This window comes from Malania oleifera, chromosome 10 (assembly GCF_029873635.1).
Source record: "Malania oleifera isolate guangnan ecotype guangnan chromosome 10, ASM2987363v1, whole genome shotgun sequence".
In the NCBI taxonomy this organism is placed as follows: domain Eukaryota; kingdom Viridiplantae; phylum Streptophyta; class Magnoliopsida; order Santalales; family Ximeniaceae; genus Malania; species Malania oleifera.
The window spans coordinates 44,054,985-44,115,932 of record NC_080426.1 but is presented as its reverse complement, the minus strand read 5'-3'; the positions used below and the strand labels follow the sequence as shown (position 1 = coordinate 44,115,932).

At 38.6% G+C, this 60,948-nt stretch overlaps 2 protein-coding genes across 6 annotated transcripts; both read left to right on the top strand.

Annotated features, from left to right (window-relative positions):
- The first annotated feature begins 1,790 nt into the window (after positions 1 to 1,790).
- LOC131166183 (acyl-CoA hydrolase 2-like) lies at positions 1,791 to 28,821 on the top strand. 4 transcript variants are annotated; one of them, XM_058124512.1, is made up of 18 exons: positions 1,806 to 1,982; positions 2,093 to 2,185; positions 2,715 to 2,782; positions 2,924 to 3,005; positions 3,475 to 3,521; positions 3,649 to 3,774; positions 5,115 to 5,192; positions 6,828 to 6,915; positions 7,852 to 7,964; positions 8,063 to 8,109; positions 22,300 to 22,362; positions 22,444 to 22,499; positions 24,531 to 24,546; positions 24,849 to 24,905; positions 25,422 to 25,523; positions 28,038 to 28,086; positions 28,169 to 28,237; positions 28,348 to 28,821. In XM_058124512.1, exons 1-18 carry the CDS (start codon positions 1,955 to 1,957, stop codon positions 28,423 to 28,425), a joined length of 1,260 nt encoding a protein of 419 aa, XP_057980495.1. In that variant the 5' UTR covers positions 1,806 to 1,954; the 3' UTR covers positions 28,426 to 28,821. The 4 variants fall into 4 exon arrangements, 3 of the variants coding, with proteins under 3 accessions (XP_057980493.1, XP_057980494.1, XP_057980495.1); XM_058124510.1 differs by lacking the exon at positions 8,063 to 8,109 and having other exon boundaries at positions 1,791 to 1,982; positions 24,733 to 24,905; XM_058124511.1 differs by lacking the exon at positions 8,063 to 8,109 and having other exon boundaries at positions 1,791 to 1,982; positions 24,531 to 24,635.
- Positions 28,822 to 43,940: 15,119 nt separating this feature from the next.
- Positions 43,941 to 47,685, top strand: LOC131166387 (F-box/kelch-repeat protein SKIP4). Of its 2 annotated transcripts, XM_058124901.1 has the most exons (4): positions 43,941 to 44,071; positions 45,380 to 45,490; positions 45,650 to 46,157; positions 46,890 to 47,685. In XM_058124901.1, exons 3-4 carry the CDS (start codon positions 45,676 to 45,678, stop codon positions 47,485 to 47,487), a joined length of 1,080 nt encoding a protein of 359 aa, XP_057980884.1. In that variant the 5' UTR covers positions 43,941 to 44,071; positions 45,380 to 45,490; positions 45,650 to 45,675; the 3' UTR covers positions 47,488 to 47,685. The 2 variants fall into 2 exon arrangements, with proteins under 2 accessions (XP_057980884.1, XP_057980885.1); XM_058124902.1 differs by lacking the exon at positions 45,380 to 45,490.
- The last annotated feature ends 13,263 nt before the right edge of the window (positions 47,686 to 60,948 follow it).

Below are 60,948 nucleotides of genomic sequence, written 5' to 3'. Positions count from 1 at the left end.
TATGTATTTTCAATACATCAGTTTTAGCAGTGTTCCTAGCAATTGGTTTAACATCAGGATTAAGATATTTATGCACATCTCGATTTCCTTCATGCTCAACCCATGAAAAAGGATAACAATGTTTTATTACGGCAATTGCCATCTTCTCACGATAAACATCTTGCTCAATTTTTTTCGCATGAAGTCTGGTTCCATAATCCATATGCATCTGCTTCACATCATAGTTATCACGTAATGGACAATTATTAATGTGGCGTCTCAAATTTTCCGTCCCATGGGTTGAAGTATAACATATTCAACCCCACATTTTTTACATTTTGCCTTCTGTTTTCCATCAACATCTATAAATAACAAATAGAATTCATCCCAAGCAGCTGATGTCTTTTTACGTTGTCTCTTTTTGCTAGTGCCATCATTGATAGAAGAACTGTTCTTTTCAGATTTATCTGAAGATGGAGTAATATTACACTCATAATCAAAATCCAAGTTTATGGTGTCTATTATTTGCAATTTGTATTATCCCTAACAAAGAATAATTTTTTAGATACGCTGGGTGTCTTGGGCTTTCGCACTAGACTAATTCCCTAATAAAGAAAAATTGTTAAAGACTCCGAAAAATAGTAAAATAAACAAAATAATGAAATATTTAAACAATAAACACAAATCTGTTATTGGGTGTGTGTGTGTGTGACAACAAATTATTTTTTTATTTTCTGTAGGGGAAACACAAAAAACATTATTATAAAGATTTCTTTTGTTATTACTTGATTTTCATTCTACTTAGCTTCTGAACATGGTAGGGATCCTTCTTGTTTTCTTAATTTATTTTATTTATCTTCTATTTATTTATGTACTATTTATTCATCACAAATCTATTTATTCATCACAAATCCTTCATGGCATCATTCATGAAACCCAACAAGCCAATAAATCAGTAAGGCAGTAACAGATACAGAGACCCTAAAAAATAAAAAAATCTCGACTCACCTCTGCAACTCACCTCTGGAGTCAAGTGGTCTGTCCATTTGTTGAGTTGGGGATGACTGACAGTCGCTGTGGTCCGTGGAGCCTGGAGAAGACCTGGAGGCGATGACTTGAGCTACTCACAGCACCGGCAGGTCTGACAAGTAGCAGCGCACCAGAGGAGAGGAGAGGAGACTCAGGTGAGGACAGGTCGGGGCCGTCCAGCACGTTGCAGCGCACCAGATCCAGAGGAGAGGAGAGGAGAGTTAGGAGTCAGGATTCGGGAAAGGAGAGGATTGAGAATGAGATTTGAGAGAGTGAGAGTTGAGAGGTCAGAGATGAGGAGACTCAGGAGAGGCTGAGAGCTTGAGAGTTGAGACTCGAGAGCCGTGGCGACGGTGGCGCGGCCGCGTGGGTTAGAGACTTAGAGCCCTTAGGGTTTTTTTGTGTTGATTGAGACTCTTGCCAGACCTACTGTCTACTGAGAATTGCTGAAGCCTGAAGCGTGAAGCTTGAAGGGCGGCCGAAGGCATGTGCCGTGTGCGTGAAGTTGTGACTGCAGTGCAGCGTGAGTCTCTGAAGACTGAAGCTGGCGCCTGGAAATCTGGAATTAAGGATTCAAAATAACGGGTCACCCGCCGGGTGATCGACCCAAACCTGGAGAACCCATTTATAAACGGGTTAGCCTGTGACCCATCCAAATATTAAACGGGTTAACTTCTTCAAACCCGAACCCGTTTTAAACGTGCGGATCCGGGTGACCCGACGGGTCATGACCCGTTTTGCCCGGCCTACTTGTGTCCACTTCGCCGCACAGTGGTTCAATTGCAGTTTGGGCCATCACGTACAGTGCGTTTTTGATGCCATCAGACAGGTAGCTCTTTGGCAATGGTGTAGGCTGCGCCTCTCACGTCACCCTCGCCCAAAATGACAATCTCCGACGACCAAGATTTTATACGATATTAGAGAGAGAGAGAAAGAGAGCATCTCCATGAACTCCGACATGGACGTTGAATCAGGTGCAGATGACCAAAAACCCTCGCTTGTGTGCATTCAATCTTCAATTCACGTTTTTCAATCTCAATAATGGTTAATGTTCGTTTTCCATATCTCTCCCTGTTGCTCACAGTAATAGAGTTTCTGGGCTGTGTTCCTTTGCTTCAGAGGCTTCCGAGCTCATCTCTCAAGAAAATTGCTCAAGTCGTCACATTTAAATGCTATGGTAATTTTGATGTTTGCTATATTTTTAATGAATTATAAGTTTTGAGTTTTAGTTATTGATAATTCTTCGTTTCATTACCGAGAAATTGTTTGAAATTGAATACTTGAAATGAAAAGACGTTAATTTTTTTTTTTTTTTTTGGAGAAGGAAAAGTCGTTGAAATACAGAGTGTTGGATTGTTAAATCATCTGGGACCTGAGAACGATCGATATGGTTATTCTTCAATGATTTTGAATAATCGAAGTATAGAGTTATATATATATATATATATATATATATATATATATATTATTATTTAAAAAAAAAAAATTTTCTCCTTAGTTTTCTGAGCTACAATTCTACGAAGTTTCGCCAGTGGATTCTGTATGACGATTTGGTTTGTTGTTAAGTTTGAGCAACCAAAGCATAAAACTCTAATCTTCTGGAGTTCTTCGAGCTGCAGAACGGATGGATTGTCAATCCAAACCTGCAAGAACGATAGGTTATTTTTTAGTAGCTTCATTGTTTGAATATTTTTTATCAAGTGTAGATCGTGGAGACTATGTTGTCCGTGAGGGGGAATCTGGGGATGGAGTTTACTTCGTATGGGAAGGAGAGGTAAGCTTGTTCTTGAGATTAAATTGTATACTTCATACTGTAATAAAATTGTTGTTATTGCTTGGCCCCCTAGAATGTAGGAATTGGTATATATTATTAGAGTTTGTTGTAGTTTATTGATTTAGCTTCCATGGTTTACAGGCTGAAGTTTCAGGATCGGTGAATGCTGAGGAAGCAGGTCATCCTGAATTTCAATTAAAACAGTATGATTATTTTGGCCACGGTGAGAATCTAATTTATGTAATTTAAGTAGCTCATTTTTAAAAATATTTTTATTCCTGTTCAGTTAATAACATTTCCATATAATTATTCATGAGAAGTTGTATCACAAACTTGAATTGGAATTTGGAAGTTCATGATAGGGTGCTGGTTTATTGGTATGTGATAATTCTTTTGAACAAATTTTTAGTCTTGTGTTCCATCTAAGGGACATTTGAAATTGTTGTTTTGGTACTTTGGGTATGGTCAGCACTATTTATTTTAGTAAAACCGATGGATTTAGCCCAAAGCATGTGGTAATGAAGCCACTAGTTTGATAAGATGGGAAAAGACTTTAATGTAGAATGATACTAATCATTTGATACTGGGGTTAGGTCTAGATTATGCAGTGATTGATTAAACACTAAAAGGTAAAGACTTAAAACATACTTGAACTAACATTGTAGATGAATCATGTGAATTTGGTTCTGCAGGTTTTGCAACATCTGGGCATGTGGCTGATGTGACTGCTTTGACTAAGGTGGCTGCAGTTTTCTGATATGGCTTTACTATAATGGATGCACTGTACCTAGCATTCAAACTCATGAACTCCAATGAATTATGTTTGTGCTAATAGAAGGCTTCTGATGTGATGTCTGTGATGGCAGCTGACCTGCTTAGTGCTGCCACATGAACACTGTACTTTGCTTCAGCCAAAGTCAATCTGGAGTGCAGACAAATCGCGCGATACATGTCCACTTGTGGAGAATATATTGCACTTGGATCCAATTGAAGTATATTTCCATTATGTTAAGAGAGATTTTTCTGTTCTATAGCAGTGTTTATGCTCTTTTCATACAATGTCAGATCATTGAAAATTTTCTGTTATATGTTAGTGCTTATCCTCCTTTTATATAGCTTGTAGATGTTAGATTACCATTTTATCCAAAAGCTTAAGCTATTAGGCTATAGGCCAACAATGGCTAACAATGTATATCAAGCTTTTGACACTCCATTGTACGTGCAGCCCAACAGTGCCTGGAGAGATAAAAAATTGCCATATAACAACCGTTATAGGGAATATAATAATTTTTAAACAACACACAATAAATATGAGCTACAAGACTAGAACCTAGGACCTGCTGGTAACCAGCTCTGATACCATGTTAGATGACCACTTTACGTAGAAGCTTAAGCCATTAGGCTGTGGGCCAACAAGGGCCAATAAGGTACATCAAGCTTTAACAGTAGAGATATTTGAATGTTATGCTTCTTGAAGAATGTGAATTGAATGTTCTTATTATGCTGCTAGCTGTCTGTAAGAATGCTTCAGTTAGGGTTGTAAACTTGTAATCCTTGAATATATCATACAGTCTTGCAATGCATTCCCTTCATATTATTAGCACAGTTCTTAAGGATTCTATTGCCTAAAAGTGCCCATTATTTGTTAGATGCCCTTGATTTTCATCAGTTATCTGTAGTGGGAAATTGCATTTTAACCCTTATTAATACTTACTAGAAATTCAATGCATTAGAATGCTGCAACCTTCCTCATGCTTATTAAACTATTTGCAATGATATTTTTGTCTTATTTATTTGCCCTATCTTTAGACTTCTACGTTTATCTTATTGTTTTCTATTTATACTCTGTCTGAAAATGGATTTTTTTTTTTTACTGAAAAAATCATTAGTTATGCTTAAATTATGGTGGAGACATTCGTCATCTTTGCGTGAATTACCTTTCTAAACTGTTGGCTGGAAATGGTGTGGAAGGGGAATGAAAAATCATGTGGCAAGAATTGAACTAAGCTAATAATTTCATTACCCAATGTAGATGAAACTCCAAGCTTTTCAAATTTATGAACTATTTTATCATCCAAATCTGATTTCTTGGGTCCTGTAGCGGTATCAATGAATCAATATATATAGCTCTTCATTTCAGGAGAATCGGTAAGGCTAATTTCTCGTTTTAATATGAGTCCTTGCTTGATTGAAGAAGCCTGAATGCTTGCTGTGTTGCCCAACATATGTTGGAAATGAATTTTATTTCGCTATTCTGCTTTCCTTATCATTATGTGGCAGAGTAGTGTTCTGGATCATTTACGCTTATATTAATTCTTTGTTTGTCTTGAAGGTGAACATATTCCAGGGGATTACCTTACCTGATGCTCCAAAATTTGGGAAGGTTTTTGGAGGACAGTTAGTTGGACAGGCATGATTAACTTGTTTCCATTTTTTCATCTTTTTTATTTTGTACTGCATGTGTGCCTTGAGAGACTTATGCTAAACACGGTAAACAGTTAGTTAGATAATATGGTAGTTATATAAATGGATTGCACAATCCCCTAATATGCACTTGCATCCATTGAGACATGCATAGCATGTTTTATCCTTTAATTTGTTTCTTTTTATTTTTGTTAGATTACCGCTTCACTTAAAAGATAAGCTATTAGGTTGTGGGCCAAAAGGTATATCAAGCTTTAACAATCCCCTGCACATGCAGTTCAAAAGTACATGGAAAGATAAACAAATGGCAATAACACCCGTTACAAGGAATACAATAAAATTTTTAAATGCCACACAATTAATGTGGGCAATAAGACTAAAACCCAGGACCTCCAGGTAACCAACTCTGGTACCACTTTACCTAAAAACTTAAGTTGTTAGTTTGTGGGCCAAGATTTTATATCAAGCTTCAACAATTTTCAATTCTAAAAGTAGGAGAGATAAATTTGGTAATTTAAGGAGAATTTCCAAGGCATGAAATTTATGACCTCAATCTTCTTCTCTTTGCTGACTTAGTGTCCCATAAAAGCCATCTTTCTTTCAGGAATTTCCATATTACTCTGTACATGATGTCTGCATTAATATGTATTGGATCATTTTGATACCCTAATGCACCAATTTATTTAATTTTCTTGATCTTCATCTGTGCGCTGGGATGTGGTGGGGGAGGGGGGGAGGGGGGTGTGCAGCACTAGGCTTCGTGCTACACAGCTGGCTTAGTCCATCATCCCTTCCTTGATATGCCTTTGTGTCATGAGCTAAGCTTGTTTAAGGCATTTTTCTGTTACTGCTTACCTTGTGTATATGGGATGGGTAATCATCATGTAAATAGTAGTATAAGTTTTATGCTTTGAGTATTTTTATGCCTTTGTGCAAAATGGGAGTATGATTCCTTGGTCATTTTTATATTTCCTAGTGTCAGAGCTAAAATAGCATATAAAGCTCTTTAGGGGAGGGTGATTGTTCATCAATCATTGTAAAATTCACTAGCATTTGTATACGTGTTTAGCCTACTTGCTTCCCTCACTAAACACATGTTGCCTATGATGGTGATGTTGATGAATTATGTTGCTTCAATGTTTACTGCATGCTTGTCATTTGTTTACATGAATTGCTTTATTTCTTCCGCTTACTTTGTATTCGACTATTGTGAATGTGCTTTTGTGGTAAACCACATTATACTTTGGCTGACTAGTTAAGTAATAGTGCTTTTTAGCTAGTGTTGGGCCCTTCACAAAGTGTGGAATGTTCAGCCTGTGACACCCTGCCAAAAAAAATCCTAATAGGATTTGAGCTTTAAACCTTCAAGCTGGAAATCTCAATTTCAAGCCCATATTTTTTTAGCTGATGGCTGTAAAAACCTGTGGCTTATTGTATGTAATTTTATTGTGAGAAATAGTTGTTTATTCAATTTTTATTTACTAATAATCAGGAACTGCCTGCTTTATTAGATGTCATAATATTTACTTGATCCAATATGTACTGAGTTTATTGATGTGCAATTCATATAATTAATGAAATCTAAGTCTTGCTTAGCCTTTAAAATGGTCAAAACATGCAGGCATTGGCTGCAGCAACAAAAACCGTTGATTGTCTTAAGGTCGTCAATAGTTTACACTCATATTTCCTTCTTGTTGGGGATTTTAACAGTAAGTAAATTTTTTTATGTTCTCAAGTGAGATCATTTATATCTTTTCCTTGACATAAATGATATTGTGTAATTTTTTATTTCCATATTTGTTATTATATATATATGTATGCAGTTGACTGACTCAACTATTCCTGAATCCATGGAACTGTTTCCTGGATCTGTGATACCTTTGCAGCTGCTCTATGTGAAAAATCATGCTATTTATATGATGGAATTTCAATATATAGCTGGTAGCTATTTTATGCATTGGATAAATCAAATTTAACGGCTAGTGCATTTTGATTTTGCTTAAAATATCTTATATTCCGCCAAAACGTTTAATATTCATTTGTGACTTTTTGAACGTATCTGAACAAAATGATTTTTGGAAGTCTGTTTCATCTAGCCTATTCCTAATCGAAGATTTATACTAGAACTTCACAAAATTTTCACTCTCCACTTCCTTAGGTGGTGAGAGACAAATGGGGATGCACACCTGTGCACACCCACACTCATAGGCTAGACCTACTATAAGAAATGTATGATGCATGCAAATGCTTGGAAAAAAAAAAAAAAAAATTAAAGGGAAAAGGGTGGAGTATCGCCTTAACCTCTATTAAAACCCCATCTGTCTCGTTTTAAAATACTATTATCAAGCTGCATGCAGTTTTGGGAAAAGCTTTTATGCCTTTCACATGGTTTTGTGCTTGAAATTTATATGGAAAATGGCAGAATCAAAATAGTATCTATTTATCACTGTTCAGGTGCACACACAGCAAGAATGGGTATTTGAAATGCTTCAATCTTTCACCATTGTTTGGATTGATACCTGTAATGGTTGCATGCATATTTTTCGATATCTATGTCTATTCAGTTAAGTATAGCACTCCTTTCATGGGGCAATACCTATAAAATGAGAAACTTATGGGCATTATGTGTGAATATGTTTTTGTAGTGCCAATTTTATATATAGTTCATCGACTACGTGATGGGAAGAGCTTTGCAACCCGAAGAGTAGATGCAATACAAAAAGGAAATATCATTTTCACATTGCTTGCTTCGTTTCAGGTAATTCAATTGTTAGAAGAGGATATGTTATTTTTGTAACTAGGTTATGTTAATGGGGGTATTTTTGTCTTAAGACTTCATTATTATTAATATATTAGGGGGCAGACCTGGACCTATACGTAGACTCCAGGAAACTGCTGCTCAGGTTTTCTTCTTTTTCTCTTCTTATCCTCCTCTTTTAATTTGCTCTCTCATCCATCTCTAGCAGTACAGCATGGTATCAGAGCATTGATCTCCTTCAAATCTGATTTATCTGAATTGATCTTGATTCTCTGTTTTCCATTTTTTTTTTCTTATCCTTCCCTAATCAGTCCTCAAATATGATTTCCTGGTTGATTTGAGAGTTGTCTAAGCACATTTTCCTCTTGCTAAGGTTGTGCATTTCATGCTCATTTGCTGATGAGAAGTCAGTCAGATTCTGGTTCTAGTATGCTGCTGTTGCTGTTTCTCTGTTCCATGGGCTGCTATCAGTTGCACTCTCTTTGTGGTTTGCTGGTGATGCTGTTTTTGATGCTGTGTGTTTGTAATTGATTGGTTGCAATCTTGTGGTTGTGGTTGGTTTTTCAATGGTTTTAAAGATTCATTTCCTGTTCTTACCTGCATGTGTTTCCAGGAGCTGCCAGCCATAATGCCTCTAGCTGCTGCCAGGTTATTTATTAAATGCCTGCAGTAATTTGCTGTGGTCTGCCCTGCTCTTCATGGTCAAGCAATTGCTTGCTCCAAGGATATTAAAAGACCAGTTCTATAGTCATAGCTAACTCTTGAGTTCTAGATGTTGGAAGGTCCGACATGTTGTAAGTTCTGGTTTTCTGAGATCCTGAAAGTGCTGTTTTGTTCTAGTATGTGCTGCCTGATTTCTTCTCAAGCTCCTTATGGCAATAATTCAGCCATGGATACTGCCTCTATCCATAGTAGGGGAAATTTTGGATGACAAGAACGAGGTTGGATTGCGATAGTGGCAGCAGTTGTGTGTTAGGACAAGGAGTTCATTATGGCACTTCTTGCACTTTGCAAATGTTGTGGCAAGGAAAAAATATTCCATTGATTGCTGTTAATATATCCTTGGAAACCAACTAGGGCCAATAAGTCTCTTGCAAAGGGTGACTTACTATTGACACTTCAAATGAACTTAGCTACTCAACTATGGAGTTGAGTACATCATCTACCGTGTCCTATAGGAGTTTAACCGTCTTTTTTACTTGGTTTTAACAGCTCCAAACTCAATCATTTACATCAAGTGCTACTATGGCCCATTCAGCTACAACTAGGATTCTTGCTTCTTCATCCTCCTCAACCTTGGTTATAGATTCTGGTGCCTCCTCCCATATGGCAAGTAGTCCTAATTTGTTTGAATCCTTGAACCCCAATACTCTGCACTAGGTTTCTCTTGTTGATGGTTTGGTTACACTGATTTTTGGTTATGGCATTATCTTTCAATTCCTTCTATTCCTCTTTCTTCTGTGTTATATGTGCCCAAATGTCACTTAGGACCTGCTATTAATTAGTCAATTAACTAAGTCTCATAGCTGCTCTTTGAGACACCTATGTGTTATTGAGTATCTTCGGAAGAAGAAGATTGGTGGAGGGTTTGAGAAGGATGGCCTGTACTATTTTGACGGTGATCACGGTGGATTCAATCCTTGTCATTTTGCTTCATCAATTTTTTTCATGATGTTTATGTTGATTAGTGGCACACTCATTTTGGTCATCCATTCCTTCAAAAACTAAAAGTGTTTCCTATGTTCGAGTTTGTTTCTCATTTTGATTGTTCTGTGTCTTAGTTGGGACAGCATATTAAGACATCTTTTCCGCCTGGAGTCAAGTCTTGTAATAAATCATTGTTTTTTCTATTCATTTAGATATTTTGGATCCATGTAGAGTCAAGAATTTGACCAGTCATCAATATTTTGGGTCCTTTGTGAATGATTTGTCGCGTATAACCTAGATCTATTTGTTGAAAGACAGGTCTGAGTTTTTGAATGTTTTTACTCAATCATGCCTGGAAATAAAAACTCAAGTCTAGCATTGGTATTCAAATTTTTTGATCTGATAATGCACTTAAATATGTTCAAAATGTGTTTCAGTCGTATTGTTCGGAAAAGGGATTATTCATCAAATATTATTGTTAATGGTTATTTGGTCAGCATTATTAGTATATTTTCAGAGTTATGTTGGTAGTGTGAGTTAGTAGGGGTATTATGCTCATTGGTATTGTACTTGATATATATTATAAATAGAGGGAGAGACCTATCATTGATGTGAGGTCTTCCATTTTAACCAATTATTCAACAAGGTATGAGACCAAAATCCGACCTAAACCCTAATTGCATGACTACTGCTAAATGAAACCCTAAATATAATAATAACATGCAAACCTCCTGCTGTAGAAGGATCATCAGCTGCAGTCGCTGGAAAAATCCTGGATGCTGCTGTTGTCTTCAAAACCTCAAGAAATACCTCATAGCTTGCAAAACTAACCACATAGCAAGCCACAGAACCTGCCAATCTGCCAGCTTGCAAAATTTCACAGCCAGAGGAACCTCCACGCACCAGCTTAAAGCTGGCAGTGCCACCCCATGCGCCAGCGCGTGAGAGTCTTCTGGGCAGCCATTTTGCTCTGATTTCCTCCCAAATGTCTTGAATCCTTCCCTACACCATAATACCAAGTTGTTTGACATTTTTTTGTCCAAAGATATCACCTTTTTAGTTGCTCATATGCAGCATTCTAGGAATGATTGTTTGCTTATGTCCGAAGCTGTTGGTCAATGTTTATTGAGTTCATTGAGGCCTGAAACAGTGGTATGGCTGTGTTCTTGATTCATTTTAATTTTGTTCATCGTGTGCTTGTGGTTTTCCCCAGTTGTTGAACAGTGTGTGTTGGAATGGTGTCTATGAATTCCAGAAGGATGTTGTTTGCTGTGTATTTCTGATCTGGTACTGTATAGAGGCTGTTTGGAACTGCTAGAGCTGTGTGCTGGTTTCTTTGGGGCTGTGTGTAAGTTTTTCGGGTGCTGTGGAAGCCTTATGCTGGTTTAGTTGTGACTCGTAAGTGGTGGGTCACCTTATTCGTGGTTGTTCCAATCGTTCCGGTGCTGTGTTGGCTTCTTGGAGCTGTGTCTTAAGTCTCTTGGAGCAGTGGCAGCATTTATACATTGATCTTGTAGGGCTGTGGTAGTGCTTTGTTGGGACTTGTTTGTGGTTGAATCAGTGATTAACTTGTTTGTGTTTGTTTTAGTTGGTCCAGAAGTTCACTTTTGGAATCCCAAGAGCATTTTTCTTGCTGTGTATTTCTGATTTGCTGCTGTATCGAGGTTGTGTGTGTGTTGGGATGGCATCCTTAAATCCCAAAAGTGTGTTTCCCTCATCAAGCATTTGTTCTGGCGAACAACATACTGTAACTGTCTCAGATGAGAGTATTCAAGGTTCCTACAATATGAAGCATCCCAACAAGCATCTCATCACATTCATCCTTTGTTCAGAAGGGTAATCCTACAATTTTGTATGTCATCAGGTATCTCTCCAGCTAGTTCTTGGATTATCGACTCTGCCTCTATTGACCACATGGCAGGTGGAACCAACTTCTTTTCTGCCCTCCAGTATCCTAAAAATCTACCTCAAGTTACCATTGCTGATGAGTCCACAACTACAGTAAAGGGGATAAGAACAGCAAATCCTACTCCCTCCATCTCTCTATCTTCTGTTTTGTACATTCCTGAGTGCCCTTTCAACCTCATGAAATTAGTAAGCTTGCAAACGTACTAAATTGTTTGTAAGATTGTAACCTTCTTTCAAAAATTAAAAATCCATTGTGCTATTTCTGCATGATGGCTCTATTTGTCTCTTTCCCTCTCTCCCTCTCTCTCCCCCTTGCAACACTATTCTTCTCCCCCCCTTGTGCGTTCGCTGCAATGAAGATTGGTTTAGATTATGACGAGCCGAGAAATTCAGATCAAAGGAAAATCCTTCAAACTGCATGTAGACAAGGGTGAGGGGAGATAATCTTCGCTCGTGGTCGAGAAGAACAGATGTGTTAGATTATTGAAATAGGCTGTTTTGTGGTTTGTCGACGGATTGTTGGTTTTTGGTTGGATGGAGAGGCATTTTCAGAGTTTTTGTAAGGGTATTGCAAGCTATTGGCTGTTGATTAGGTGGAGGAAGGTGGGAAAGTTCTTGGAGTTAGGGTTAGGTTGGAATTGTAGGAGATTTTTTGTGTTTATTCTTGACGGCGCAAAAGGTGAGGGATGGAGAAGCTTTGTTAGTGTTTTCTGTGGCTTGGTGAAGGAGTTACAAAAAGATTTGGGTGTTATGGTTGCAGATGGTCATCCACGTTTGAGATCATGGAGGCAGGTCGTGCTGGAAGGTAATATAGATGGAGGCGAGGGTTGCAATCGTCAAGCCCTCTCTGGAGATTGAATTATGGCAGCCGTTAAGGAGGATAGGTGCTGTAGGTGTGGCGGTGTAGTTTAGATGAACAGGGCTGAGCTTCCAAAGCCAGCAGCAGTTGCCATTAATTTGCCGAAACCAACCATAGATAACCAGTCATCAAACAGTCAACAACGTCCAAAGGCTGCAATCTTCGTCAACCAATCGGATTTGCCTAGGAAGGTAGTTAGGGTTCCAACGGAGGAGTCGTTCGTTTTAGAGGCTTCTTGGTTTGTTTTCCAGGGGAGGAAGCAAAGAGATATGGGATGGCTGGTATGATTCTTGTTTTGGACCTGGCCCAACAAATTGATAAGAAGAGTATTTCTTTTTTATATAAGCTGGGCCATTTAATTGAGCAAGCCCAAGACTTAGTCTTAGGTTACCACTTTACCTAAAAGCTTAAGCTGTTAGGTTCTGGGCCAACGATGTATATCGAGCTTTGACACTCCCCTGCACATGCTGCTTGACAGCACGTGGAGAGATTCACACATGAGAGATAACACCCAATTTAGGGAATATAATAATTTTTAAACACCACGTAATAAACGTGGGCAATGAGACTAGAATCCAGGACCTCCTAGTAACCAACTCTGATACCATGTTAGGTTACCACTTTATCTAAAAGCTTAAGTTGTTAGGTTGTGAGCCAACAATGTATATCAAGCTTTAGCACTTGGGTCCTCATTCCTTGGCTTCTATTCAGAAGGTAAATGGTGAAGGTTAGGATGCTGGATAGGGAAATAAGGAATTAGTCAAGTCGGAGCTGGATTTCAAGAATGGGAAGGACCAGATTTCAGTCCTTAGAGCTCAGGAAATGAGCAGTGGGAAAGAGGCTAAACTTCACGTTCAGAGTTCAACACTCCAAGCTTCAAGTCGATCTGATCAAACTTCGGTACATACCCAGAATATTAATAGTTCGGAGCTAAAATTAGAGTGTGTTATTAAAAATGTAACATTGCTGGAAGAGTGTTCAAAAAATAGGGAGGTAGGATGTAAAAATTCAGGAGCAATTATGGGGGTGATTGATGATATCATCTTGATAGCTTGAGGGTAGGAAGGTGTATGCTTGCCGGAAGTTAGCTCGTATGAGCGTCAAGAGGAGGAAGGTGTTTGATGAGAAGAAAATTCTTGTGTGACAAGGACAAAGCTTTTAAGGAGAGACTCTAGAGGAGAACTTAGCTTAGTGGAAGACTCTCTTAAAAAGGAGGAGGTTGGGTGCAGCAGTGAGGAGAGGAAAGGAAAGAAAAGGATGTTAGGAAATGGGGGAATATTTTGGATTTAAAAAGTGATGGTTTGAGTGAATTTGACTGTGATGGGGGTTAGTGTTGAATGAGATTCAAAAACAATGTAGTTATGCTACTAATTCTTGCGATGAAGTAGGGGATTTTCTTATGTTCACCCTGTCCCGTTGGAAGGTTTGGAGGGAGTGCCTATTTTTGAAAATGATGGTTAATCAACAATTCACAGTGTAGGGTTGGAATATTTCCTACTCCTTTGAAGGAAATTCCCATGGAGGATTTAGAAACTCAAGATCTTTTGGATAATTTGGATTTAAAGTTGAGTGATATTGGAAGAAATGAGGTTCGCTTGGATGGTGACAAAAGTTGTGAGTTGAATGGTTATAGAGAATTCGGAAATTTGAAGAGTTTTATGATGGAAAGGGTTTGAAATTATGGTGGCAAAAGTCATGAGTTCAATGATTATTATTTATTACAAGAGCTTTTGAAATTACATGAAAAATTAAACTTTCAACAACATTTTATTTACCCATTCATGTCTAAATTATCTATATCTGTATAATTAATCATATTTTAATTGATTTATGAATTTTGTTTATATGAACTTAATATGTCTAATATACATATTATATTACAACTATTGTACCTCCCACACAACATAGATGTATTTAATTTGTGATATATTAGTCTTAAAACATACATTATTATGTATATTAACCATTGCTAAAGTTTCATAAAAGAATTCCATTCTTTACTACTAATTTTTATCATTAAATCGAATTTGACATCAAAATCAAAATTTCCCTACTTTTGGAGTTTCGAAATTTTAGTCGAAATTGAAATTTAACACCTTGCCTCTACCTCCTAATAAGTTTGTGGTTGTTGTTGGATGTATAATGTGAAGGTCAATCCAAATGGTGTTGTGGCTCAATTGTAGGCCTGCCTTGTTGCTAAGGGATATACACAAGTGGATGGTTTAGATTATTCAGATTCATTCTCTCCAGTTGCTAATTTTTCTTCATTAAGTTTGTTCATCTCCCCAGCCACTACTTGTCGTTGGCCTCTGGTCAGTTAGATGTGAAAAATGCTTTCTTATATGGGTGGTCTTCAAGAGAAGGTCTATATGGAGCAACCACTTGGGTTTGTTGCTCAGGGGTAGTCAGGCTTAGCATGTTGGTTCAAGAAATCATTGTACAGTGTAAAACAGACTCCGAGAGCATGGTTTGGTTGATTCACTGTTGTCATACTTGAGTTTAGCCTCCAACAGTGTGTAGTGGATCTGTCTGTATTTTATCATCATACTCCATCTGATAGGATTTTGGTTTTAGTGTATGTGGATAATATTATGATTACTTGAGACGATGATCAATGCATCCAAGATCTAAAGCTTTTCCTATAGACTAAATTTTAGATTAAGAATTTGAGACCATTGAAGTGCTTCTTTTGGGTGTAGAGTATTGAGATCTTGTATGGGAATGGTCTTGTCACGGAGAAAGTATGTTCTTGATCTTTTAGATGAGACTGGATTGTTGGGATCCAAACCTATTGATACACCCATGGATCCTAACAGTAAGCTAGTGCCAGATATGGGTGATTTGTTGCCTAAGCCTGGATGGTACTAGAGACTTGTTGGAAAGTTAAATTATCCATAGTTATACTCATGAATTGAGAATTGAATCAAATAACAAGATTCAGTACAAATTTTGGAAAATTGATTCCATATTACATGCACTTATGTACAACAAAATTAAATAGCAAAACACATTGGAATTTCAACAAATATGGATCAATTATATTGTTAACTGCAATGACAACTTGCCATTGAAGCAAGTTTTGTAGGTTGAATCCTTCCATGATCTATTTAACTCTACATATGTTTTATATAAAGGAAAAACTAACCATCTACAAAAAATATACCGTTATCTATCCATCCCAGCTTTATTAAGTATCAAGTTACGGTAGTACATACTGTTATCTATCCATCCCATCTTTATTAAGTATCAAGTTACGGTAGTTTGCGACAAAACTATAAGTCTAACACGTGTTATTAGATGTCATCTTCAAAAACCAAAAAGATATCTAGAAGCCCATATCTTATATTCATAAAACAAAACAAATTAAACTCTAAACCATTTATAAAATATAGACTACAAATGTGCAATGTCGTGCATCATCATTCATCATTCCATTCCTCTAATGCAAGTCATTGTCATCGTCGCCATCATCATCATCTTCATCATATACCACAATCATTGCTTCTATTCCTCTTTTTCTTCTTCATCTCCTTCCTTATCATCAATCAGCTCAACGTCATCTTCTTCAACATTTTTGCCTTTTCCTTTACGATCAAATCTCAGGTTCCTTGGCCCTATATTATCATATGATATTATTAAATTATTAAAATATGATATTTATTTTTAAAGCTCCACCCTCCATTCATAAACTAATTACTTAGACAGCAGCAAAAATAAAGTCATACAATTCATACCTCTCTTTCTTTTGTTTCTATGCCCAACTCCTCCATTTCCTTCAAAAGCACTCATCGACATTCATCCATGAAATGTCTTCTGGTAGACAAGAGTCTTCCGTTTTGGTAATCCATTCATCATCTGATTCCATGTCTAATAAACAAATTGGAACATATGTCTCACCACTTTGTTGCCTTCTTGCTTGCCTTAGCTCTTGTTGAATGTTGAACTTAAAAAAGAAGAGCATTGGTTCTTTATTGTTGAATTCAGTTCCTCTTTTTTTGGAGTGGACATGATCAAATGTGCTCCAATTTCTCTCACATCCTGTGGCACTACACGTGAGACTAAGGACTCGTATTGCAAGTCTTTGAAGCTCGTTGCACTCCTCTCCATAATGCTTCCACCATAAAGCGGAGGACTCTCATGGGCTTTGAGAGCAATTTGGATCAAGAAAAAAAGAAAAAGAGAAAAAATCAAATAGGGAAATTGCAAGAAGTCCAAGTCCGAAATTCGCTAGGAGACAGCCTGGACATATTTCCGTATTTTAATCATAACTCTCTCATTTGATATCAGATGGGCGTGATTCAAGTGGCGTTGGAAAGCTTACGGAAAGAGCTACAATTCATTGTGTGATAGTATTTCTCTAATCCGGACGTTTATTGGGTCAAAAGTGGGCCACAATCCAAGCCCGGAAACCACAGGATATTTTTCAGCGTTTTTTTAAATTATTCCGTTTTTAGGGTTTTGTTGAGGGACATATATAAGCTAAACTTTTTGTGAAGAAACGGGGATACTGGAGACTTTAAGGTTTTCTCTAGAGTTTATTTGTCTTTCATCTTAGGATGGAAAACTAAAATTCTCAAGTAGGGCTAGGGATGAACTTGCACACTAGATGGTATTTTCAATTTATTTTTAATTTATGTATTTGATTTTCAATTGCTAAACTCCTTTGTTTTATCATTCTCAATTCAGTGTTGATGTTTTCTTCTCCGAATAATCATAGAATTTATTCCGTTTATGGATTCGGTCATTCTTTTTCTATTGAATGGATTAGTTCTTTGATTATGTTTGGATCAATTATTTATCTATATTGATTTACTTCTTTGTTGCAATATCGCTCCCTGAGTATATTGTTGTCGTTGGTTTTTTTTCAATAGGGATAATAATTTACGTATTCTAAAAGTAGTGAATGATTTTTCAAAGGGTTACATTTGGTTTAATTTTGGTTTATAAATCTATACCTTCCGATTAGGAATTTTGGGAATAGAGTTCCCAATTGAGTTATTCAATGAATTAAGAATAATTAAAATACCGGATTTGTGCAAGGGATTCCCGACGCTTTACTGTTCGTCAAATTTGGGTACTTTTTCCGTTAGTCACTTTGCTTCACTTTAATTTGCATTTAAAATTAATCTTTGTTCACCATTAATCATTTAATATTTTTCTTTAGTTTTTTTGTTCCTTCTGCTATTCTTTTAATTTGTCTCTCTGTGGAATCGACACCCCAAAGCTGTGCTACTACTACCATGTTATTCTTTGCGCGTAATCACATAGCCACATACACCCCTCGGCAATGGTTAACAATTTTATGTTTTGCATGTTGCGACATAAAGAATTTACACTTCTGTAAACAGCAGCACACAAAAAGAAATGCAACAAGGCGTTACAATGGACAAAATAATTTAATAAATAATAAAAATGCATCAATTTCATGCAAGAAGTCTTAATTTGTCATATGTTGCATGTGCTATTGGCAACTACCATAATGGTGACGCATCCTGTCAAAAGGTTGTGATAAAGAAATTCCTTGGTCAGCTAAAGAAGTTATACAAAAACTAGTTCTTTGTGAGCTTGGGGTGGTAGGCTCATGCATGAGACCTACAGTGGTTAACCTATACTACAAGAAACTAGGTCGTAGTGTGAGCCCCAATCATCAACCCTTGTACTATGCCTAGGGTGGTTAATCCTTCCCAAAGTACATGGTTCATGAAAAATGCGGTTATGTCAATTTTTGTTAATCAATGATAGTGCATTAGAAGTTGATTGGGATACAAGGGACAAAATAAATAAATAAATAAATAAGAAAAAATCATCAATGTCATGCAAGAAGGCTTAATTTGTCATATGTTGCATGTGCTAGATAAGTGGACATCGAAGGAGAATGATGAAGCAATTTCTTTTCAGTTCAAAAACACCAATGGGGGCACCAATAACATGAAGTTATGGTTTATACGCCCACCCACTGCTCTAAGTCAGCGCATCATCTCACATGTGACATGCTGGGACAATTTAAGTCCTTTCGAGACTTTACTCCATGGATTGCCATAGCCTACTGGGAGTGGGCATTGGGGAGAACTTGTTCTGAGGAGGAGCGATGAGACTTTGGTTAGCATTCAGCTTTATGATGATTGAATAGTTTTGTTGTTTATGTACAATCATGGTGCTTTGTCACCAATTCTCTTGAATCTCTACAGACCTCTGTTGGAGGGATTTTTATTTGCTGGACTTGAAGGTGAATGGGAGACTTTCCATACCAGCGAATTTTGTGATGTGCTGACCTTAGTTTTGGAGAAGTTATGGACTTTGGCGAGAATTCAAAATTTGTCCTCCCTCTCAGCTGCATATTCTTTTTTATACACCTATCATTTACCAAGATTGCTTAGATTGGTCGTGGATTACCTTGTCATCATAGAGTTAGCATATAGGCTTGGTTTGAGTTCTCGTTCAGCACCGATGTAAATTGTAAAGTACGAAAACCTGTTTCGTGCAAATCCTGCTAAGGATGGAAGATCTGTGGAGATTGTGGTTCCTTTAGAAGTTACACAATATTGCGAGCGTGCACGAGTTTTTCAATGGTAACATGAGAAAGGTGCATTTACCTACCTTACTTAGCTACCTTCTGAAAGAAATTTCATAAATTTGAGGAAGGTAAGCACAAAATGTTGCCATCATGGACCATACATTACCTTAAGAAAAAATACTAACATAAGGGAAAAGAGAAAAAAGGAAAAAGTTGAAACAAAAGGTTGTTTGCAATCTTTTATGTCTGGTGCTATGGCAATGGGTTTATGTTTCATGTTCACTTGCTTGGCAGGTGGTTTCAAGTTTCAACTATATATTGGCACAGCCATGCATTTTTGAGTAGTTGAACATTGTTCTTTGATTGCCAACACCTCTCAATGGAATGGCTGGGTGGTCCTATATGATATTCAGTTCTTTCATTGGCTTTGTACTAGTCGTGTGTATGTGTTTGGGGGGGGGGGGGGGGGGTGGGGTGGTCTGTGGCTTTTGGAGCTATTAGCTTTTTTTTTTCGGTGAGAAGATGATACATTTTGGCAGACAGGATTAGGACGCACTCAAATTTCAAGCTTCATTCTTTTGGACTGCTTGGTGGAGGGATTTGTTGGGCTGTTTGGTTGGTTTATAGGAGTTTTGGGAGGGAAAAGTTAGAGCAGACTTGTGCACAGGAGCATGCTAATTTCTAAGGATGGAAATGTCATGGGGATGAAACATGTAAACTGGGATCGAACATGTCGGCATTTATGCTATTCATGTGGAGACTTGGGTTACCTATCTAGAGAAGAACTTGGAGTCATTGTCTAGATCTCTCCTTTCATAGTTTTTTTTTTTTTTCCTGATAAAGCATTATTTGGTTCCAGAGCTGCCTACTAGCTTTTTTCTTCCTATGGCATCCTCTATTTGTCATTATAGTGCCTACCATTTTCTTGAGTAACAGTCCCTTCAGACAGTATTGATGATAGTGGGCTAGTTTTTGGCTAGTTAGGGGTGATTGGACTTGAGAAGCAATCTTGTGCCATCTCTGCGCATGGTCTTTGAAAATCTCCTCCTTCTTCTCCATGTGCTTAAGGTCATCTCTACCAGGGCTAATGTTGGCATTGAAATGGCAATCTTTCAAATATGATTCAGCCATACCATGCCATCCCCTCACTTGGATTGTGTTGAGTGAAGGCAAATTTGAATAAACCACTCTTAAAAGAATGTAACATTAGTTTCTCCTTTTTTTTTTTTTTGAAAAAGGGGGGGGGGGGGGGTGGGGGTGAGCATGTTTTGGCATTACATTGGCAGGTGCATCCTAGAGTGGCCTTACCCGTCATACCTGTCAAAGTCAGGGACCTTGTTGGTATAAGAACAACTAGTACCTGGTAAAGATTATCCACTTCAACGGATCCAAAGGAATGATGCCCTGAATCGATCTTATTTTCTCTAATATTTTCACTTTGTTGACCATTCTAACTTTGCTCTTCATTCTTTGGACTCTGCTTCTCTCTCTTTCTGTTGAGAAGTCTATTTGCCTGAGACATTGGCATAGGCTGGAGGTACATTATAGGTTGACTGTGGAGGTGCAACTGTTGGTGGGACAATGAAGACTGCATGACAAGCATATGCACTAGCCTCTGGCATGGCTGTTTTAGAAGATGTTGAATTGTGGTTTGGTGCAGGTATTGGGATATCAACCGTTTTTAGAACCACGTGCACTTTGGCTTTGGACATTCTTTTCAACATCTCCTGGATATAGTTTATAAACCCTTTGTAAAGGATCCATTCTTTTCTCAAGGACAGCATTTGTCTTTAGAACATTTGGAGTTTTTGCCATTTGAGGATGGTGCAAGGCAAATGAACATGTTTGAACCAGACCTCCCAGAGGGGGCTTTGCACAAAACTTTTTGATGGAGCGCAATTTTGTTTGAAAATGATTTTTCTGAGGAAATTAGAGAGAGAATAAAATAAAATAAGAGAATTTTGTTATCAACAAAACACGCCATGAAATATTGTTTTAGAGTCTTGCCCTAAATGAATGTCATGAATGGCTTTAAATGACCTCTTAGGTGCAAGAAAAAAAATGAAGGAACTTATAAAATGCAAACATGTATGTTATTTTAATAAAATAAAAAGTTTGGTTTATTTGAATATTAAAGATATGGTACTAAATGTCAAAGTAAAGAAACCTAAAAATGAAAACAAAAATTTAAATTACTAATTAAAAAAATCAAACTATATTTGAGTTTCTAACCTTTAACATAGCCAGAAGAGTGAAGAAAATGAAGAAAGGTGCCTCAAAAATTTATTTTAGATATTCATAGCCATGGTTATAGTGTAGCAGCCCAAGGCAATTCATAATGGTTGTTACGATACCATAATGGGCAATATAGGCCGAAGAGGTTGTGAATCAGGGGAACTCTAAGATATTGCCCTGTAATTGTGTGAGAAGTCACTTAATTAATGGCTGATATGATCTTTACGCACTGATCTTTAGAACTATGTGTGTGAGAGAGAGCCACAAAACCCAAAAGGGAGGAGGGAGGGAGAGAGGTTACTATGGTAGTGCTGGCAAGGCCCACTCCATGGGGGAGGGTGGGAGGGACAGTTGGAAAATGCGGTCAAATGTTTGGGGTATTATAATTAGGAAACTTTGCGAAGAGTTCCATTACAATTAGTGGGTGGTTCTGTGAAAGTTAAAAGAAGTAGTTTGATTTTTATAATCTATGGTATAATCTTATAGGGAGGGAGGGAGACAGTTGGAAAATGTAGTCAGATGTTTGGATTAGTGTATGTGATCCAGGAGTGATGATTCATACCAAAGGAGGAAGTTTTGCACAGAGTTCTATTACCATTAATGGATGGTTTTGATAAATTTAAAAGTAGTTACTTGATTGGCACAACCTATGGTTTAATCTTATATCCATTATAAAGTAGCACAAATTCTGAGAGCCCTGCCATGGCCGAATGGTTGAGCAGGGACAGAATGGGTAGACATGATTGGCTAGGATAGAAGGTTGGTGCAGGGTAGCGGCCGTGGCATAGCTACTTCCGGCCACCTCTTCATGGATAACAAAGGGACAAAGGGGCAGGGTGACAGATGTGTGCCCAGCATGCGCTTTCTTTATTTTCTGAATTTGATGCCAAAAATACTTTAACTCTTAATGCTTGTCTAGACGTTTGACAGGTTTTTATTGACCCTGTTATTTCCAGGTTTCAGTATATCAAAATATTTTATGGCTTTAAGCAATAAAAGACCGTGTTTTTGTCCATATGATTTCAATATTTGGATCAACTGATAGTTAATTCTATTTGTTTTGGCCTTGTCTAAGAAAAGAATGCTGCAAATATCTCCAAATGTTTGTAAAGGGGGGGGGGGGGGTGGAGAACATATCCTCAAATGCTTTTAACTTCAAGTTAGTTTTGCAGAGAGAGGAACTGGGGTTTGAACATCAGGAAGCAACTATGCCATCTGTGCCTGCACCAGAGACGGTAAACCAAAACATGTTTACTTGTGTGTATTATGTTTCTATTTGATTGCTTCCATGACCTGTGAACTTCAATTTACTGCAGCTTCTATCAATGGAAGAATTGCGTGAGAGACGCCTTATGGATCCTCGTCTTCCCAGGTAAGATTCACATTATTTCATTTATAATTAAAATATACATTTTTGTGTATAAAATTTATATAGTTCCAATAGATAGATTCATGAGTCGCTCATTCCTTGATTCTATTTTTTTGTACTTAGGCAGAGCATTAATGACCACTGCAACTTAGTTTAAGCATATGATGATGATACTCATACCTGGAAACATGTATGTCCCCATGCCACATTTTCATTTGGCTTTGATGCTGTCATGTTAAACCTGTCATTTCTATATTGAATGCTTATTCCTAGGCCCATGCACATGTTAAAACAGATAGGCGAAAGAACCCTTGTGTTCCCTCATAGAAGGTTCTGCACTTGCACTGGAAAAGGAGATCCAGTCTTTAAGTTGATTAACTTGCAGGAGACTTGCAAAAGGGACTAAGAAAAGGCATGCAAAAATCAAAGAGAAAACAAAAGCTATGTTTATAATTTTATACGTCTGAGGCTATTCTCTGTAACAAGCATAACCAACCTTAAACTTGTTGCAGATTGGGAAACCATTGAAGGCACTTTCTCCAGATGTTTGTGTGCTTTGTTATGATGATTTAGAGCATCTCATTTTTTTTTTTTTTCGCATTGTGATTTCGCTTGGAGGGTATGGAACAAGTTAGTTGCTGTTTTGGGAGTAAGTTGGGTTTTTCCAAAATCGGTGGAGGATATTTCATTTGTGGATTTTGGAAGGGAAAGGATAGGGCTGCATTATGGAAATGTGGTTTCTTTGCAGTTTTTTGGGGGGGTTGGGGGGGGGGGGGGGGGTATGGTATATTTTAAGGGAAGAAGTTGAATTGGTTGCTGGTTCAGGAAAGTGTCATTACTTGGCCTTATTGTAGCATGTTGGGTTTGGGTATTTCTTGGGAGTGAGCTTTCTGGAAGTTCAGCAAGATTGGGGTAATCTGATAGCTTAATTTTTTCTTTTCTTTCTTTTGTTGTTTTAGTTTTTCCTTCTGGTTTGTTCCAGGTTTTATTGGGAGATGTCTTGTTCTAATTTTTTGTTATTTCTTAATCTATTAATGAAATCTCTTCTTTTGCTATAAAAAGAAAAGTCAACCATGTAAGAATGTCAGAATGAATTAGCTAAATTTGATTAGTGGCTTATTTTATCTCTCTACTCCAGCAGATGCCTAATACAGAACACAGGCAGTTAGCAGTACTTTCTGCAGTCATAATTTGAGAATAAAATAAATTTGGAAATATTTATTCTGGACAAAGCTCATACTGCCATGTAGAATATTTCTCCTTATGAATGATTAGCATGTTGGACATCAGCTATGGAGCATGTGTATGATATACATACTCTAAAATACTTCTCTGCTTTTATCTGCTTTGAAAATGCAAAAACAAATGCATTTGTTGTACATTTTTATTTTTGGACTCATGGAAAAAGTCATTTCTTCTTTTGTTTACCATCTGAAGTCCAGCAGTATTCTTAGTAACTGTAAAATATCAGAATTTTCATTCCCTACTCGTCAGTTAATAAGCTTCAGACAGTATTCTGTATTTATGATATGTGACCTGGATTGAGCTGATTGGAGCAAAAGGATTCATGTATCCGACCCTGAATAGTCCCAAATATTCAAGCACAAAGCTGTAGTTGTTGTTGCCAAATAACATTCTACTTGGGTTGAAAGCCTATATATTGTCTAGCTCAGCATCATCATCATTTTGTCTGGACTAGCCGTTATTTTGCATGATTTTCCATATCATGTAGACAAATGGAATTTTCTTTGTTACTGATTTTTTAAATTCTATTTATTATCTAGCTTAGCATCATCATCTTTTTGTCTAGACTAGCCATTATTTTGCATGATTTCCATATCATGTAGACAAATGGGGTTTTTGGTTTTTTTTTTTTTTTTTCAGTCACTACTTTTTAAAATTCTATGTAAAACATATTGCTGAGGATAGTTCTTCATTTTTTAAGAATTTAATGTTAATGACTCCTAATAAAATATTTATGAAAGTAAATAATTCGATAAATAACTGAATCCTAACAAAATGTTGTTGTAACAGGACTTATCGGAACAAGGTAGCCACATCAAAGTTTGTCCCTTGGCCCATTGAGATAAGGTTTTGTGAGCGCACTACATTCACGAATCAGAATAAATCTCCTCCAACGTTAGCCCTGGTTCCTTCCATATATGTTTATGTCATAGGTTCCTGAAAATCTCCAATATTTCTTTGTTCTTCTCATTGTTTTATCCCTCTGTTACAGTGTCACGTCTGCCAACTTTTATTTGATTACAATGCCAAGTATGGATATTCATGTTTGTATAATTTTGCAAATTTACATGCCAAATCTCCTTGGACTACAATGGCATTAATCTGCAGCTTGAAATACTGGTTTAGGGCAAGGGAAAAACTTTCAGATGACCAGGCTTTGCATAGGTAAGCATCTTCTTTCTACACTGGATTATGATTGGGGCAAAATAAGCACGTGGGAAATTAAGAAGATGTGGTTCTTAGCTATGTTTAATTTCGTTGGAAACCCTCTTTTTGTTTCTTTCTTTTGGATGCTAGTATATTTTATGTTTTGTTTCTTTATATTTTTCTTACTTTTTTGCCCCCCCGTTCATGGCCTTCTGGAGGAAGATTGATCTTTTCTTGCTTATTTTGAATCTTGCATCGCCATTGCTTCTTTGCAATCAGAGTTAGTTTGTGTGGTCATATTATTTTCCCTGCAGTTCACTCATTTCTTGATTCCTTGAGACAATTTATTTTAATATTCTTTATGGTATATTTACATGATTATAATTTGGCAAGTACCAACAAAAGCTTAATATCTGTAATGGTTTGTCAGCTACCATCTTCAGTAGGTACATCTGAACTAATATGCTGGATGAGGATCCAGTTTTTCAGATTTCTCATTAAATTCTTTACTGGTACTATATGATGGTGTTGCAGATGTGTTGCTGCATATGCTTCAGACCTGATATTCATTTCAGTAAGTTTGAATCCTCATCGTGGAAAAGGTTTGAAGGCAACTTCTGTTAGTTTGGATCACTCGTAAGTATCTTTGTCAGTTTTTAATTGTATGCTGAAGTCTTTAATGGGGAAATCTGTGGAAAAAATATGCTGCTTTTTCTGAATTTAGCTCACCAGGGTTTTAGGAGGGGAAAGATGTTTCTTTTTCAAAATTCTTTTTCTCCCTTGGAGTGGACTTCTGGCAGGGGAAGGTTTCCTTTGCAGCTGGGGCCAGTTTGTGTCTCTTTCATTGGCCTCTAGTTAATACCAGGCTCAGGCCTACTATCAAAAGCCTGCAGTACTGGTTGGACCTAATTGTTGCAGTCCAGTTTATGTTTCAGTCTTAGATGGGTCATTGGGTCTTAATATTCATGCCTACTGATTAGCCTGACAGCTTTGGTTACTTCAGCCTTATTCTTTTCCCTTAGGAACATGGAAGAACTTCAATTAATAAACATGATCACTTGACCTTTCACTAAGCCACATAGGGTTCAAATCTAGCAAGAATTTGCTTATAACCCTTCTTCTAGCTGAAACTCAATCGTACTTGTGTATAAGCCCAATTCTTGCCAATAGACCTGGTCTTTAGCTCTGTTGTTGCTGGCCCAGATTTGGCCCTAGGGTAATGCATGTGTCAAGTGGAATTGTGGGCAGTATTGTTTGCTTCTCGCTCCCCACCCCCCTTTTTTGTGGTTCGTTGTTTCATGTAAGTAGCTCCTTTGTGACCAGTTAGGTCATGGGTTCGAGTTCAAGGAAACAGCCTCGCTGCATAAAAACAGGGTTAAGGCTGTGTACACTGTGATGACCCTCCTCCTGGAGCCTTGTGACCTGGGGACACCCTTTTTGTCGTCTCATGTATTGTTGCTCTTCAGGGGGAAAAATCAGCAATGTTTGAAATGCTGATGTATTCGTATTTTGGTCTTAATCTTATGAGACTTGCCTGCTCATTGGTTTCTCTATTGGGGTTAAGTATCTCATTCTACCTTAATTTTTGGAATCCATTGTATTCAATGGTAAATAAATTCTTGTACGTGTGTGTGCACAATTTTTTTACTTCCTATTTTTTAAAGTCTGGGCTGGTGAATATAATGACTGGTTTTTTTCCCCAACTATAACTGCATGATCAAAGTCACTCATTACCATCGAGGCCAAGGGCATAGCCTAGCAGTGAGGCAGTTGTTTCCGACACATGTTGTGGGTTCTTGCCTCACATTTCCCCACCTCCTCCCTCTGGCGCAGTGACCCCAAAAAAGGTTCACTCATTAATGTTTTCATTGTGCTCTTTTTTTTCCTTTTTTTTTTTTTTTTTTGTAAATTAGCCAATAACTTTTCTTTCTCTTTCTATTTTTTTTTTTTCTGGTGCCTGACCTGTACTTTCATAAAGGGCGCTTGCCTTTTTTTTGCTCCATGGATGATTAGTAAGTAGGTTATTGAGAACTTTTGGTAAGCTTCTTTTCATTACTGAAAACTATTCAATGGGTTTCTAGAAATATTTGGGGCAAAGGACAAATGCATTTAAGCCCTAGGGCAAGATTCTAAAATGGATTTCTAGAAATATTTTCCATGACTTTGGGATCATGGATTTCAAGTCTTGGATTTGGGATTATATGGATTTGGATAAAATGCAATACAAAATTGTATTGAACCTTGTTGAATTTCAGTAAAAATGAAGTCTAAGGCCCAGAGTCTATGCTCCCAAACACAGCTTTAAACAACATATTAAAATTAAACTAAGTTAGTCTAGTTTGGACAAGGACAAAAGATGAAATGGACGCATTCATTAAAATTCAAGAACTGAAAAGCTAATTTAACACCGTTATGTATAATTTTATCTAGATGCTTAATTGAGCTTCTGCATTAGATAGGTTAAGATAATTTGTGTGTGAAAAGACACAAACATGTGCACATATGCTTGCAATGAATGGTTGCATTAGTGAGACTTCAACTGCACTTGGAAATGAAGCATCCATGTGGTAGGACGATGGGCCTTGCGACCACCCAAAAGATTATTTGCAACTTCTGAGATAGGCCTTCATTTCTTGGCATAAATATGGCTTCCATGAAAAAGGTTTCTGCATTTGGTAATGAATTATGCATAATTCTCTTTAGTTCAGCTTCTCAAAAAGGAGTTGTTGGCTGGCCTCATTCCACAATTTAGTAACATGAGATGAAAATGAGCCTCAAGTTGATGAGATAATTCCTCACCAAGCAATTTCAAAAGGTTATTCAATCCCATTATCATTTCTTGTAGCTTTATTTTTTATATGAATTGGAAGCATGACTTCAACCAAGGACACTTTTGCTGGCCAAAACTCTGTTTTAAACTTTCAAAATGGTTAAAATCAGCCAGGCATTGCTGTTCGAGTTAACCATGTCGTCACTCCAAGAAATGGTGACTCCAGTTATAATGTAGGCATATCCATATTTTACTATGACTGATGTTAATGTGTTGAAAGCTTATTTATATAAATACAGCACGTCCCTGAGTTCATGATGGACACAAAACTGACTTGCATCTTATTCCTTTTCTCATAATGACTGATATTCCTTTTGCAGAATTTGGTTCCATCGGCCTTTCAGAGCTGATGAGTGGATATTATTTGTGGTGAGTGTGGGAAAGTGTAGTGTGTGTGTGTCGATTCACCATGGTTCAGCATGATGCAAAATCATGTTTGTTATTTTTGCAGATGGTAAGCCCTGCCGCCTCTAATGCACGTGGCTTTTGTTCGGGTCAAATGTTTACTAGGATGGGACAGGTAAATTGTTTTAGTGACTATTGATGTTTACGCATTTGCAGCAAACATGTTTCTCTTTCTTTTGCCCTCGGATGCTGTGATGCTATAGCAATTTTTTTGTTGATGGGCAGCTTGTTGTGTCAGTGACTCAAGAGGGCCTCATTAGGAAGGCAAAAACACTAGATTCGGATGTCATATCAAAGCTGTGAATGGGGACGCTGGGGCATGTGGATAGAAGAGCGTTGCCCTGCATTCTCAATGAATCTTCTCCACTCATCTGCTCTGATCAATACCAGATATTGGGTCACTGTTCTATAGCATTTTTAAGCAACTGAAACTTTGTGCACAGAGCAAGCAAGTGCCATTTTTTGCCCCCATCAGGAGTAGCCATACGGTTATTTGCGCTGATCATTTTTGTTTGTCGAATCCTACCACTAAAAATTAAGCTAAAACCAGAGGATTATTTACTTTGGTGACTTTTTTCTTCTTCTTCTTCAAATGAAATTTGGAAATTCTCAGAGATGCTATCATTTGTTCTGTGTCGAGAAAGAGATGAGTAGCATTTGTCCTCAAAAGCTTTTCCAATAGCATCCCAAATTGACGCAGTTCTTGAGCTAGTTTAGTTTTGTGCTTTCTAGTTGACTTCCCTATTGTCGTCATTTACAATAATATTTTACTTTATAATTTATTACATTCAACACAATAACTATTCCATTTCTACCAAATTTCTTTTTATGAAATAACATCATGCTTGACATCATCCATGTGAAGACAAGCACTTGTTAGGCAAATCCCACTTTAGTTAACTTTTCTGCACTTGGCATTCCCTTGGAAGAAGAATTAGAATAAGCTCTCATTGTCTGGCCATAAGAACTCGGATGTTGACAACTAGAAAAGAGCTGTTAGGATGAGAACCCACATTATTGTGCAAAATGTACCACATAAGAAGATCTCGCAAAATAGCCCACAGTTCAACCATCATTCAAAGTGGAGCACAAGGCCAAAGGTGTATTTTTTTTTTTTTAGCATAATTTATTGTGATTTTCGAAGAAAAAGAAAAAAGAAATCAAATCAAGTTATTGATGTTAAAATTTTATTTTAAGAACCAAGTGTGTTTGTCACCTTATGACCGTGATTGTGGAACTCATTGAATTTTTCAAGTTACCCAAATTCAATCGCAATTGATGTTCCCAAAATATATAAGCTAATACAAGGAAGTCAACACCTAGTCATCACCACCCAAGTGAAACCTTCTAACATGAGCAATCAACTCCAACCCAATAAAGAAGAGGAGAGATCCACGCCAGCACCTTAAATGGACGGGGTAATACATGCAGATACTTTATGACTTGGGAGTGACTCACTCCCCCGCGCCATAAAGACAAATCAACTCAAGGGTCAACCATATCCACTATAAGAGGGGACGCGGGGAAGAGATCAAGGTAAGTCATTGGACATCCATTTTTATTGTGGCATTTGGCCTCTCTAAGGCACTTCCCTTACGTAGGCATCAGAGCGATCCCCCCGAGTATACCCTGGGTCTTCCAAGCCTTTCTTTCTTTCCCTTTTTCCAGGTCAACGGAAGTCGAAAGAGCAGTCTTATCGATATTATCCTGCAACAGTTGGCGTAGTCTGTGGGAACTTACTTCTGAGAGGTGATCATCTTACTCTTGACCTCCGGCATTCAAACAATGCCAACCACATGAAGCTCTAGCTCTAGTCCCGCTGCTAGCAAAGAGTCGCCCCGGTCCATTCACTCCACACTCGTACAACCATCGGGGGTCACTAGAGAAGAATTCCTTACTTTTCAAAAGAAAATGGAGGATATGTTCAACCTGCTCTTATAGCAAAAGAGTTAGGAAGGGCATGCCCCTCATCAACAACAGGTAAGCCCGACACAACCAAGAAACCAAATAAGCCAAAGGAAGGTGAGGATAAAATTTACCTCACCAAGAAGGTAGAAGATGCGAATAGCATAGGAGTCAACCAACAAAGATCAACAGAGCTGGAAGAAAGGATTAAGAAAATAGACCAAATAGAGAAAATGATGAAAAAAGGCAAGACCAACCCCTTCCACAGGGAAGCATCTCTAAGATCCTCAAAGCCGTCATTCACCAAAGAAGTGATGGAGGTTCCACTGCCGAGCAAATTCAAGATGCCAACCTTTGAATTGTACAAGGGTCTGTCTGACCTAATCGACCATTTGGACACCTTCAGGGTGTTGATGCAGTTGCAAGGCACTCCAGACGCCATCATGTGCCTAGCTTTTGCAGCAACCCTTAAAGGTAGTACCAGAGATTGGTACCGGACCCTGCGACCTGGATCGATTGGTTCCTTCTCCGAGATGGAGCAGCTGTTCACCGGCCACTTCCTCAGTAGTCGGAGAATCATTAGAACATCAGCCCATCTAATGAGCATGGTCCAGGGAGAAAGGGAGATGCTAAAGAAGTTCATGCATCGCTTCAACACTGCGACCCTAGAGATCCGCAACCTAGACATGGGGGTGGCTTTGGCAGCTCTAACCACAGCCCTTCAACTCGGAAACTTCCTGTACTTTCTAGGGAAGAAGTCGTTGGTTGACATGGGGGTATTGATAGCCCGAGCACAGAAGTATATTAACCTTGAAGAAATGATGGACACTATGAGAAATCACATCGAGATCAAAAGGAAAGGTAGTAGTCGGGAGACTGGAGAACCCTCTAGACCCACAAAGAGATAGGAGACCAGTATGCTACTCGCTAGCTCAAAGTCAAGATGGCAGTCAAGTAAATTCTCCACCTATACACCTCTAAACGCACCGCGGTCCGTTTTGTTGATGCATATAAGGAAGAAGGACTATGTCTCATGCCCGAACCTATGCGAACCCCTTCATATAAACGCAACATGTCCAAGTTTTCTCAATTCCATAGGGATCATGGGCACGATATAGAGGAGTGTATTTAGCTAAAGAATGAGACTGAAGCCTTGATCAAAAGGGGATACCTGTCGAGATTCATAAAGAATATCAGCAAGGGGAACCTCGCGAACAGAAAAATGGGGACGAGAAGAAAGAACAGATCATAAGGGAAATCGTAGTTATCTTTAGAGGATCTGCTAGTGGTGGAGATAGCGGAGGTGCTTGCAAAAGATATGCTAAGCAGATACTCTCAACGGAGAAAGGGGAACCAAGCAGCAAAAGGAATAAACAAGATGTAAATGATGACTTTACTGTTCTTAAAAATAGGAAGTCCATAAGGAAAACAAGGACACTTGTTCAACCAAATAGGAAGGCAGGGCCAGGCCCTCATCCTCCCTAATGAAGATATCATCATGGAACATCAGGGGTTTGAATAAACCCTTGAAACAAAATGGGATTTTGGATCTCATTAGGAAAATTAAATTGGATGTGATAGGGATATTGGAAACAAAAATGAATGTAGAAAATTTAAATGGCATGATGTAGAGGAAGTTCAGTTCTTGGAAGCAGATTAATAATTTTGATGTGCATAATGCAGGAAGGATCCTAGTCTTATGGAACCCATAGAAGGTCCAGTTATAGGAATGCCATAAAAATGCTCAGGCTCTCCATTGTACTGTTAAGTGTCTAGTCACTTCGAATGAATTCGTGGTTAGCTTTATCTATAGTTTCAACTCTCTTGTGGCTAGGAGAGCTTTGTGGATGGACTTGGTTGAAATTGGATCCTCCTTCTCGAACCCATGGATGTTGTTGGGTGATTTCAACTATGTGCTTAATGAGGAGGAGAAAAGGAATGGTGCTCTAGTATCATTATATGACACTAAAGACATCAATGACTGTTTTAATGAAGCAGGAATGATTGATCTAAACTCTTCAGGATGTTTATTGACATGGTCTAATGGGAATGTGTGGTGCAAGCTTGAAAAAGTGCGGGCGAATCAGAGACGGCTCATGAAAAATTGGAAGGCACGAGCAATGTTCCAATTCCCTGGAATCTTGTCGGATCACTTAGTCTGTCTGGTGACCTTGTTTTCAGAATAGGAACTAGGAAGAACTCCGTTTAAATTTTTTAATATGTGGACAACTCATGTAGAGTTCCAGGAGGCTGTTAAGGAAGCCTGGAAGATGGAATTTGTGGGAGCTAAGCAATATTGTCTTACCAGGAAACTACAAGCACTGAAGAAACCATTAAGAAGCTTGAATTCCTCCCAATTTTCACATATTTTAGTTAGAGCTGAGAGAGCTAGTGACGAGTTGTTAGAAATCCAGCAAAAGCTGCATGATAATCCGGCTTGTCTTGAATTATAGATGGAGCTGGGAGTCAAAAAAAGGGAAGCTTTGAGGCTTGAGGAAGCCAATAGAATGTTTTTAGCTCAGATGGCAAAGTGTAAATATCTAAAGCATAGTGACAGGAGCTCATCCTTTTTCCATGCTCTACTGCGAAGGAATAGGAACAGAAACCACATAGCATCAGTCACTAAACAGAATGGTGAGCTCATGTAATCATATGACCAAGTTGCTTAGGAGTTTGTGAGCTTCTACAAACAATTACTTGGAATGGAAGGGACTTGCTCTAAGGTAGATATGCAGATTGTTGCAAAGGGTCCTGTTCTGAATGAGGAAAGAAGGAAAAATATGGTATTACCAGTATCAGATGAGGAAATTAAAGCTACACTCTTCAATATTGGTGACAGTAAATCACCTGGGTCGGATGGATACTCTGCTGGAATCTTTAAGAAGGCATAGAACACAATTGGGAAGGAGTTTACATTGGTTATCAAGGAGTTTTTTCTCAATGGCAAGCTGCTGAAACAGGTTAATCTCACTGTCATTGCACTGATTCCTAAAGCTAGCCATGTATGTTCAGTGAATGACTATAGACCCATCTCATGTTGCAATGTAATGTACAAAGTAATAGCTAAAATAATAGCAGCAAGAATTAAGCCAACTCTGGAAGATTTGATTAATCTGGCTTAAGCTGCTTTTGTAAAGCAGAGGAGCATGGTGGAAAAATCTTTCTGATACAGGAACTGGTAAGAGGGTATGCGAGAAGAAGAGTTATACCCAGATGTATGTTGAAAATAGATTTGAAGAAGGCATACGATTCAGTGTCATGGTCCGTCTTAAATGAAATGTTGGTTCACTTAAAGTTTCCTACTGAAATGGTTGAAAGAATTATGGAATGTGTGACCTCCACCTCCTTTTCTGTCTCACTAAATGGAAGATTCTACGGTTTTTTCAAAGGGAGGAAGGGACTAAGACAAGGGGACCCCCTGTCCCCTCTTTTGTTTGTTATATGTGTGGAATACCTATTGAGACTGCTAAAGACACTAGATGGAAAGTTTAATTTTAAATTCCATCCAAGATGTGAAGAATTGAGGATGACCCATTTGGTGTTTGCTGATGATCTAATGCTTTTCTTGAGAGGTGACTATGCTTTTATTAAGCTGTGCAGAGTGTTCTTGTGGGGGGCAGGAAGAAGCCACTGGTGGCCTGGAGGGAAGTCTATCTTCCAAAATCTGAGGGAGGACTTAGCGTGTTTGATTTGAATACATGGAACATGGCCTTATTGACAAGAACTCTATGGAATATTCACTCTAAGAAGGATGCTCTCTGGTCTAAGTGGATAAACCAGATCTACTTAATTGAGGCTAATATTTGGGAGGTCACGGCAAAGAAGAATGATTTACCATTGTTCAAAAAACTGATTAGCATAAGGGATCAAATGGTGGAGAGATGTGGAACACTTGAAGCTGCAATTCAAATGATGGAAGGATGGGAAAATAAATCCCATTTGATTTATGAATTCTGGAGGAGTAAAAGCCACAAAGTGCCTTGGGAAAAAGAGGTATGGTACAGTGGAAATCTTCCTAAACATGCTTTTTGTCTATGGTTGGGATTGAAGGGGAAGCTTCCTACTTGAAATAAAGTGATATGTGAAGGAATGGACCAGCAATGTGTGTCTGCAAAGTAGAAACTAAAACACTGGAGCATCTATTCTTCATATGCAAATTCTTGGCTGAAGTATGGAATGGGGTTAGAAAATGGTTGGGATTAAGGAGACAAATGACAACCATTAAAGTAGCAGTAAAATGGTTACATAAAGAAGTTAAGGGCAATGGGATACAATGTATAGGGAAGAAAATCGGTTTGGCTGCAACTGTATATTTCTTATGGCATTTCAGGAATAGGTGCAGATTTGAAAACCATGACATTTCCCCATTAGTGCTAGTTAATGTGATCCAAACACATACATTTAGGACTATTTATAATAAGTTTGAAATGTATGGCATTGACTAGTGTTAGTGGTGGAAATATGTACACGTTATTTTCTCTTGTTATTGGAAATATGTGAGTTTTGTGTTTTGCTTTATGGAATTGGCCACAAATGGCCCCTGGGGATGCCCAGGTTTTGATGTAATTACTGGTATAGAAACAAATCAGTTTATGTATGGAACCTAGTTCCTTTTGGCTTGGGGATGCCCAGTGTACTTGTATATTCGATTTTGATTAATACATTTACCCCTTTTGATAAAAAAAAATAAAAATGAGGTTATCATCTTTAATAGCGGAGGCGAAGAAGGAGTGTAACAACCACACGAAGACACGTTAGTACTCTCCCTACTAGTGGAAAATTACAAAGTAAGATGTGTATTTGATAGATAACGGGAGCTCAACCAAACTTATGTTTTGGTCGGTGCTCGAAGGAATGAAGATTAGCAAGGAATGACTCAAACCAATCTCAACCCCCCTGGTCGGTTTCGGTGGGGACGTACCCACAACAAGTTACTTCCCTGACGGAATTCCTGGTGGTCGATTGGCCATCAGTATACAACATCATACTAGGTCGGCCCTTGCTTAATGCGGTCTGGGCCGTAACATCAATATACCACCTCAAAATGAAATTCCCTACCCCGCACGAGACTGGGGTGGTCAAGGGAGACCAAGCAGCGGCTTGAAACTACTACGTAATGGCCCTAAAAAGGAAGAAGGAAGCTTGGGAGACCGTAACTATATAAGACCCGGAGGTGAGGGGGAAATACCCTTAAATCAGCACGGTGGATGAAGACATCACACGCATACCCCTAAAAGGCAACCAGGAGAGGTGCGTGCATATTGGGAGCTGCCTACCTGACACCTTGAGAGTAGAACTAAGCGAATTGCTGGGCGAATTCGTAGACATGTTCGCTTGGTCTGCTGAAGATATGCCGGGTATTGACCCGGCAATCATAGAGCACAGGTTGCAAGTTGACCCCAGCCACCGACCTGTGAAACAGAAGAAAAGGAGCTTCGTGATGGAGCAAATTAAGGTAATTGATGAAGAGGTGACGAAGCTGGTGCAAGCCAAGTTCGTTAGGGAGGTTAACTATCCGGAGTGGCTAAGCAACGTGGTTCTAGTAAGGAAGCCAAACGAAAAATGGCGCACTTGCATATATTTCACAGACGTAAATAAGGTATGTCCGAAGGATAGCTTCCCCCTTCCTCGAATTGATTAGCTAGTGGATTCGACCTCCGGGCATGAACTTCTCAGCTTCATGGATGCCTACTCGGGATACAATCAAATCCCTATGCATCAAGTTGATGAAGAGAAAACATCCTTTATCACCGAGAGAGGGCTATATTGTTATCGAGTAATGCCCTTCGGACTAAAAAACGTAATGCCCTTCGGACTAAAAAACGTAGGGGCCACGTATCAGAGATTGGTGAACAAGATATTTAAAGAAAAGCTCAGAAAAATGATGGAGGCATACGTAGATGACATGCTGGTGAAAAGTTTAAAAGCAGATTGGCACTGCAAAGATCTAAGGGAGACGTTTGAGTTGTTGCGCAGGTACCAAATGAAACTAAACCCTTTGAAGTGCGTGTTTGGTGTTTCGGCAGGAAAGTTTCTTGGGTTTATGGTGACGCACAAAGGGATAGAAGCCAACCCAGACAAAATAAGGGCATTACTAGAAATGGAGGCCCTACGAATGAAGAAGGAGATCCAAATCTTGACAAGAAGGATAGCCTCCCTCAGTAGATTTGTCTCCCGCTCAGGGGACAAAGGCCTACCCTTCTTCAAGGAACTAAGGAAGAAATGAGGATTTGAATGGGGGAAGGAATAGAATAAAGCCTTCGAACAGCTCAAACAGTATCTTGGCTCTCCACCTCTATTAACAAAGGTGAAGACGGGAGAAGACCTCTACTTATACATAACTTCGACGGCAAATACGGTCAGCTTGGTCCTAGTTTGAGAAGAAGGTAGGCAGCATAGACCCATATACTACACTAGTAAGGTGTTGAGTGGAGCCAAGAAGAGTTATAATACGGCTGAAAAGGCAGCCTTCTCCATCATTTGTGCCGCACGAAAGTTGAGGCCCTACTTTCAGGCACACAAGGTAATTGTGCTGACCAACCTACCATTGAGGTAGATTCTTCAGTGGCCGGAGAGTTCGGGAAGGATGATGAAGTGGTCCATTGAATTGGGTGAGTTTGATGTACAATACCTACTAAGGCCTGCTGTCAAGGCCTATGTGTTATCCGATTTCATAGCCGAAAGACCCCCCGAGATAGCAAGAAAGTAGGATGTATGAACATTACACGTCAACGGGTCATCTAATGTAGCGGGAGGAGGAGCGGGGTTTATACTCATAGCACCGGATGGTACAAAGACTCTTTATGCATTAAAGTTGGAGTTCTCAACGACGAACAATGACGCTGAATATGAAGCTTTGTTAGTAGGACTACGCCTAGCAGAAGCACTAGGGGTAACACAGATTAAGGTATCAAGTTATTCTCAATTGGTGGTAGAGCAGGTGAAAGGAGAATTTAAGGCTAGGGATAAAAAAATGAAGAAGTATCTAGCCAAGGCCCAAGAATATGCTAAGGCATTCATTCATTTCGATATAGAACGCATGCCAAGAGCCAAGAACACCAAGGCTGATGTGCTCACGAAATTAGCCTCAGTCACCAGCTCAGAATGGAGAGATGCTATTTACCTAGAGCGAGTCGAAAAACCCTCATATGAGGAGGGCAGTGTTAACTTGCTGGATTCTGAAATCAATTAGGGGGACTAGAGGGTGCCCCTGGTGCAATACCTCCACGACGGATCCCTACTAGAGGATAATAAGGAGTCTCTAAAGGTGAGGAGGAAGGCAGCAAGGTACACACTCATAAATTAGGAGCTATACAAACAATCTTTAACGCTGTCATGCCTTTGGTGTCTGAGTAATAAAGAAGGAGAGTATGTACTATGGGAAATCCATAAAGGGGTATGTGGAAATCATCTAGCCAGCAAGGCTTTAGCTCATAAGGCTTTGCGGCAAGGATTTTATTAGCCCACAATGAGGAAGGACGCGGTCGAGTTCATCAAACGATGTGACAGCTGCCAGCGGTGCGCGAGAGTACCTCATGTGCCATCTAATCTTCTCTCCCCTTTAACCAGTCCTTGTCCCTTTGCCCAGTGGGGACTAGACATCTTGGGACCTCTACCTCCAGCCACTAGCCAAAGGAAGTTCCTGTTGGTGGCAATTGATTACTTCACTAAGTGGGTAGAGGTCGAAACCCTGGCCCACATAACCAAGTGAAACATCACACGATTCGTTTGGACATCAGTGGTTTGCCTGTTCGGAATCCCATTGGCCATAGTCACTGACCACGGGAGACAGTTCGACAATGAGCGCTTCAAAAAATGTTGTTTTGACCTATCCATTAAACTTTTGTTTGCATCAGTGGCACGCCCCCAAAGTGATGGCTAGGTGGAAAACATGAACCGAACGATATTGTACAGCTTAAGGACACGACTCAAGTCTGTGCAAGGCAGGTGGGTAGAAGAGTTCCCCTCCATCATCTGGGCATACCACACCACCCAACGAGCAGCGACAGGGGAAACCCCATTTATGCTCGCATTTGGTGTAGAAGCCGTCATCCCCGTAGAAGTGGGGATCCCCTTTTGGCGAAGGCAATACTTTGATGAGCAAGACAACAATAAATAGCTCAAGGCGGAGATAGACTTTGCTAGAAGAGAGACAAGAGCAGGCGAGCTTGAAAATCGTAGCATACCAACAAAAGGTGGCGAAGTACTACAATACTCATGTAAGAGTACGAAACTTCTAACCCGGAGACTTGGTCCTCGGGAAGGTGCGAACCAGCCCACTAGAACTAGGGCCGCACAAGCTAAAACCGAATTGAGAGGGACTATATCAGGTCACAACAGAAATAAAATCGGGGGTATACAAATTAGAGGACGTAGAGGGAAAGAAGATTAAAAATAAGTGGAACTCTAATATACTAAAAAAATATTACTCTTGAGTGTATTGTAAAACAAAGTAGTAAAGCTCCAAATACAATAGTTGTACCATCAATAAACTCAAAAATGCATTGCATCATGTTGAATAAAACTATAGACAAAATTCTTTCAGTAGATTAGCTTGCTTTGCTCCCCTCTCCAGCTTCCTTTTCCTACCCCTCGTCCTCCTCATCCATCTCTTCCACAAAGTTGGGACTCTTACGGTCGTACCCGTGTGAACACACACCATCCAAGGGAAAGTCAGGGTGCATAGTCCTCACCTGCTCTCGGCACCTCCTGAATCCTACTTGATAAGTTTTGGCGGTGTCCATGATGAACCGTTCTGAATCCTTATACTCCCTTATTGCAGCTCGGGTAGCATCAACAGTAGCAGGCGTCGCAGTAGCAGGAACCTCCTCCCTTTGGTTCTGTTCGATCTTTGCCTGAAGGGCCCGCTAGCGGATCTCGGCATTGCGGAACTCATTCTGGGCGACAACATATTTTTCCCTGGCATCCAAGGTTTGTCGATACATCTCGACAACCTTCTCTTCCTGTACTAAGGCCATTGTTAAACAAGAGAACACAGTCAAAAAACTCCAACGAGAAAAAGAGAACACAATCAAAAAGCATGAATTAAATAGATACCTGGTATGTGGTGTGCCGGATCTTCACTGAAAGGATGTCGGGAGAACACTGAGCCTGCACAAAATCTTCCACATGGATCGCCCTGCGCAATGTGGGAGCAAAACGAGTCAGCTCGTGGAAAATAGTCTCATCAAAAACCATAAGGACAGGGGGATGCACTGTTGCAATGTTCTCCACAGCAGGAGCCTTACTGTCGCCTACAGCGGTCGCTTCCCTCTGAGACGACTCTCCTTCGAGCTCCCTTCTCTTCTTCTTACTCCTGCTCACCCTTTGGTTTTTGGTTTCCCCCATGAGAGATTCGTACTTGTTAAACTCCATATCTGCAGAGGTAGAAGAGGGGGTAAGAGTACCAAGAAGAGCATAAATATATATATATATATATATATATATATTATGAGATCAAAGGCAAGATAAGACTTGGGGAAATGAGGCTGATCCCCCACTACACAAGGACTCACTCCTTGAGCAGCTTCTCGTGAGGGACTATCCCGTACTGACCAAGGGCTCGTAGCTCTTTTAGGATGGCTTGCTCGCCGAGAGAGAGTGTCGGAGGAATGTGACACACCCGATCTAAAAAAAAAAAAAGGAAATAGGTAAGCAATAGGTACCCTACACACAGCCCCTGCATACGTAATAAATAAATAAAGGGGAGAGAACGTCACCATCAAAAGGAGCAGACCAGACGTGAGAGCCGGTATGATTCAACTTCCTAGCTACAAAGAAGTACCGGGACTTCCAATTGTGTATGGAAGAACTGCCCGGAGTAAAGAGTTTATAGCCGGGAAAAGAGTTGAAGTAGTACAGTTCCTTCTCTACAGAGTGCGTCCTCATCTGGAAGCAACTCCGAAAAGAGGCACCGTGGGCTGATAACCTTGTTTGAGCAGGAGAACGACAAAGCACACCAGGGAAAGGTAGGAGTTCGAAACAAGCTGTGAGGGGGCTATGTGATAAAAATGTAGTACATCAAAAATAAAAGGGGGAAAAGGAAGTCTAAAACCTAAGTCCAGGTAGTCCGTGTATAAACAGAGCTAACTAGGGCGGGATCAAGGGCCGACTCCGAGCTACTAGGCAACCTAACACCAATGTTTGAGGGATAGCAAAAAAGTACCAAACATTTTGAATATCGGAAGAGGACAGATCACACTGAGCGCTCCTTACTGTGATTGGAGCCCCGACTGGGTGCGCTGAAGACTCCATGACAAAATTGAAAGGCGGAGCAAACGAAACAAACAATTTATGCAAACGGATCAAACATGCGAGTTTCCCACAAAAACAAGGAAGACACTATGCCAAAAGGATCAAACGGACAGACTTTACATAAAAACAAGATAGACACTATGCAAAAACAGATAAAAAAGGCAAACTTCTAATAAGAATAGTGAAGAACATGAAGAACAAGACAAATATACAATAAAGCAAAGAAAAACAACTAAAGAGAGGGCAGAAGGAGAGTGTACCTAGCGGAAAGAAGGGACCCTTTGGGTGGTATAAGAAGCGAATAAAGGAGCCCACACCTTTATAGAGAAAAGCCTGCACGGATCCCCCAGGAAGTTGGCATCTTGAGGAGGCGAGAATGTAGAAACAGGGTGTGCGTCTCGAGGGAAAAGATATGAAAAATCCCCGTACACATGCTGATGCGGTGCTAATTCCAAGAATTCGTGACTTCTTGAGGTACGACCGATTTAACGTGCACTTAGTACACTCTTGCACGATGGTAGACATTGCGAAAAGAATGCAACGTTGCTTCGAAAGCAGTCAAACTGGAAACCTCATAAATGAGCACAGCTCATTAGACAGAAAAGGTCCAACTACCAAGCACAGCTCGTGAGGTCACACAGCCGCCCAACAAATGAGCATGACTCAATAGGCAGATAAGGCCCAAATTGACGAGCACGGCTCGTGAGGCCACGTAGCCGCCTAACAAATGAGTACAGCTCGTTAGGCAGATAAGGCTTAAACTGGTGAGCACGACTCTGAGGCCACGCAACCGCCCAACAAATAAGCACAACTCATTAGGCAGATAAGGCCCAAACTGACGAGCACGACTCGTGATGCCACCCAATCGCCCAACAAATGAGCACAACTCATTAGGCAGACAAGGCCCAACTGACGAACACGACTCGTAAGGCCACCTAGCCGCCCAACAAATGAGCACAACTCATTAGACGGCCAAAAAAAAGTCTCAGAGCAGTAGCTCGGCAAAAAAGTCTCGAAGCAACAGCTTGGCAAAGAGTGCTACGAAGAGTAGCTCGATAAAAAGTGCTTCGAAGAGTAGCTCGGCAAACCCAGCTCGGCAAAATAGCCTCGAAGCAACAACTTGGAAAAATGGTCTTGAAGCAACAGCTCGGCGAAGAATGCTTCGAAGAGCAGCTCAGCCAAGCTAGCTCGGTAAAAAGTGCTTCGAAGAGCAGCTCGGCAAAATGGCCTCGAAGCAACAACTCAGCAAAAAGTGCTCTGAATATCAGTTCGGTAAAATTTGCTCGGCAAAAAAGCCTCGAAGCAACAGCTTGGCAAAGAGTGCTTTAGAGAGTAGCTCGGAAAAAACCTGCTTTGCAAAAAAGTCTCGGGACAATAGCTCGACAAAGAGTGCTTTAGAGAGCAACTTGGCAAAAACATGCTCGGCAAAAAAGCCTCGAGACAACAGCTCGGCAAAGAGTGCTTCAGAGAGCAACTCGACAAAAACTACTCGGCAAAAAAGCTTCGAGACAACAACTCGGCAAAGAGTGCTTCAGAGAGCAGCTTGGCAAAACCTACTCGGAAAAAAAACCTTGGAAGTAATAGATTAGCAAAGATTACTTCGGGGAGTAGCTCGGCAAAGCCAGCTTGGCAAAGAGACGTCGAAGCAATAGCTCGGCAAAAATACCACGAAGAACAACCCAGCACAAACGGCTCAGCAAAGCCTCGAGAATCTTCTCGACAATTGTCAATGAGGATAGAAATTCCCCATTAAGGGGGCTCAGCAGAAGCTAGTCGGTATGATTTGCCTGGCACAGACAAGCAAATTGAGCCGCTTGGAGATATCGGCCCGGCATAGATCCTCGAGAAAGGCGGTTTGGAGACAATTAGCTCGGATTAGCCGAACCCCATCGCCGGCTTAGATCAATTGTCTTTCTCCATATCGACTCGAAAGAACCGCACCACACCCCCTTGGCTCAGCAAGCCACTTGGAGGCCCACCATCTACTCGGACTAGCCGAGCCCCATCGCCAGCTCAGGTCAGCCGTCTTTCTCCGGATTGGCTAGGAAGAACCGCACCACACTCCCTTTGACTCGGCAAACTGAGCCAGGTTGGAGTCAACCAGTCGGGCAGCAGGTATTCCAAAAAATATATATATGTATAATAATAATAATAATAATAATAATAATAATAATAATAATAATAATAATATGATGATAATGGGGGACAACTAGCATATATGAGAAGAAGACACGGCAACTTTCAAAATTTCTTCTGAAAATTTGAAATTAAAGGGGGGACAACTGATGCGCCCAAAGTATATCAGCTAATAAGAAGAAGTTAACACCTAATCATCGTTACCCAAGTCAGACCTTCTGACAGGAGCAATCAACTTCAACCTAATAAAGAGGATGAGAGATTCACACCGACACCTTAAATGGGCAGGGTAATACACGCGAGCACTTTATGACCCGGGAGTGATTCACGCCCCCGCGTCATAAAGGCAAATCAACTCAAGGTTAACCCTAACCACTATAAGAGGGGACACAGGGAAGAGATCAAGGTAAGTTATTCGACACCAATTTTTAGTGTTGCATTTGACCTCTCTAAAACATTTCCCTTACTTAGTTATCAGAGCGATCATCGAAGTACACCCTGGGTCCTCCAAGCTTTTCTTCCTTTCCCTTTTTCAGGTCAGCAGAAGTCGAAATAGCAGTCCCGCCGATTTTATCCTGCAACAGCAATAATTATGTTGTGGGCGTAAATTAGAATGGGAATATTTCATATCTAATCATTTATTTTTAAAATATATTATTTTTATAAATAATTATGTTTTTTTGCTATTAATTAAGGAAGGAGGATGTAGTATTTTTTACATTACAAACTATTGATCTATAAATAATTTAACAATAATTTCAATTTTAAATTTCTTAAACATTTCTATAACTTGCATTGTCTCTGTATCCTTATAAAAGGGTTTCTGGAACTATAGAGAACATGTAGTGTGCGTTTTGCACCTTATCATTCATACAAAATAATTATTTTAATCTTATTATCTCTATTACTAACTAAAAGAAAAGGGGCCAATTTTCAATTTTTATTTTTTTCTTTATCTCTACAATGACTTTCTTTATATATATATATTTCAATTACTAATAGCTAAATTGAGATGCTCTAAAAATTCTAGAAGGAAATCCAAGCCTTTTTTTCTCTTGTGAGAATAATACTTTCTATTATTTTAAGTTTTCTACGTAATTACAAAAATGTCACCTTTTCAAAATTATATACGAAAATTAAAAACATTTTTTTATTATTTTTTTTACATTTCCTATATAAATCTTAGGTATTTTTTGAAATTTTAAAAAATTAGAGAAAAATAATATTATAAAAAATTAATTTTATACATTATTAAAATTTAATTTTAAAAATTTCTAATTATATTTAATTGAAATTTATTTTTAATAATGTCTTTATCTTACATTGAGAAAGATTACAATAAAAATAAGTTTTCTTCTTATTTTTTTTTTTCCAAATAGAATTTTTAAAAATAAGTTTGTAATTATCTAAAAATTTTAGAAGTAATAATCCTCGGTTTTTTCATAAGAATGCTGTTATATCATTATCACCCCTTTATATATTATTCTAAATCTGATTTCAACCCAATAGAAAGCTTTAATTAGAAAACCCACCCCCATCAGGCCATCACCAACATATCTAAAGTTCATTGCAGGAACCTCAAAGCCTTCATCTCTCTCTTCGTTTCCTTCGCATCGAGAGTGCCTTTCTTTCTGGTTTCAAACCAATTCCTAAGGTCAGTTTCGATCTTTTCTCTGTGCTGTGTTCTTTTTCTTTTTGTTTTTAACTTTTCCAATGTGATTCATTTTTCGCATACGGTATGATGTTTCTCTGAAATTCTGTAATTTGGATTCCCATAGCATCATCGATTTTCCCTCTCTTTGATCTGCTTGTTCGTGCGACATTCCAATTGTAACACCAAAATATTAATAATTATAGTAATAATAATTTATGCTTTAAGTTATTTGTGAACCCTTTATTTGTTCATTTGTGATCCGTGTAGATGTGAGAAGCTGCCCGGTTTGAGTTTGAATTTGGCCATCGCTAGGAAATCTTGATTTGCGAATATGGAACTATGCATTCTTTGAACCAAAAAATGGTTACACATTCGTTGTTTGTAGAATTAGTGAGGTGTTATGACTCGCATAGGCATTGTTTTCTTGACAATCTCGGGAAAGAAATTGCATGATCTTGGGATTTGGAAATATGCCGTCTGCAAAAGAAATTGCGTACTTCCATAGGGTTGATTTTTCGATTGAATTTTTCTATTTTTTGGTGTTGAAACTGTACGTACGGACCAAACACTGCAGAGTGAATGGAATATTTTATTTTTATCAGATGCTCAAAGACATGGAGTAAGCTAATATTTTGGGGGATACATTTTTGGATGCCTCATTGGTCAGGCTTGATCTTGGTTCAGTTGAGATTTAGATTTGAAATTAAAAAGACGGCTTTAGATTTGTGCATTTTGACTGTAATATGGGTTGTGTTTTCACATATAGGTGAATAGAAGTTAACTCTGTGGGTGTGTGTATGTGGAGAGAGAGAGAGAGAGACAGAGAGAGAGATTTGTGTATTTGTAGTTGTTGTCCTAACATTGTTTGGATTGCCATATTTGCTTTGAGTGATGTTGCAAGAATCTAAACATCTGTTTAGTTGTGGAAACAGTTCTTATTTTCCTAATTACAAAAATGTATCGAATTTTTAGTTTTCTAACATTTATTTAGGGTTTGCTTGGATCAAGAGTTTTATGTGGGGAAAGGAAACGAAAGGAAAATAAGAAGGAAACTCATTTTCCCTTATATTTTTCTTCTCTATTAAATACTATCAAAAATGAAAGTTTATATTAATTTTCTTTCTCATTTCCTTAATAACCAAACATGAAAATGAGGATTCCTTGATATTTTTCTTTCCTTTCCCTAATATTTTCTTAGCTCCAAACAGGCTTTTAGGAATGTTGGAAAATATATTTTTACTGTTTTTCACATTCTCTGTATAAATGTTGAAAAACCCAATAACACAGCGCTATTTTTGTAATTCTTAGAAAAAGTGGAAATGGAAAATAAAACTATTTTCGACAGCTGAACAAGGCCTAAAGTTTGGTGAGCAAAAACATGCCAAACATGCCCGGCATGGAATCTGAAGATTGATTGAGGTGGAGTGTCACCATCTTTTCAGATTCTCCAATTTATTCATGTATGAAAACAAGAATCCAAGAAAGAGAAAAAGGGAAAACTTAGACAAAGAAAATGGATACTATTGTTTGATTGTCTGAATCTGCCATTTTAAAGATTTTGAGTTATTCTTTCTGTAGGACATCTTTTGAGCTAAAACATTGCAATGAAACTCAAAGAAGGTGGGTTAGAGAGTTCTAGTAAGGCTGATTTAACTCCATCAGCACTGATATGTGGGCTTCCAGATGATATAGCTCTTTTCTGTTTGACAAGGGTTCCTCGGAAGTATCATGGACTTCTCAAATGTGTTTCAAGGAGATGGAGAGACTTAGTGTGCAGTGAAGAATGGCATTCTTATCGACGAAAGCATAATCTGGATGAAACTTGGATTTATGCTTTGTGTAGAGACAAGTCTGAGAGGGTTTGCTGTTATGTGCTAGACCCCAGCCCATCAAGAAGGTGTTGGAAGCTTGTCGAAGGCATTCCGTCTCACAGCTTGAAGAGGAAAGGCATGGGTTTTGAAGTGTTGGGAAAGAAAGTTTACTTATTGGGTGGCTGTGGTTGGTTTGAAGATGCTACTGATGAAGTCTACTGCTATGATGCTTCTACAAACATTTGGAGTGAAGCTGCTCCATTATCAACTGCAAGGTATCCTTCGTTGCTTGTATCTTTTTCTCATTTACTTGCACTAGTCACAGACATTTAAACATTCATTGAAGTAGATTTCAGCTGCTGAGTAGCATAGTGACATTGTGCTGAGTCATTGATATTATTATTTTTATTTTGTTGCTTCTGTTTCTTTATGTGAATATTGTATTTTACAGAAATAGGTCATTTTTTTTATTTTTTAGATTTTCTTGGGAGGAACCGGGAGAGCTGAAATTGGAGAATATTTTTTCCCTTTGTGGTACTTTGTTATGGGATTACATAATGGCTAAGATAATTTTGTTGGGCCAGTATTTGCTGTAGAAGATAACATTCTGATCTATACATTGTTAATCTGGAACCTTCTGTAATCTTTTCAGGCGACTTTCAAAGGGAATAAATTGTCTTGATATATAGTGTTCAGTTGTTTTCATTCGTTTGCTTGTTTGCTCTTTTGTTTCCTTTTTGCCCCATTCCTATATTGTTAAGAGTTACCTCTATCCTATGCCCATTTTTTTTTGAGAAAATTAGTTTAGAATTGCTTTTGTGGATTACCTGAACCTTTAAGAAGTATTGATTTATGATCAAATTAAACTTGTGATTGTGTCTGTACCTTATTAGTTGAACTTGTCTCTGTAGGCTTCTGTGCTATATGCAGAATTATATGCTTGAAACTTTGTATTCCATGTCTTTTTCAAATTTCAAGTAGTCATCTATGACTTCTATTGCATCCAGGTGCTATTTTGCCTGTGAAGTTCTCGATGAGAAATTATATGCCATCGGTGGGTTGGGCTCAAAGTCAAGTGATCCCCATTCCTGGGACACCTATGATCCATGCACAAACAGCTGGAAACCTCATTCAGATTCCAACATTGTCCCAGACATTGAAGATTCCATAGTCTTGGATGGGAAAATTCATATACGTTGTGGCTCTTCTGCTGTATCTTCTCATGTGTATGCAGTTGTTTACGATCCATCAAGCGGCACATGGCAGCATGCAGATGCTGATTTGGCGTCAGGCTGGCGAGGTCCAGCTGCTGTTGTTGATGGGAAGCTTTATGTGTTAGATCAGAGTTCAGGAACCAGGCTGATGATGTGGCAGAAGGAAAAGAGAGAATGGGTGGCCGTTGGGAGGCTCTCACCTCTACTTACGAGACCGCCCTGTAGGCTAGTTGCCATTGGGAAGAACATATTTGTTGTAGGGAAGGGACTTAGCACAGTTGTCATTGATGTTGGCAGTGCTGTTAGTGTTGGAGGAGTAATGGTGAGCTCTTCTATACCCAAATTGCCTTCTGATGATGATGTAATGAGCTGCAAATCTCTAGCAGTTTGAATCACTAGGCTGAAAGTGATTTCTAGTTGATCTCTTCTATCAAAATGTAAGTGCTCTGTGTACGTTTGGACATTGTGCATTAAGATTCCCTACCAAATCATTTGTTATACACTTGATAAACTGCATCCTGTTATGTTGTATCAGTGCTGATGAGAATTATAGGAAGCTTATTAAAAAGATTTAGGGCTTGCTTGGAAACTGCATCATGTGACATTTTTTTTTTTATAATTATTTAGAAATTAATAATAGAAAATGATATCCAATCTCAGTTAATAGATGGGGCATGATATTCATGTTCCCTGCTAGAAAGTGGCCTCCCCTTGCAAATTAGCTATGATGCTTTCTCAGTTGTGTGATAACATGGATTTGGTTGCTTTCTGTGTTGATGATTGTAATATTAATTTTATAACCTAAAGGGTCATTATGAAAAATAAAAAGAGAGGAGAAAAATATTTAGAACTTTTTTTTTTTTATCTAAAAATTATAATTATATAGATCAAAAATGGATATGTAAAAATAGCCCAAAGCTCACACACAACCAGAGAAAACATACGACTCAAAGGCTAACAATCACACCATACATCCATGCCTGGGCATTCCTCGGATCAAGTAATCAACTAACTACGATCAAGTACACAGGAATGGGAATTTATCATAAATTATTCTGAAAGTGTGAGTTTGGATCACTTTTACAATAGCTTCCGGATGAGTTACTAGCCCTTCAAATCTCCTTTTGTTTCGGAAGTGCCAAATCCAATAAATAGTAATGGCAAGACAGGCCCTCTTAGCCTCCGCCGTAACTCCTATGCCTCTTGACTTCTTTGATAAGTCATTTGATATTGGCCTTAATTGTAGACATTGCCTGGGTCATTTTAAGCCATCCTCTTAAGTGATTCCAAACAGTACTGGATATTCTGCATTTGAAGAATAGATGCTTAGCATTCTCCTTTTCAACTCCACACAGCACACGTGTCATCAATATCCTCCCAATTCATCTATCACTGGTGAGTAGTTTACCTTTAGCAGCCATCCATAGTAGAAATGAGTGCTTCGGGTCACATGGATTCTTCCATATCAACTTGTGCCACGGTACAATACTCCCTTTAGGTCTCCAAAACTGGTATGCTTCATGACAGTGGAAATGTTGCCCATCATCCCATTCCTTTAGCTTATCCACAACCTTCATTCTATCACCACATCTAACAATCAGCATGTTCTTTATGTCAATGAGTTTCTTGAATAAGGGGCAATCATTGTGTTTGGCTATAGCCTCCCATAAATTACCACCTCTTAAATAAACATGGCTAACCCACCTAGACCATAAGGAATCTTTCTTATTATGTATATTCCATAAGGTTTTAGTGAGTAGGGCCAAGTTCCAACTTTTGAGATCCATAACCCCCAATCCACCCTCCATTTTTGGCAAGCATACATCACTCCATGCGACCAATGGCTTCTTCTTACCACCCCATAGGAAGGCTCGACAGAGTTTAATCACACGAGTCATCAGAGAATTAGGAATAGGAAAGATCGAAAGCCAAAAACACTCCACACCTCACACTATTGAGTTAAGCAGCTGCAGGTTACCTGCATAAGAGAGAGAGTGACCTGGCCAAGAGCTAATCTGATTGCCAATTCTGTTAATGAGGGGAGAAAAATGCATCACATTCAGTCTCATGGAAGCCAGTGGTATACCCAGATAACGAAATGGGAAGCCAGCCAAAGGGAAACCAGTTATGCTCTTAATCAACTCCAGAGCACTACCATTTAATCTAGCACAATAAAGGTTAGATTTAATTAGACTAGCACGAAGCCCTGAGCAATCAACAAACAGGTTCAGTCTATCCATAACCATTCTAACAAAAGAGTCATCTCCCCTAGCAAATATAATCAAGTCATTGGCGAAAGCCAGGTGGGAAATTTTCATGTCCCCACATTTTGAATGAAATCTGTACCTAGGTACCTCTTCCAGATCCTTAAGGAGCCTCGAAAGGTATTCCATGCATATAACAAACAGGAGGGGTGATAAAGGGTCACCCTGTCTTAGGCCCTTTTTCCTAGCAAATAGCCCATACCTACCCCCATTCAAAGAGAGGGAATATGAAGTAGTTACGCACTGCATCACCCAACCCACCATAGTCTCTGGAAAGTTCAAATGAATAAGCATACCTCTCAAGAAACTCCAAGACACTGAGTCATACGCCTTCTTAAGATCTATTTTGAGCATACATCTTGGAGAAATTCTCTTTCTGGCATATTTCCTAACCAGCTCTTGAACTAGAAAAATATTTTCTATCATAAACCTCTAACTTAAAAAGGCAGACTGAGCTTTATCCACTAGAGTATTCAACCCTGGTTTAATTCTATTAGCTAAAATCTTCAAGATGACTTTATATACCACATTACAACAAGAAATGGGCCTATATTGCTATATAGAATCTGCATGCTGAGACTCAGCTATCAGTGCAATGGAGGTATGGTTCAACTGCTTAAGGAGCTTACCATTGATGAAAAACTCCTTAATTGCCAAGGTAAATTCCTTTCCAATAATATTCCAAGCCTTTTTGAAGACACATGAAGTAAAACCATTTGGGCCAGGAGATTTGTCCTCCCCAATACTAAACAGGGCAGCTTTTATTTCCTCATCGGATACCTCCTCAATCATCTTCCTTGCATGAGATTCACTAAGGGAAGGACCTCTACTAACAACCAGGGGATCCATTGGTTAGATAGAGATGGAAAATATACAAACTCTATATTTGATGGGAGAGAAATTTTTTCTTACAGTTTTTACTATTTTCATAATTTTAAAAAATTAAAAATATTTTAAATAATTGATAAAATTTTGATCATTGATAAATGAAGTATTGTTTAAAGATAATATTCTCATGCTACAAAATGATATATAAAAAAGTGTGGTCAAATCAAGAGAACAAAGTAGGGAAAATGATATAGCGCTTATAGTCAATTTATAGTCAAAGAAATATACGAATTTAACTTATAGTGCTTATAATCAAATGTGAAATTATGAGAATGAAGTTATAATGCTTATAGTCAATTTATATTTCTTTGTTTTCTTGATTCATCCATAGTTTAAATGATATTTACTTGACTTATTTGATATCCAATGGAGAAGGCAATTGGCACAAAATATGCTTATAAATTGACTATGATAGTCGTTGCTTCAAAATCAACTGTAATATATTAATTAACATTACTACAAAATGATATTATTGCTACTTTTTACCACCCTTAAAGTTTAAAACAATGCAATATTCTCTTTTGAGATTAAATCTGTTTGTGTAAATCATTTGTCGATGCTCGATCATTCATGAAGTGCTTTATTATTACTTAATCTAATACAATTGACAATTTTATCATTGTATTTTTCTTAATTGCCCATACTTTTTCCAATACCAATTTGTACTAAGATATTATTAATCTTTACCATAAGGGCTCCCCCCCCCCCCCCCCTAATTTTGGAAACTATGCCATAATAGCCATGTCATTTGAAATTTAAAAATTATTGTGCCTCTTTAAAAATTTTAAAATTTAAATTTCACACATGTACAGTTAGCCCAAATGTCAAGTGATTTAGAGTGTTTGTGTGTGTGTGTGTGTGTGTAATTTGACCCCTACACTTTTCCTTTGAAATTTGGTTTTAACTTATGGAAGAGGGTTGACTAGATATACAAACCTTTTAAAAAATTTCTCTATGGGACAAAGTTTTAGGAAGAACACTCTCCTCTATATTACAGTCTTAATCTAACTTCCACATTTCCCCACTTAAAGTACATAGATGAAGGTAGGTAATTTTGATTTAATCCTCCTAATATGTAGATGCTATAAAATTCTAAAATAATTGATAATGAGTTAAGCTTAAACAAATATTTCTTTGTATTAAAATTGAAATATACACACATAACCCTATCATATTTTTGTGAGAAAATCATTGGAAATTTTAGCCTTATAGTGAGCTCAAGTCATCTTTTAGTTTTCATGAATTCAAGAATATTTATAGAAGTTAATACCTAAACTTTTGTAAGGGGCACCACTTCTTATGTTCGTACAAGTGAAGTTCTTAATTAAGCACTTCTCCTATAGGCATACTATACAAATAGACTTCATTATAAGTATTTTATTCATTCTCTTGCTGATGCAACAATTAGCACTGGTTATTCTTGGAATTGTATTGAACACATTTTGCTACATATCAATCATTTGTTATTCTCCATTAGCCTAGATAAATATACAAGTAAAAAATTGTGATGGGCACCATGGTGGACTGAGCCTTAAAGATCCATTGGAAGTTCTAGATTATCCAATCACAAGGTCAAGAGCTAAGAAAATCAAGGAAGTAATGCAAGGATTGGTGCAATCCATTTGGGCCGAGTTTGCAAATTTATCAAGAAAGACCCCAATATTCAAGATGGGCTTGAAAGAAGAAGAACCAACTTTAATCCATGTGATACAAGCTATAGAGGGGGGTGACATAGCCTAGTGGTTTAGTGTAGACTTTTTGTTTCAATAAGTATAGGTGTGTGGGCCTATTCTATGTTTCTATAGTTGTAGCCATTTGGGCCTATTTAATTTATTAGGTAGGCTTCTTTTATTAGTTATAGGCTTGTAGTTTAGGGTGTTGTTACATTATTTGAATTTAAATTTGAACTTGATTTTGAATTTTGGGGGGGGGGGGTTAAAAACAGACTTGTAACAGCATTCTCCACAAGTTGAACGTGAATGAAGTTTTCTTCATAGAGAATTTTCAGTTTCTTTACTTGTTCTTGAATGAACTAAGAACTTATCAAAGGCCAAACCTTTGTTGCATTCTCACCGAATCTAGGTTCTTGAAACAAGATTTCAACAAATCTAGATCATCTTGACTTGATTCTTGGCGTTCTTGGGTAAGTTTTCAATTTTTTTGTGGGTTCAAGGGATTCCGATCTCATAGGTTCACATTATTTGGTATTAGAGCTCAAGCTCCAAATCAGGTATGATTTATCCTTTTAGATTACACGAATCTTTGCTTTAATTTCTGGATCCGAAATTTCCAGATCTGTAATATTTGCTTTGATGCCTTCTATTTTCGTTTCTTGTTGTTGAAATCAGATCAATCTTTTTCGAAAATTGATATTATTGTTGTTGAAATTGCAATCTTTTTCAAAAAATTTTGGAATCTGTATATATATAAAAGGCGGCGTATTCAAAGGTTGCTGCATAGTTAAAAATAAATAAATAAATTCAGAAATGGCTGTTTAATATCCTTTGCAATCCGAAAAATTGAAGTGATTTGGTGTTGATTGATCTTTATCTTCAAAGGGGTCAAATATATCATCTTTAGTATCTTGTTTCCTAATTGCTCTTTTTTCCTCGTACAAATTAAATTTGCTATTATAGCCTAGATCTTCTTGTTACGTTATTTGAATTTGAATTTTTGAATTTGTAACCATACAAATTCCTTGAGACCCTTGTCATTTTATACCTTTTTTTGTTTCTTGAATCCATTTCTGGTTGGAATAATTCAATGTTGTGTCTTGATTTAGTTCAACTAGTTCTTAAAGAACTTGAAAGGGAAAACAGGTGAGGTAAAGGGTAAGAGTGGGTGAGAATAGTATTGGAAGGCCCAAAGAGTAAAACACGAGTGGAGTGACAATATTTGAGCGTAAACACTTAAAGGAGTGTGTGAGGTTTTACCACTAACATTCTTGTTTTGCAGTGCATTAAAAATGCCTAATAAGAGTGGCTCAACACCTAAGGAGGAGGCGGATAACTCATTCTTTGTGTTGCAAGCCATGCAACAATAGTTTGAACAGTTGAATTTGGTGTTGGGGGAGGTGAGGGATAGGATGGATCAGAAAGAGATAGCGATTAGAAATCTACAAGGTGGACGAGATAAGATAACATGGTGCACATAGCTATGAAGGTGGAGAGGCAGTTAAAGAGAAAGGGGGCAGCAAGGTATACTTCAGTTTCTAGTAATCCTTGGAAACCAAAGTGGGATAGAAATGATCGAGCTATATTAAAGGGGAAGGATGAACCACCTAAGGGAAAAGATGAGGGAACTAGCAAAAACAAACCCAAGGTAGATTTTTGTACTTCAAGGAATTGAGATATTAAATGTTTTGAATGTTTGGGTTTAGGACACATCGCGTCTTAATGTCCAAACAAGCTAGAGATGGTTATGCGTGACAATGGGGAGGTGATGACTAAGAGTGATGATGATATTAATGAGATGCCTGAGTTGGTTGAGACTAGTGGTGATGGTGGAGTGGAATATCCCGTAGAAGGTGAATCTTTTGTTGCCAGATGTGTTCTCATTACGAAAATTAAGGTAGATGAAATAGAGCAGTAGAGAGAGAACATATTTCATACTAGATGTTATGTAAACAACAAGGTGTGTAGTATGATTATAGATGGGGGAAGTTGCACCAATGTAGCTAGTACCACCCTAGTTGAGAAGTTGAGCTTACCTTTATTGAAGCATCTGAGACCTTATAAGTTGCAGTGGTTGAATGAATGTGGGGAGGTCGACGTCAATAAGCAGCTTCTGGTAGCTTTTACCAATGGGAGGTATAGTGATAAGGTGCTTTGTGATATAGTTTCTATGCATGCTGGCCATATTTGTTAGGAAGGTCGTGGCAGTATGATAGGAGGGTGATTCATGACTGGTTTAGGAATAGGTACAACTTTGTAAAGGATGGAAAAAAAATCAAGCTTGCTCCTTTAACCCCAAAAGATGTCTATAAGGACCAACTAAAGCTGAAAAGTAAGATTAAGCAAAAAAGAATGGGTGAGGCTGAAATAAAAGAAAGAAAAATGAGAGAAATGAAAATTGAGGGTGAGGTCGAAACCTTAAGAAAAAGAGAGAGTGAAAAAGAAAATAGAGAGGTGGTTGAGAATATATAAAAGATAGTGGAGCCATAAGAGAAAAAAGAAAGAGAACCTACATAGAGAAAAGAAAAAGATAAAGATGAGTTTTTATGCAAAGGAGAGTGAGGTTAAGAGTGCCTTCTTATCAGACCAGCCTATGATTTTTCTTGTTTACAAAGAATCTTATCTTAATCTTGATGAAACTGGCCAATCTCTTCCTAGTTTGGCTGTCACTTTGTTGCATGAGTTCGAAGATGTATTTCCGGAGGAGATACTGAGTGGGTTGCTGCCCATTAAAGGCATTGAGCATCAAATTGATTTCATACTTAGAGCCTTTATTCCAAATCGACCAACCTATAGGAGTAATTCAGAAGAGACACGAGAGCTTCAAAGGCAAGTTGAAGAATTGATGAACAAGGGGTGCGTGAGAGAGAGCTTGAGACCAAGTGTAGTACCAGTGCAACTAGTACCAAAGAAGGATGCAACTTGGAGGATGTGTGTTGATTGTAGAGCGGTCAACAATATCACAGTAAAGTATTGTCATCCCATTCCTAGATTAGATGATATGCTTGATGAATTGCATGACTCATGTAAGTGGATACCATCAAATTAGAATGAAAGAGGGAGATGAATGGAAAATTACTTTTAAGACTAAATATGGACTTTTTGAATGTTTGGTTATGCCATTTGGACTTACAAATGCGGCTAGTACTTTCATGAGATTAATGAACCATGTATTATGTGCGTTCATAGGCAAATTTGTAGTCGTGTACTTTAATGATATCCTAGCGTACAACAAGAACTTAGATGAACATATTGAGCACTTGAGATGTGTGTTCGATGTGTTGAGATGTGAAAAGTTGTATGCTAATTCTAAGAAATGTACCTTTTGTATGGAAAAAGTTGTTTTTCTTGGTTACGTTATTAGTACAAAAGGTATTAACGTGGATGAAGAGAAAGTCAAGGCCATCAAGGAGTGGCCAAAGCCTAAAGGCATCACTGAGGTAAGAAGCTTTCATGGTTTAGCTAGCTTTTATAGGCATTTTGTTAAGGATTTTAGCCCCATTGCTGCACCACTCATTGAAATAATTAAGAGGAATGTTTGATTTCATTGGGGGATTAATCAAGTGAATGCATTTGCTACTATTAAAGAAAGGTTATGTTCTGCACCTATGTTAGCATTACTTGACTTCTACAAAACTTTTGAGATTGAATATGATACCTCAGGAATAGAAATTGGAGCCATTTTGATGCAAGATAGGCGGTCTATAACTTTTTCAATGACCAGCTAAGTGGGCCAGCCTTGAATTACCCCTTATAACAAAGAACTTTATGCTCTTGTTCGTACTCTAGAGACGTGGCAGCACTACCTTTGGCCTAAGGAGTTTGTGATCTACACTAATCATGAATCATTGAAGCATCTCAAGGGTCAATGTAAATTTAATAAAAGACATGTTAGATGGATGGAATACATTGAGATCTTTCCTTATGTCATCCGTTACAAGCAAGGTAAGGAGAACATTATTGCTCATTGCTTTGTCACGGAGGTATGTACTTCTTACTTCTATGAGTGCTAAAATTCTTAGGTTTGAATATGTGAAAGATATGTATGCCAATGATGTTGATTTTTCTGATGTGTATATGACGTGTGATAAAGCGACATTTGGTAAGTTTTACAAGCATGATGGTTATTTGTTTAAAGAAAGCAAATTGTCTGAGCCAAATTGTTCAATGCGTGAATTATTTGGTGTGTGAGGCACATGGGCCACTTTGGTGTCAGGAAAATCTTAAAAATTTAACATGAACATTTCTTTTGGCCTAGGATGAGAAGAAGAGCCAATCAAATATATGGTAGGTGCATTATGTAACGACCCAAATAAAAGGTGGAATTTAGATAATAAAGAGGGAGGAAAAATGAAAACAGGAACAGAAGGAAAGCTGCCAAGCTTCGTCGACGAACACAGAGTTTCGTCGACGAAGGCTTTAAGGATTTCGTCGACGAACACAGGGCTTCATTGACGAGGAAATATTGAGAGGCGGTTTGGGCTGTTCTGAATTTCGTTGACGAACACAGGGCTTCGTCGACAAATTTACTAAAGGATTCGTCAACGAAGTGACGTGTCTCGTCGACGAATCTAGAAGTATAAATAGTGGAAAATCGGGATATTTTGTCATTTTCAGTGCCTCTCTCTCTCTCTCCTACGACTCTCACTCCCTTCTCTTTTCGATTCCGGCCCCAACAGTCGCTGGATCGACGATCCGAAGTCACCACGACGCTCCTGGAGAAGTTCTCTCCAAATCTGCTGGAGCGAATCGTTGGTGAAAGCAAGTTGGAAATCATCCTTGAGTTGAGATAAGGCTTTTTAAGCCGAATTTGGTCTTGCGATAGTTATAGGAAATGATGTACGCATGAAAATACTGAGATTTAATACTGGGAATTTTTAGTTTCAGGGTATTGATCAGGAAATCCTACGAGGGTCAGGCTAGGAGTTTTTAGGGGCTTTCTCAATAGCCAAGTAAGGGAGTAAACTAAAACAATTATTTTCCATGTAAATTATTATTAATTATGAGTAAATTTATTTTCAGAAAAGCATATGTTATATTTGTTTATTACGAATGAAATGTACGATTGGAAAATACTGCTATGATGATAAAATATATATATATATATATATATATATATATGTACGAGATGCCAGAAAATCATGATTTTAGAATATAAAGTATGACTTTAAAAAGCACATGTGTGGCATAAATATTATTTTACGTGAAATGTATTATGATATGGAAGATTTTACGAGCAAAGCATGTTTTTCAGGTATTATGAAAAGATGAGTTATGTTGTGATGATTTTGACGAATATATGATAAATGATTTATTTTCAGAATGTATATACCTGAAATGATTCTGGCGCGAGGCCATGTATTTATGTTATTGGCACGAGGCCGTATTTATGTTTTGGCGTGAGGCCATATTTATGATTTCGGCGCGAGACCGTATTTATGAAAATGATCGGCACGAGGCCGCTATTATATCATGTATTATATGTTATCAGAACCCGGATGTTAGTTTAGTTCAGTTCCATGAGCTCGGTACCGTAGCTATATGTAAATCAGATATCTACGTTCAGATTAGTGTTAACCATCCCATGAGGGGATGGGAGATGGATAGTCGATGTGGCTTTCAGTAGAGTGTGGACGTCCACCTAGCAGTCTGGACCAGGGTGTGGCAGGCCCATCGTACTTACAAACATATTTGACTCGGCAATGGTCGGCCAGCCATTGTCAGGTCCTGCTTTCGGGCTGCACAACCTGTCATGGGGGGTAATACATGACACCAGTTAGCTATTCATCCTGAGTATATTTTCAGTATTATAGTTTTAACAGATGTTTTATATATGTTATGATTTATTAACAAATATGAAAGTCTATGATTATCCAGTATGATATGTTTAATATTTATAGAGTTATGGAATGTACTGTATATGTATAAGTACACTAAATATTTATGTTGTCACACAGCTGTACTTAGTTTATTTTCCCTTACTGAGAAGTGTCTCACCCCCGAATATTAAATGATTTTCAAGAAACCCAGAGGGACCGACAGGTCAGGGCTGCCGTTAAGTGTGTTTAGCTTCCCTACTAGAAGGGTAAGCGTTGAACTAGGATCAGGAGATTTTTGTTGTACGATCCTAGTGTTATTTTGACTTTTTGGAAAATTGTAAATCAATACAGTATTTTGGGAATGTAAATAACTCTAGTACTATATTTCATGGTTGAATGATTGAGATTTTATTTTACTACTGCTTAGGTTTTTACTGTGATTGACAAGTATCCCCGTTACCCATGGGTTTGGGTTGACTTTCCAGTAATTATGTTATATTTCTTATTTAGAAATTGAGGTTGCTACATTTGGTATCAGAGCCTAGAATACTAGGTTCTGTAGACTATAAAGTGCAGCAGTAATAATACCAGAGTATAGGATAAGGGAATTTGAGGTCTGGTTTTGTAGTCTAGATGCTGGACTTCCGTGGTGATTTGTGTGATTTTTCTGGGGTGACGATTTCAGGAAATTCATTGTAAACTATCGTCGGGTTGGGTATCTAGGTTGCAAGATTGAACCTTGAATTGAGATTTAGAGAGATGAGTTAATTAGGAGAATATACTATATAAGTTAAGTGACATGTATAGTGAAGGGGTTTTGAGTTAAGTTATCGTGTTTTTCAGGATGGACCTTGGTGGCAATAGTGCCCACGCCAGTGGGAGTGAGGGTGCTGGACCCTCAGGCACTGTGGGTAGTGATTCAGATGTCGTTTTACGCAGCGTAGCACATCAAGTTATGGCAGAAATTGCTAGGAGTTCGAAGGAATAGGGTGGTCCACCGGCAGTCCATGGTAGTTCGATTGAGAAGTTTATTAAGATGAGTCCTTCAGTTTTCTCAGAAGGGATGGATCTTGTAGTCGCTGAAAATTGGGTGCAGGAGATGGAGAAGATATTTGCAGTGCTGCAGTGTTCTGAGGAATAGAGGGTACTATATGCCACATATAAATTGACTGGAGAGGCCGAGAGATGGTGGTCGGCGGTAAGATTATTAGAGCAGCAGAGGATTGTACCTGTGGAGATGACATGGGAGCGGTTTAAAGAAATAATCTTCAACAGCTATTTTCCAGTCTCGTCTAGGGAGGCTAAGATTGAGGAGTTCCTAAATCTGAAACAGGGACAGCTATCAGTGCAACATTACACGGCGAGATTCATCGAGCTATCTCGCTTCGCCCCGTACATCATTCCAGATGAGGCGAAGAAGGTACGACAGTTTGAAAGAGGCCTGAGGAGAGAAATTTATAAGTAAGTATCGATTCTGAAGTTGCAGGATTTTGCTGAGCTAGTGGATAGAGCCATTATAGTAGAGATTGGAGAGCGATTGGAGGCTGAGGAGCAGAGGCAGAAGAAGAGGTCTACACCTTCTGGTTCCCAGGAGGGAGTCGGTCATGCTACGTGGAAAAGAGGTGGCTATTATAGAGACCGGAGACAGGAGATCGGGCATCGCGGTTTCCAGGGTGTGCAGCCACCTCCAGCTTGCCCATCTTGTGGGAAGAGACACCTGGGGGAGTGTTGTGCCAGGCGAGGGGTCTACTACAGGTGTAGGGAGCTGGGGCATATGATGAGGGAGTGTTCAACACAGACTGATACTGCTCCTGTTCTTAGACCTGCACAAGAAGGTTACCAAGCACCACGAGGAGGCCAGCAGAGGAATACGGCCCCAGCCAGAGTTTTCGCTTTGACTCTGGGCGACGCTGAGGCGGTCGGCGACGTGGTGACAAGTACTGTTAGTATGTTTTCATTTAAAGTTATTACACTTTTTGATTCTGGTGCCACATATTCATTTATGTCTTTGGAGTGTGTAAAATTATGTGGGGCAGAAACACAATCATTAGATGTCGAGCTATTAGTGGCTACACCGACCGGGTCAGCGGTGAAATGTAGTAGGGTACTCTGTGGTTGTCCAGTTGATGTTCAGGGAAAGATTTTATCTGCTGATTTGGTGGTATTAGATATGCACGGGTTTGGCATTATTTTCGGCATGGATTGGCTAGCGGCTAATTCTGCTATTATAGACTGCTGTGCTAGAGAAGTGATATTCAGACCTCCAGGGAAATCAGAATTTAGATTTACAGGGTCACGAGTGCAATCTTTACCTTAAATGGTCTCAGCTGTTCGGGCGAGGAGACTGCTCCGGAATGGCTGTCTAGGATTAGTGGCTTTTGTGAAGGAAATGTCAGAAAATGAATTAAAACTTATTAATACACCTGTGGTGAAAGAATTTACAGACGTGTTCTTAGATGAATTACCGGGTTTGCCACCTGATCGTGAAGTAAATTTTTCCATTGATCTACTTCCAGGTACAGCGCCGATCTCTAAAGCACCGTACCGAATGGCGCCGGTAGAGTTGGCAGAATTGAAAGATCAGTTGTAGGATTTGCTTGATAAGGGCTTTATACGACCTAGTGTATCGCCGTGGGGAGCTCCAGTGCTGTTTGTAAAGAAGAAGGACGGGTCTATGAGGATGTGTATAGATTACAGAGAGATTAATAAAGTGACCATCAAGAACAAGTATCCTCTACCCCGTATCAATGATTTGTTCGATCAACTCCAGGGTACACGGCTGTATTCCAAGATCGATCTTAGATCAGGTTACCATTAGGTGAAAGTGAGAGCATAAGATGTATCGAAGATGACTTTCAAGACCAGGTATGGGCATTATAAGTTTCTTGTTATGTCATTTGGTCTGACGAATGCTCCTGCAGTATTTATGGACTTGATGAATAAAGCCTTCCACCAATACCTAGACCAGTTCATGGTTGTTTTTATTAATGATGTACTGGCCTATTCGAGGAGCTATGAGGAGCATGAGATACATTTGAGGCGGGTTTTACAGATGCTCAGGGAGAAGAAGTTGTATGCAAAATTCAGTAAATGTGAGTTCTGGCTCGAGAGAGTTGTGTTTTTGGGGCATGTTATCTCTGGAGACGGAATTTTTGTAGATCCCAATAAGATTGAGGTGGTAGTGAATTGGGCTAGACCGATGAACGTC

What these genes read in the sequence shown, in the direction of transcription:
- LOC131166387 (XM_058124902.1), top strand. Translation starts at nt 45,676, where the DNA reads ATGAAACTCAAAGAAGGTGGGTTAGAGAGTTCTAGTAAGGCTGATTTA. An exon ending in GCTCCATTATCAACTGCAAG is followed by an intron (nt 46,158 to 46,889) that starts GTATCCTTCGTT and finishes TATTGCATCCAG; the next exon opens with GTGCTATTTTGCCTGTGAAG.
- LOC131166183 (XM_058124510.1), top strand. Translation starts at nt 1,955, where the DNA reads ATGAACTCCGACATGGACGTTGAATCAG. An exon ending in GATGACCAGGCTTTGCATAG is followed by an intron (nt 24,906 to 25,421) that starts GTAAGCATCTTC and finishes ATGGTGTTGCAG; the next exon opens with ATGTGTTGCTGCATATGCTT. An exon ending in ATGAGTGGATATTATTTGTG is followed by an intron (nt 28,087 to 28,168) that starts GTGAGTGTGGGA and finishes TTATTTTTGCAG; the next exon opens with ATGGTAAGCCCTGCCGCCTC.